This window comes from Schistocerca gregaria, unplaced genomic scaffold (assembly GCF_023897955.1).
Source record: "Schistocerca gregaria isolate iqSchGreg1 unplaced genomic scaffold, iqSchGreg1.2 ptg000178l, whole genome shotgun sequence".
In the NCBI taxonomy this organism is placed as follows: domain Eukaryota; kingdom Metazoa; phylum Arthropoda; class Insecta; order Orthoptera; family Acrididae; genus Schistocerca; species Schistocerca gregaria.
In genome coordinates this window covers 12100122-12172210 of record NW_026061728.1, presented here as the reverse complement: position 1 = coordinate 12172210, position 72089 = coordinate 12100122, and the positions used below count along the sequence as shown (strand labels likewise).

At 44.8% G+C, this 72089-nt stretch overlaps 7 non-coding genes across 7 annotated transcripts; all 7 read right to left on the bottom strand.

Annotated features, from left to right (window-relative positions):
• Positions 1-40756: 40756 nt before the first annotated feature.
• On the bottom strand, positions 40757-40829 carry Trnak-uuu (transfer RNA lysine (anticodon UUU)). Its single transcript has one exon. It is a non-coding gene; the product is annotated as a tRNA-Lys (tRNA).
• Positions 40830-42342: 1513 nt separating this feature from the next.
• Trnat-agu (transfer RNA threonine (anticodon AGU)) lies at positions 42343-42414 on the bottom strand. The gene has a single exon. It is a non-coding gene; the product is annotated as a tRNA-Thr (tRNA).
• A 338-nt stretch (positions 42415-42752) lies between these two features.
• Positions 42753-42825, bottom strand: Trnak-cuu (transfer RNA lysine (anticodon CUU)). Its single transcript has one exon. It is a non-coding gene; the product is annotated as a tRNA-Lys (tRNA).
• Positions 42826-50028: 7203 nt separating this feature from the next.
• Trnar-ucg (transfer RNA arginine (anticodon UCG)) lies at positions 50029-50101 on the bottom strand. The gene has a single exon. It is a non-coding gene; the product is annotated as a tRNA-Arg (tRNA).
• Positions 50102-57424: 7323 nt separating this feature from the next.
• Positions 57425-57497, bottom strand: Trnak-cuu (transfer RNA lysine (anticodon CUU)). The gene has a single exon. It is a non-coding gene; the product is annotated as a tRNA-Lys (tRNA).
• A 5531-nt stretch (positions 57498-63028) lies between these two features.
• Positions 63029-63101, bottom strand: Trnak-cuu (transfer RNA lysine (anticodon CUU)). The gene has a single exon. It is a non-coding gene; the product is annotated as a tRNA-Lys (tRNA).
• Positions 63102-70373: 7272 nt separating this feature from the next.
• Trnak-cuu (transfer RNA lysine (anticodon CUU)) lies at positions 70374-70446 on the bottom strand. Its single transcript has one exon. It is a non-coding gene; the product is annotated as a tRNA-Lys (tRNA).
• Between the last annotated feature and the right edge of the window lie 1643 nt (positions 70447-72089).

The following is a 72089-nucleotide window of genomic DNA, read 5'->3' as shown; positions in this document are numbered from 1 at the left end:
AGTGCCTCCATCATACCCGTCACCACTCACATTGATTGTAAAGGAACATGGGATTTTTTTATTGATTTCCCAGGCCATATGTATATGAACATATCACCAAACCAACATTCTCTTTATACATATGTCGAGTGGGACAGGCAGATGGCGGCGAGGAGTTCAGGGGTAAATAGTTCTGGGCATGGTCCGAGTGTTGCCAACATTACCGTCACCACTCTCATTGATTGTATAGGAACATTGAATTTTCTTTATTGATTTCCCAGACCATATGTATATGAGCATATCACCAAACCAACATTCTCTTTATACATATATCAAGTGGGCCAGGCAGATGGCAGTAAGGAGTTCAGGGGCAGATAGTGCTAGGCCTAGTCCGAGTGCCAATCTCATATACGTCACCACTCACATAATTGTGAAGGAACATTCAATTTTCTTTATTGATTTCCCAGACTATATGTATACGAACATATCACCAAACCAACATTTTCTTACTACATACATCGAGCGGGCCAGGCAAATGGCGGGAAGCAGTTCAAGGGCAAATAGTTCTGGGCCTGGTCCGAGTCTCGCCCTCATTACCGTCACCACTCACATGAATTGTAAAGGAACATTGAATTTTCTTTATATATTTCCCAGACCATATGTATATGAACATATCACCAAACCAACATTTTCTTTATACTTATATCGGGTGGGCAAGGCTAATGGCGGCAAGGAGTTCAGGGGAAGATAGTGCTAGACCTGGTCGCAGTGCCAACATCATACATGACACCACGCACATTAATTGTAAAGGAACTTCGAATTTTCTTTATTGATCTCCCATACCATATGTATATGAACATACCACCAAACCAACATATTCTTTAAACATATATCGAGCGGGCCAGACAGATGGCAGCAAGGAGTTCAGGGGCAGATATTTCTAGGCATGGCCCTTGTGCTGCCCTCATACCTGTCAACACCCACATTGATTGTAAAAGAACATTCAGTTTTTTTTATTGATTTTTCCAGGCCATATGTATATGAACATATCACTAAACCAACATTTTCTTTATACATATAACGAGCAGGCCAGGCAGATGGCGGCAAGGGGCACAGTGGAGGATAGAGCTATGCCTGGTCCCAGTGCTTCCCTCATACCCATCACCACTCTTTTTACATATATCGAGTGGGCCAGGCAGATGGCGGCAAGGGCTTAAGGGGCAGATAGTTCTAGTCCTGTTCCAGTGCCACCCTCATACCTGTCACCACTCACATTGATTGTAAAGGAACATTGAATTTTCTTTATTTACACTCCTGGAAGTTGAAATAAGAACACCGTGAATACATTGTCCCAGGAAGGGGAAACTTTACTGACACATTCCTGGGGCAGATACATCACATGATCACTCTGACAGAAACACAGGCACATAGACACAGGCAACAGAGCATGCACAATGTCGGCACTAGTACAGTGTATATCCACCTTTTGCAGCAATGCAGGCTGCCATTCTCCCATGGAGACGATTGTAGAGATGCTGGATGTAGTCCTGTGGAACGGCTTGCCATGCCATTTCCACCTGGCGCCTCAGTTGGATCAGCGTTCGTGCTGGACGTGCATTCCACGTGAAACAACGCTTTATCCAGTCCCAAACATGCTCAATGGGGGACAGATCCGGAGATCTTGCTGGCCAGGGTAGTTGACTTACACCTTCTAGAGCATGTTGGGTGGCACGGGATACATGTGAACGTGCATTGTCCTGTTGGAACAGCAAGTTCCCTTGCCGGACTAGGAATGGTAGAACAATGGGTTGGATGACGGTTTGGATGTACCGTGCAGTATTCAGTGTATTTCCGACAACATGTGTGTATAAACATATCACCAAACCAAAATTTTCTTTATACATATTTCGAACGGAACAGGCAGATGACGGCAAGGGTCTCAGGGTCAGATAGTTCTAGGCCTGTTCACAGTGTCACCCTCATACCCATCACCACTCACCCTTAAATTGTAAAGGAACATTGAATTTTCTTTATTGATTTCCCGCACCATATATATATATATATGAACATATCACCAAACCAAAATTTCTTTATACATATATCGAACGGCCCAGGCATATGGTGGCAAGGCACTCAGGGGCAGATAGTACTTGGCCTGGTGCTAGTGCCGCCCTCATACCCACCACCGCTCACATTAATTGTAAAGGAACATTGAATTTTCTTTATTGATTTCCAGACCATATGTATATGAACATATCACCAAACCAACATTCTCTTTATACATATATCGAGAGGGGCAGGCAGATGGCGGCAAGGGTTTCAGAAAAAGATAGTTCTGGGCCTGGTCTGAGTGTCGCCCTCATTACCGTAACCACTCACATTTATTGTAAAGGAACATTGAATTTTCTTTTTTGATTTCCTAGACAATATGTATATGAATATATCACCGAACCAACATTCTATTAATACATATATCGAGAGGGGCAGTCAGATGACGGCAAGGAGTTCAGGGGAAGATAGTTCTAGACCTGGTCCAAGTGCCACCCTCATACCTGTCACCACTCACATTGTTTATAAAGCAACATTGAATTTTTTTTTGATATCCCAGGCCATATGTATATAAATATATATCACCATACCAAAATTCTCGCTATACATACATAGAGTGGACCAGGCAGATGGCGGGAGGGAGTTCAGGGGCAGATAGTGCAAGGCACGCTCTCAATGCAGCCCACATACCCGTCATCACTCACATGGATTGTAAAGTTACATTGAATATTCTATATTGATTTTTAAGACCATATGTATATGAACATACCACCAAACCAACATATTCTTTAAACATATATCGAGTGGGCCAGACAGATGGCAGCAAGGAGTTCAGGGGCAGATAGTTCTAAGCCTGGTCCGAGTGCCGCCCTCATACACATCACCACTCACATTTATTGTAACGGAACATTGAATTTGCTTTATTGATATCCCAGACCAAATGTATATGAACATACCACCAAACCAACATTTTTTTTATGCATATATCGTGTGGGCCAGGCAGATGGCGGCAAGGGGCTCAGTGGAAGATAGAGCTAGGCCTGGTCCCAGTGCTGCCCTCATACCCGTCACCTCTCACATTGATTGTAACTTAACATTGAATTTTCTTTAATGATTTCCCACACCATATATATATGAACATATCGCCAAACCAACATTTTCTTTATACATATATCGAACGGGCCAGGCAAATAGCGGGAACGAGTTCAGGTGCAAGTAATTTTGGGAATGGTCCGAGCGTCGCCCTCATTACATTAACCACTCACATTGATTGTAAAGGAACATTGAATTTTCTTTATTGATTTCACAGACCAAATGTATAAGAACATATCACCAAACCAACATTCTCTTTATATATATATCAAGCGGGCCAGTCCGATGGCGGTAAGGAGTTCAGCGGCAGATAGTTCTGAGCCTGGACCGTGAGTCGCCCTCATTACTGTCACCACTCACATTGATTGTAAAGGAACATTGAGGTTTCTTTATCGATTTCCCAGACCATATCTTAATGAACATATCACCAAACCAACATTCTCTTTATACAAATGTCGAGCGGGCCAGGCAGATTGTGGCAAGGAGTTCAGTGGCAGATAGTTATGGCCTGGTCCGAGTGCCCCCTCATACCCGTCACCACTCACGTTGATTGTAAAGTGACGTTGAATTTTCTTTATTGATTTACCAGACCATCTGTATATGAACATATCACTAAACCAACATTTATTTTATACATATATCGAGCAGGCCAGGCAAATGGCGGCAAGGGGCTCAGTGGAAGATAGAGCTAGGCCTGGTCCCAGTGCCGCCCTCATACCCGCCACCACAACATTGATTGTAAAGGAACTTTGAATTTTCTTTATGGATTTCCCATAACATATGTATATGAACATATCACCAAACCAACTTTTTTTTATACATATATCGAGGGGGCCAGGCAGATGGCGGCAAGGAAATCAGGTGCAGATAGTGCTAGACCTGGTCCCAGTGCCAACATCATACACGTCACCACTCACATTAAATGTAAACGAACATTGAATTTTTTATATTGATTTCCCAAACCCTATGTGTATGAACATATCACCAAACGAACATTTTCTTTATACATATACCGGGCATGCCGGCAGTTGGCGGCAATGGGTTCAGGTGCAGATAGTGCTAGACCTGGTCCCAATGCCACCATCATACACGTCACCACTCACATTGATTGTAAAGGAACATTGAATTTTCTTTATTGATTTCCCATAACATATGTATATGTACATATCAACAATCCAACATTCTCTTTATATATGTATCGAGCGGGCCAGGCAGATGGCGGCAAGGAGTTCAGGGGCAGATAGTTCTGGGCCTCGTCCGAGAGTCGCCCTCATTACCGACATCATCCACATTGATTGTAAAGGAACATTCAATTTTTTTTATTGATATCGCCCTGGTCCGCGTGTCTCCCTCATACCCTCACCACACACATTAATTGTAAAGGAACTTTGAAAATTCTAAGTTGATCTCCCACACCATATGTATATGAACATATCACTAAAACAAAATTTTCTTTATACATATATCGAACAGGCCAGGCAGATGGCGCCAAGGAGTTCAGGGGCAGATAGTTCTAGGCCTGGTCCGAGTGCCGCCCTCATATCCGTCACCACTCACTCTGGTTGTAAGGGAACATTTCATTTTCGTTATTGATTTCCTAGACGATATGTATATGAACATATCACCAAATACACATTTTTTTTATACTTATACCGAGCGGGCCAGGCAGATGGGGGCACAGACTTAAGGGGAGATAGTTCTAGGCCTGATCCGAATGCCGTCCTCATACACCTCACCACTCACATTGATTGTAAAGGAACATAGAGTTTCCTTATTGATTTGCCAGACCATATGTATATGAACATATCACCAAATTAACATTTAATTTATAGATATATCAAGTGGGCCAGGCAGATGGTGGCAATGAATTCAGGGGCAGATTGGTCTGGTCCTCGTCAAAGTGCCGCCCTCATTACCATCACCAATCACATTGATTGTGAAGGAACATTGAATTTTCTATATTGATTACCAAGACCTTATGTATATGAAAATATCAACAAACGAACATTTTCTTTATACTTACATCGGGCATGGCAGGCAGATGGCGGCAAGTAGTTCAGGGGCAGAAAGTGCTAGACCTGGTCCCAGTGCCACCATCATACACGTCACCACGCTCATTAATTGTAAAGGAACATTGAATTTTCTTTATTGATCTCCCAGACAATATGTATATGAACATACCACAAAACCAACATATTCTTTAAACATATATTGAGCGGGCCAGACAAATGGCAGTAAGGAGTTCAGGGGCACATAGTTCTAGGCCTGGCCCTTGTGCTGCCCTCATACCTGTCAACACCCACATTGATTGTAAAACAACATTCAGTTTTCCTTATATTTCCCAGATCATATGTATATGTACATATAACCATACCAACATTCTCTTTATACATATATCGATCGGGCCAGGCAATGGCAGGAAGGATTTAAGGGGCAGATAATTTTGGGAATGTTCGGAGTGTCGCCCTCATTACTGTCTCCACTCACATTGATTGTAAAGGAACAAACCAAAATTTTCCTTACCCATATATCGGGCATGCTAGGCAGATGGCGGCAAATAGTTCAGGGGCAGATGGTTCTAGGCCTGGTCCGAGTGCCACCATCATATGCGTCACCACTCACATTAATTGTAAAGGAACATTGAATTTTCTTTATTGATCTCCCAGACCATATGTATATGAATACATCACCAAACCAACATATTCTTTATACATATATCGAGCAGGCCAGGCTCATGGCGGCAAGGAATTAAGAGGCGGGTTTTTCTAGGCCTGGTCCGAGTGTCGCCCTCATACCTGTCACCACTCACATTGATTGTAAAGGAACATTCAATTTTCTTTATTGATTTCAAAGACCATATTTATATGACCAGATAACAAAACCAACATTTTCTTTATAGATATATTGAGGGGGAAAGGCAGATGTCGGCAAGGATTTCAGGGGCAGATATTTCTAGGCCTGGTCCGAGTGCCACCCTCTCAAACCTTCACCACCCACATTGATTGTAAAAGAACACTTCATTTTTTTCATTGATTTCCCAGACCATACGTATATGAACCTATCACCAAACCAACATTTTCCTTATACATAAGTTGAGCGGGCTATGCAGATAGCGGCAAGGTGTTCACGGTCAGATAGCTCTATCTCTGTTCCGAGTGCCGCCCTCATACCCGTCACCACTCACATTGATTATAAAGGAACATTGAATTTACATTATTGATTTCCCAGACCATATGTATATGAACATATCATCAAACCAACATTCTCTTTTTACATGTATCCAGCGGGCCAGACCAATGGCGGCAAGGAATTAAGAGGCGGGTAGTTCTAGGCCTGGTACAAGTGTCGCCATCATACCTGTCACCTCTCACATTGATTGTAAAGGAACATTCAATTTTCTTTATTGATTTCCCTGACCATATGTATATGAACATATCACCAACCCAACATTCTCTTTATACATATATCGAGGAAGCCAGGCAGATGGCGGCGAGGAGTTCTGGGGCAGATAGTTCTAGGCCTGGTCATAGTGCTACCCTCGTATTCGTCTTCACTCAGATTGATTGCAAAGGAACGTTGAATTTTCTTTATTAATTCCCCAAAGCATATGTACATGAACATACCAGCAAACCAACATTCTCCTTTTACATTTATCAAGCAGTCCAGGCAGATGGCGGCAAGGAGTTCGGGAGCAGATAATTCTAGGCCTGGTCTGAGTGCCTCCCTAATACCCGTCACCACTCCCATTGATTGTAAAGGAACATTGAATTTTTTATATTGATTTCCCAGGCCATATGTATATTAACATATCACCAAACCAACATTTTCTTTATACATGTTTCGAGCGGGCCAGGCACCTGGTGACAAGGATATCAGGGGCATATGGTTCTACGCCTCTTGCGAGTGCCGCCCTCATACCCGTCATCACTCACACTGACTGTAAGGAACATTGAATTTACTTTATTGTTTAGCAGACCATAAGTATATGAACATATAACCAAACCAACATTCTATTTTTACATATATCGAGGGGCCAAGGCAGATGGCGGCAAGTATTTCAGGGGCAGATAGTTCTAGGCCTGGTTCCAGAGCTGACCTCATACCGGTCACCACTCACATTGAATGTAAAGAAACATTTCATTTTCCTTATTGATTTCCCAGACCATATGTATATGAAAATATCACCAAACCAACATTTTCTTTATACATGTTTCAAGCGGGCCAGGCAGATGGCGGCAAGGATTTCAGGGACAGATAGTTCTAGGCCTGGTTCCAGTGCTGCCCTCATACATGTCACCACTCACATTGATTGTAAAGGAACATTGAATTTTCTTTATTGATTTCCCAGACCATATGTACATGAACATATCACCAAATCAACATTATGTTTTTACATGTTTCGAGCGGGCCAGGCAGATGGTGGCACGGAGTTCAGTGGCAGATAGTTATGGCCTGGTCCGAGTGCCCCCTCATACGCGTCACCACTCACGTTGATTGTAAAGGGACGTTGAATTTTCTTTATTGATTTCCCAAGACCATCTGTATATGAACATATCACTAAACCAACATTTTCTTTATAAATATATCGAGCATTCCAGGCAGATGGCGGCAAGGGGCTCAGTGGAAGATAGAGCTAGGCCAGGTCCCAGTGCTGCCCTCATAGCCGTCACCTCTCACATTGATTGTAACAGAACATTGAATTTTCTTTATTGATTTCCCACACCATATAAATATGAACATATCACCAAACCAAAATTTTCTTTATACATATATCGAACGGGCCAGGCAGATGGCGGCAAGGCCCTCAGGGGCAGATAGTTCTAGTCCTGGCCGGAGTGACGCCCTCATACCCGCCACCACAACATTGATTGTAAAGGAACATTGAATTTTCTTTATTGATTTCCCCTAACATATGTATATGAACATATCACCAAACCAACATTTTTTTAATACATATATCGAGGGGGCCAGGCAGATGGCGGCAAGGAAATCAGGTGCAGATAGTGCTACACCTGGTCCCAGTGCCAACATCATACACGTCAACACTCACATTAAATGTAAACGAACATTGAAATTTCTATATTGATTTCCCAAACCCTATGTGTATGAACATATCACCAAACGAACATTTTCTTTATACATATACCAGGCATGCCGGGCAGATGGCGGCAATGGATTCAGGGGCAGATAGTGCTAGACCTGGTCCCAATGCCACCATCATACACGTCACCACTCGCATTGATTGTAAAGGAACAATGAATTTTCTGTATTGATTTCCCATACCATATGTATATGAACATATCACCAAACCAACATTCTCTTTATACATATGTCGAGTGGGACAGGCAGATGGCGGCAAGGAGTTCAGGGGCAAATAGTTCTGGGCATGGTCCGAGTGTTGCCAACATTACCGTCACCACTCTCAATGATTGTAAAGGAACATTGAATTTTCTTTATTTACACTCCTGGAAGTTGAAATAAGAACACCGTGAATACATTGTCCGAGGAAGGGGAAACTTTACTGACACATTTCTGGGGTCAGATACATCACATGATCACTCTGACAGAACCACAGGCACATAGACACAGGCAACAGAGCATGCACAATGTCGGCACTATTACAGTGTATATCCACCTTTCGCAGCAATGCAGGCTGCTATTCTCCCATGGAGACGATTGTAGAGATGCTCTATGTAGTCCTGTGGAACGGCTTGCCATGCCATTTCCACCTGGCGAATCAGTTGGATCAGCGTTCGTGGTGGACGTGCATTCCACGTGTAACGACGCTTTATCCAGTCCCAAACATGCTCAATCGGGGACAGATCCGGAGATCTTGCTGGCCAGGGTAGTTGACGTACACCTTCTAGAGCACGTTGGTTGGCACTGGATACATTTGAATGTGCATTGTCCTGTTGGAACAGCAAGTTCCCTTTCCGGTCTAGGAATGGTAGAACAATGGGTTCGATGACGGTTTGGATGTAACGTGCAGTATTCAGTGTATTTCCCACAACATATGTATATAAACATATCACCAAACCAAAATTTTCTTTATACATATTTCGAACGGAACAGGCAGATGACGGCAAGGGGCTCAGGGTCAGATAGTTCTAGGCCTGTTCAGAGTGTCACCCTCATACCCGTCACCACTCACCCTTAAATTGTAAAGGAACATTGAATTTTCTTTATTGATTTCCCGCACCATATATATATGAACATATCACCAAACCAAAATTTTCTTTATACATATATCGAACGGGCCAGGCATATGGTGGCAAGGCACTCAGGGGCAGATAGTACTTGGCCTGGCGCTAGTGCCGCCCTCATACCCACCACCGCTCACATTAATTGTAAAGGAACATTGAATTTTCTTTATTGATTTCCCAGACCACATGTATATGAACATATCACCAAACCAACATTCTCTTTATACATATATCGAGAGGGGCAGGCAGATGGCGGCAAGGGTTTCAGAAAAAGATAGTTCTGGGCCTGGTCTGAGTGTCGCCCTCATTACCGTAACCACTCACATTTATTGTAAAGGAACATTGAATTTTCTTTTTTGATTTCCTAGACAATATGTATATGAATATATCACCAAACCAACATTCTATTAATACATATATCAAGGGGGGCAGTCAGATGGCGGCAAGGAGTTCAGTGGAAGATAGTTCTAGACCTGATCCAAGTGCCACCCTCATACCTGTCACCACTCACATTGTTTATAAAGCAACAATGAATTTTTTTATTGATATCCCAGGCCATATGTATATGAATATATCACCATACCAAAATTCTCGTTATACATACATAGAGTGGACCAGGCAGATTGCGGGAGGGAGTTCAGGGGCAGATAGTGCAAGGCACGCTCTCAATGCAGCCCTCATACCCGTCATCACTCACATGGATTGTAAAGCAACATTGAATATTCTATATTGATTTTTAAGACCATATGTATATGAACATACCACCAAACCAACATATTCATTAAACATATATCGAGTGGGCCAGACAGATGGCAGCAAGGAGTTCAGGGGCAGATAGTTCTAAGCCTGGTCCGAGTGCTGCCCTCATACCCATCACCACTCACATTTATTGTAACGGAACATTGAATTTGCTTTACTGATATCCCAGACCATATGTATATGAACATATCACCAAACCAACATTTTTTTTATGCATATATCGAGTGGGCCAGGCAGATGGCGGCAAGGGGCTCAGTGGAAGATAGAGCTAGGCCTGGTCCCAGTGCTGCCCTCATACCCGTCTCCTCTCACATTGATTCTAACGGAACACTGAATTTTCTTTAATGATTTCCCACACCATATATATATGAACATATCACCAAACCAAAATTTTCTTTATACATATATCGAACGGGCCAGGCAAATAGCGGGAACGTGTTTAGGTGCAAGTAATTTTGGGAATGGTCCGAGTGTCGCCCTCATTACATTAACCACTCACATTGATTGTAAAGGAACATTGAATTTTCGTTATTGATTTCTAGACCAAATGTATAAGAATATATCACCAAACCAACATTCTCTTTATATATATATCGAGCGGGCCAGGCCGATGGCGGTAAGGAGTTCAGGGGCAGATAGTTCTGAGCCTGGTCCGTGAGTCGCCCTCATTACTGTCACCACACACATTGATTGTAAAAGAACATTGAGTTTTCTTTATCGATTTCCCAGACCATATCTCTATGAACATATCACCAAACCAACATTCTCTTTATACAAATGTCGAGCGGGCCAGGCAGATTGTGGCAAGGAGTTCAGTGGCAGATAGTTATGGCCTGGTCCGAGTGCCCCCTCATACCCGTCACCACTCATGTTGATTGTAAAGTGACGTTGAATTTTCTTTATTGATTTACAAGACCATCTGTATATGAACATATCACTAAACCAACATTTACTTTATACATATATCGAGCAGGCCAGGCAGATGGCGGCAAGGGGCTCAGTGGAAGATAGAGCTAGGCCTGGTCCCAGTGCCGCCCTCATACCCGCCACCACAACATTGATTGTAAAGCAATATTGAATTTTCTTTATTGATTTCCATAACATATGTATATGAACATATCACCAAACCAACATTTTTTTAATACATATATCGAGGGGGCCAGGCAGATGGCGGCAAGGAAATCAGGTGCAGATAGTGCTACACCTGGTCCCAGTGCCAACATCATACACGTCAACACTCACATTAAATGTAAACGAACATTGAATTTTTTATATTGATTTCCCAAACCCTATGTGTATGAACATTACACCAAACGAACATTTTCTATATACATATACCGGGCATGCCGGGCAGATGGCGGCAATGGGTTCAGGGGCAGATTGTGCTAGACCTGGTCCCAATGCCACCATCATACACGTCACCACTCGCATTGATTGTAAAGGAACATTGAATTTTCTGTATTGATTTCCAATAACATATGTATATGAACATATCACCAAACCAACATTCTCTTTATATATGTATCGAGCGGGCCAGGCAGATGGCGGCAAGGAGTTCAGGGGCAGATAGTTCTGGGCCTCGTCCGAGAGTTGCCCTCATTACCGACATCATCCACATAGATTGTAAAGGAACATTCAATTTTTTTTGTTGGTATCGCCCTGGTCCGCGTGTCACCCTCATACCCATCACCACACACATTAATTGTAAAGGAACATTGAAGATTCTAAGTTGATCTCCCACACCATATGTATATGAACATATCACCAAAACAAAATTTTCTTTATACATATATCGAACAGGCCAGGCAGATGGCGCCAAGGAGTTCAGGGGCAGATAGTTCTAGGCCTGGTCCGAGTGCCGCCCTCATATCCGTCACTACTCACACTGATTGTAAAGGAACATTCAATTTTCGTTATTGATTTCCTAGACTATATGTATATGAACATATCACCAAATATACATTTTCTTTATACATATATCGGGCGGGCCATGCGGATGGCGGCTAGTAGTTCAGAGGCAGATAGTTCCAGGCCTGGTACGAGTGTCGCCCTCATACACCACAGCACTCAAATTGATTGTAAAGAAACATTGAATTTTTCTTATTGATTTCCCAGACCATATGTATGTGAACATATCACTAAACCAACATTTTCTTTATACATATATCGAGCGGGCCAGACAGATGGCAGCAAGGAGTTCAGGGGCACATATTTCTAGGCCTGGCCCTTGTGCTGCCCTCATACCTGTCAACACCCACATTGATTGTAAAACAACATTCAATTTTCCTTATATTTCCCAGATCATATGTATATGAACATTTAACCATACCAACATTCTCTTTATACATATATCAATCGGGCCAGGCAAATGGCAGGAAGGATTTAAAGGGCAGATAATCTTGGGAAAGTTCGGAGTGTCGCCCTCATTACTGTCTCCACTCACATTGATTGTAAAGGAACAAACCAAAATTTTCCTTACCCATATATCGGGCATGCTAGGCAGATGGCGGCAAATAGTTCAGGGGCAGAAGGTTCTAGGCCTGGTCCGAGTGCCACCATCATACGCGTCACCACTCACATTAATTGTAAAGGAACATTGAATTTTATTTATTGATCTCCGAGACCATATGTATATGAATACATCACCAAACCAACATATTCTTTATACATATATCGAGCAGGCCAGGCCGATGGCAGCAAGGAATTAAGAGGTGGGTTGTTCTAGGCCTGGTCCGAGTGTCGCCCTCATACCTGTCACCACTCACATTGATTGTAAAGGAACATTCAATTTTCTTTATTGATTTCATAGACCATATGTATATGAACAGATAACAAAACCAACATTTTCTTTATAGATATATCAAGGGGGAAAGGCAGATGGCGGCAAGGAGTTCAGGGGCAGATATTTCTAGGCCTGGTCCGAGTGCCACGCTCTTAAACCGTCACCACCCACATTGATTGTAAAAGAACACTTCATTTTTTTTATTGATTTCAAAGACCATACGTATATGAACCTATCACCAAACCAACATTTTCCTTATACATAAGTTGAGCGGGCTATGCAGATAGCGGCAAGGTGTTCACGGTCAGATAGTTCTATCTCTGTTCCGAGTGCCGCCCTCATACCCGTCACCACTCACATTGATTATAAAGGAACATTGAATTTACTTTATTGATTTCCCAGACCATATGTATATGAACATATCATCAAACCAACATTCTCTTTTTACATGTATCCAGCGGGCCAGACCGATGGCGGCAAGGAATTAAGAGGTGGGTAGTTCTAGGCCTGGTACAAGTGTCGCCCTGATACCTGTCACCTCTCACATTGATTGTAAAGGAACATTCAATTTTCTTTATTGATTTCCCTGACCATATGTATAAGAACATACCACCAACCCAAAATTCTCTTTATCGAGGAAGCCAGAGAGATGGCGGCGAGGAGTTCTGGGGCAGATAGCTCTAGGCCTGGTCAGAGTGCTACCCTCGTATTCGTCTTCACTCAGATTGATTGCAAAGGAACGTTGAATTTTCTTTATTAATTCCCCACAGCATATGTACATGAACATACCAGCAAACCAACATTCTCCTTTTACATTTATCGAGCAGGGAGATGGCGGCGAGGAGTTCTGGGGCAGATAGCTCTAGGCCTGGTCAGAGTGCTACCCTCGTATTCGTCTTCACTCAGATTGATTGCAAAGGAACGTTGAATTTTCTTTATTAATTCCCCACAGCATATGTACATGAACATACCAGCAAACCAACATTCTCCTTTTACATTTATCGAGCAGTCCAGGCAGATGGCGGCAAGGAGTTCGGGAGCAGATAATTCTAGGCCTGGTCTGAGTGCCTCCCTAATACCCGTCACCACTCCCATTGATTGTAAAGGAACATTGAATTTTTTATATTGATTTCCCAGGCCATATGTATATTAACATATCACCAAACCAACATTTTCTTTATACATGATTCGAGCGGGCCAGGCAGCTGGCGACAAGGATATCAGGGGCATATAGTTCTACACCTCTTGCGAGTGCCGCCCTCGTACCCGTCACCACTCACACTGACTGTAAGGAACATTGAATTTACTTTATTGTTTAGCAGACCATATGTATATGAACATATAACCAAACCAACATTCTATTGTTACATATATCGAGGGGCCCAGGCAGATGGCGGCAAGTATTTCAGGGGCAGATAGTTCTAGGCCTGGTTCCAGAGCTGACCTCATACCCGTCACCACTCACGTTGATTGTAAAGGGACGTTGAATTTTCTTTATTGATTTCCCAGACCATCTGTATATGAAGGTATCACTAAACCAACATTTTCTTTATACATATATCGAGCAGGCCAGGCAGATGGCGGCAAGGGGCTCAGTGGAAGATAGAGCTAGGCCTGGTCCCAGTGCCGCCCTCATACCCGTCACCTCTCACATTGATTGTAAAGGAACATTGAATTTTCTTTATTGATTTCCCCTAACATATGTATATGAAAATATCACCAAACCAACATTTTTTTTATACATATATCGAGGGGGCCAGGCAGATGGCGGCAAGAAAATCAGGTGCAGATAGTACTACACCTGGTCCCAGTGCCAACATCACACACGTCAACACCCACATTAAATGTAAACGAACATTGAATTTCCTATATTGATTTCCCAAACGCTATGTTTACGAACATATCACCAGACGAACATTTTCTTTATACATATACCGGGCAGGCCAGGCAGATGGCGGCAATGGGTTCAGGGGCAGATAGTGCTAGACCTGGTCTCAATGCCACCATCATACACGTCACCACTCGCATTGATTGTAAAGGAACATTGAATTTTCTGTATTGATTTCCCATAACATATGTATATGAACATGTCAACAAACCAACATTCTCTTTATATATGTATCGAGCGGGCCAGGCAGATGGCGGCAAGGAGTTCAGGGGGAGATAGTTCTGGGCCTCGTCCGAGAGTTGCCCTCATTACCGACATCATCCACATAGATTGTAAAGTAACATTCAAATTTTTTTATTGATATCGCCCTGGTCCGCGTGTCTCCCTCATACCCATCACCACACATTGAAAATTCTAAGTTGATCTCCTACACCATATGTATATGAACATATCACCAACACAAAATTTTCTTTATACATATATCGAACAGGCCAGGCAGATGGCGCCAAGGAGTTCAGGGGCAGATAGTTCTAGGCCTGGTCCGAGTGCCGCCCTCATATCCGTCACTACTCACACTGATTGTAAAGGAACATTCAATTTTCGTTATTGATTTCCTAGACTAAATGTATATGAAAATATCACCAAATATACATTTTTTTTATACTTATACCGAGCGGGCCAGGCAGATGTGGGCACAGGCTTAAGGGGCAGATAGTTCTAGGCCTGATCCGAATGCCGCCCTCATACACCTCACCACTCACATTGACTGTAAAGGAACATAGAGATTCCTTATTGATTTCCCAGACCATATGTATATGAACATATCATCAAACCAACATTTTCTTTATACATATATCGAGATGGCCAAGCAGATAGCGGCTACGAGTTCAGCGGCAGAAAGTTCCAGGCCTGGTAAGAGTGTCGCCCCCCTACCACACACCACTCAAATTAATGGTAAAGAAACATTGAATTTTTTTTATTGATTTGCCAGACCATATTTATATGAACATATCACCAAATTAACATTTAATTTATAGATATATCAAGTTGGCCAGGCAGATGTTGGCAATGAATTCAGGGGCAGATTGGTCTGGTCCTCGTCAAAGTGCCGCCCTCATTACCATCACCACTCACATTGATTGTAAAGGAACATTGAGTTTTTTTAATGATTTCAGAGACAATTGGTATATGAACATATGACCAAATGAACAGTCTCTTTATACATAAATCGAGCGGGCAAGTTAGATGGCAGCAAGGATTTCAGCGGCAGATAGTTCTAGGAATGGTCCGATTGCCGCCATCATACCCCTCACCACTCACATTGATTGTAAAGGAACATTGAAGTTTCTTTATTGACTTCCCACACCATATGTATATGAACAAATAACCAAACCAATGTTTTCTTTATATATATATATTGGGCGGGCCATGCGGATGGCGGCTAGTAGTTCAGAGGCAGATAGTTCCAGGCCTGGTACGAGTGTCGCCCTCGTACCCCACAGCACTCAAATTGATTATAAAGAAACATTGAATTTTTCTTATTGATTTCCCAGACCATATGTATGTGAACATATCACTAAACCAACATTTTCTTTATACATATATCGAGCGGGCCAGACAGATGGCAGCAAGGAGTTCAGGGGCACATAGTTCTAGAACTGGTCCTAGTGCCGCCCTCATACCTGTCACCACTCACATTGATTGTGAAGGAACATTGAATTTTCTATATTGATTACCAAGACCTTATGTATATGAAAATATCACCAAATGAACATTTTCTTTATACTTACATCGGGCATCCAGGCAGATGGCGGCTAGTAGTTCAGGGGCAGAAAGTGCTAGACCTGGTCCCAGTGCCACCATCATACACGTCACCACGCTCATTAATTGTAAAGGAACATTGAATTTTCTTTATTGATCTCCCAGACCATATGTATATGAACATACCACAAAACCAACATATTCTTTAAACATATATTGAGCGGGCCAGACAAATGGCAGCAAGGAGTTCAGGGGCACATATTTCTAGGCCTGGCCCTTGTGCTGCCCTCATACCTGTCAACACCCACATTGATTGTAAAACAACATTCAATTTTCCTTATATTTCCCAGATCATATGTATATGAACATATAACCAAACCAACATTCTCTTTATACATATATCGAGTGGGCCAGTCAAATGGCAGGAAGGAGTTCAGTGGCAGATAATTATGGGAATGGTCCATGTGTCGCCTTATTACCTTCACCATCTACTTTGATTGTAAATGTACATTGAATTTTCTTTATTGATTTCCCAGATCATATGTATATGAACATATAACCATACCAACATTCTCTTTATACATATATCGAGCGGGCCGGGCAAATGGCACAAAGGATTTAAGGGGCAGATAATTTTGGGAATGTTCGGAGTGTCGCCCTCATTACTGTCTCCACTCACATTGATTGTAAAGGAACAAACCAAAATTTTCCTTACCCATATATCGGGCATGCCAGGCAGATGGCGGCGAATAGTTCAGGGCTGATGGTTCTAGGCATGGTCCGAGTGCCACCATCATATGCGTCACCACTCACATTAATTGTAAAGGAACATTGAATTTTCTTTATTGATCTCCCAGACCATATGTATATGAATACATCACCAAACCAACGTATTCTTTATACATATATCGAGCAGGCCAGGCCGATGGCGGCAAGGAATTAAGAGGTGGGTTTTTCTAGGCCTGGTCCGAGTTTCGCCCTCAAACCTGTCACCACTCCCATTGATTGTAAAGGAACCTTCAATTTTCTTTATTGATTTCAAAGAACATATGTATATGAACAGATAACAAAACCAACATTTTCTTTATAGATATATCGAGGGGGAAAGGCAGATGGCGGCAAGGAGTTCAGGGACAGATATTTCTAGGCCTGGTCCGAGTGCCACCCTCTTAAACCGTCACCACTCACATTGATTGTAAAAGAACACTTCAATTTTTTTATTGATTTCCCAGACAATACGTATATGAACATATCACCAAACCAACATTTTCCTTATACATAAGTTGAGCGGGCTATGCAGATAGCGGCATGGTGTTCACGGTCGGATAGTTCTATCTCTTTTCCGAGTGGCGCCCTCATACCCGTCACCACTCACATTGATTATAAAGGAACATTGAATTTTCCTTACTGATTTCCCAGTCCATATGTATATGAACGTATCATCAAACCAACATTCTCTTTTTACATGTATCCAGATGGCCAGACCGATGGCGGCAAGGAATTAAGAGGCGGGTAGTTCTAAGCCTGGTACAAGGGTCGCCCTCATACCTTTCACCTCTCACATTGAATGTAAAGGAACATTCAATTTTCTTTATTGATTTCCCTGACCATATGTATATGAACATATCACCAACCCAACATTCTCTTTATACATATATCGAGGAAGCCAGGCAGATGGCAGCGAGGAGTTCTGGGGCAGATATTTCTATTCCTGTTCCGAGTGCCACCCTCTTAAACCGTCACCACTCCCATTGATTGTAAAGGAACATTGAATTTTTTATATTGATTTCCCAGGCCATATGTATATGAACATATCACCAAACCAACATTTTCTTTATACATGTTTCGAGCGTGCCAGGCAGATGGCGGCAAGGAGTTCAGGGGTAGATAGTTCTAGGCCTGGTTCCAGTGCTGCCCTCATACCTGCCACCACTCACATTCATTGTAAAGGGACATTGAATTTTCTTTATTGATTTCCCAGACCATATGTATGTGAACATATCACCAAACCAACATTCTCTTTTTATGTATACTGAGCGGGCCAGGCAGATGGTGACAAGGATATCAGGGGCATATAGTTCTACGCCTCTTGCGAGTGCCGCCTTCATACCCGTCACCACTCACATTGACTGTAAGGAACATTGAATTTACTTTATTGTTTCCCAGACCATATATATATGAACATATAACCAAACCAACATTCCATTTTTACATATATCGAGGGGCCCAAGCAGATGGTGGCAAGTATTTCAGGGGCAGATAGTTCTAGGCCTAGTTCCAGAGCTGCCATCATACCGGTCACCACTCACATTGATTGTAAAGAAACATTTAATTTTCCTTATTGATTTCCCAGACCATATGTATATGAACATATCACCAAACCAACATTTTCTTTATTCATATATCAAGCGGGCCAGGCAGATTGCGACACGGAGTTAAGGGGCAGATAGTTCGAGGCCTGGTTCCAGTGCTGCTATAATACCTGTTACCACTGACATTCATTGTAAAGGAACATTGAATTTTCTTTATTGATTTCCCTGACCATATGTAGATGAACATATCACTAAACCAAGATTTTCCTTATACATGTATCGAGCGGGCCATGCAGATGGCGGCAAGAATTTCAGGGGCAGATAGTTCTAGGCCTGGTCAAGTGCTGCCCTCACACACTTCAAAACTCACATTGATTGTAAAGGAACAATGAATTTCCTTTATTGTTTTCCAAACCATATGTATATGAATATATCTCTAAACCAACATTCTCTTTATACATATATCGAGCAGGCCAGGCAGATTGCGGAGAGGAGTTCAGGGGTAGATAGTTCTAGGCCTGGTCTGAGTGCCTCCCTAATACCCAACACCACTCCCATTGATTGTAAAGTAACATGGAAGTTTTTACATTGATTTCTCAGGCCATATATATATGAACATATCATCAAACCAACATTTTATTTATACATATATCGAGCGGGCCAGGCAGATGGCGGCACGGAGTTAAGGGCAGATAGTGCTAGGCCTGGTTCGAGTTCTGCCCTCATACCCGTCACCACTCACATTGATTGTAGTGGAAAAATGAAATTTCTTTATTGATTTCTCAAACCACATGAATATGAACATATAACCAAACCAACATTCTATTTTTACGTATATCGAGGGGCCCAGGCAGATGGCGGCAAGTTTTTCAGGGGCAGATAGTGCTAGACCTGTTTCCAGTGCCGCCCTCATACTCGTCACCACTCACATTGATTGTAAAGGAATATTGAACTTTCTCATTTTGATTTCCCAGACCATATGTATAGGAACATATCACCAAACCAACATTCTCGTTTTACATATATCGTGAGGGCAAGGCAGATGTCGGCACGGAGTTAAGGGGCAGATAGTGCTAGGCCTGGATCCAGTGCCGCCCTCATACCCATCACCACTCACAATGATTGAAATGGAACATTGAATTTTCTTTATTGATTTCCCAGATCATATGTGTATGAACATATCACCAAACCAACACTCTCTTTTTACATATCTCAAGCGGTTCAGGCAGATGGTGGCAAGGATTTCAGTGGCATATAGTTCTAGGCCTGGTGCGAGTGCCACCCTCATACCCGTCACCACTCACTTTGATTGTAAAGGAACATTGAATTTTCTTTATTGATTTCCCAAACCATATGTACATAAACATATCACCAAACCAACATTCTCTTTATACATATATCGAGTTGGCCAGGCAGATGGCGGCAAGAATATCAGGGGGAGATAGTTCTATGCGTCTTGCGAGTGCCGCCTTCATAACCGTCACCACACACTTTGATTGTAGAGGAACATTGAATTTTCTTTATTGGTTTCCCAGACCATATGTATATGAACATATCACCAAACCAACACTCTCTTTCTACATATATCGTGCGGGCCAGGCAGGTGGCGGCAAGGACTTCAGGGGCAGATATTTCTAGGCCTCTTGCGATTGCCGCCCTCATAACCATCACCACTCACATTGATATTAAAGGACCATTGAATTTTCTTTATTGATTTCCCAAACGATATGTATATGAACATATCACCAAACCAACATTCTCTGTATACATATATTGAGCGGGACATACAGATGGCGGCACGGAGTTAAGTGGCAGATATTGCTAGGCCTATTTCCAGTGCTGCCCTCATACCCGTCACCAATCACATTGATTGTGAAGGAACATTGAATTTTCTTTATTGGTTCCCCAGACCATATGTATATGAACATATCACCAAACCAACACTCTCTTTATACATAAATCAAGAGGGCCAGGCAGATGGTGGCATGGATTTAAGGGGCAGATAGTTCTAGGCCTAGATCCTGTGCTACCCTCATACCTGTCACCACTCACATTGATTGTAAAGGTACATTGAATTTTTTTTATTGATTTCCCAGACCATTTATATATGAACATAACACCAAACCAACATTCTCTTTATACACATATCGAGCGGGCCAGGCAGATGGCGGCTAGGAGTTCAGGGGTAGATAGTTCTAGGCCTGGTTCCAGTGCTGCCCTCATACCTGTCACCACCCACATTGATTGTAAAGGAACATTGAATTTTCTTTATTGATTTCCCAGACCATATGTATATGAACATATCACCAAACCAACATTCAATTTTCACGTATATCGAGCGGGCCAGGCAGATGGTGGCAACTAGTTCAGGGGCATATAGTTGTAGGCCTGGTGCGAGTGCCACCCTCATACCCGTCACCACTCACATTGATTGTAAAGGAACATTGAATTTTCTTTATTGATTTCCCAAACCGTATGTATATGAAAATATCACCAAACCAACATTTTCTTTATACATGTTTCAAGCGGGCCAGGCAGATGGCGGCAAGGATTTCAGGGACATATAGTTCTAGGCCTGGTTCCAGTGCTGCCCTCATACATGTCACCACTCACATTGATTGTAAAGGAACATTGAATTTTCTTTATTGATTTTCCAGACCATATGTACATGAACATATCATCAAATCAACATTATGTTTTTACATGTTTCGAGCGGGCCAGGCAGATGGTGGCACGGAGTTCAGTGGCAGATAGTTATGGCCTGGTCCGAGTGCCCCCTCATACGCATCACCACTCACGTTGATTGTAAAGGGACGTTGAATTTTCTTTATTGATTTCCCAGACCATCTGTACATGAACATATCACTAAACCGACATTTTCTTTATACATATATCGAGCATTCCAGGCAGATGGCGGCAAAGGGCTCAGTGGAAGATAGAGCTAGGCCAGGTCCCAGTGCTGCCCTCATAGCCGTCACCTCTCACATTGATTGTAACAGAACATTGAATTTTCTTTATTGATTTCCCACACCATATAAATATGAACATATCACCAAACCAAAATTTTCTTTATACATATATCGAACAGGCCAGGCAGATGGCGGCAAGGCCCTCAGGGGCAGATAGTTCTAGTCCTGGCCGGAGTGACGCCCTCATACCCGCCACCACAACATTGACTGTAAAGGAACATTGAATTTTCTTTATTGATTTCCCCTAACATATGTATATGAACATATCACCAAACCAACATTTTTTTAATACATATATCGAGGGGGCCAGGCAGATGGCGGCAAGGAAATCAGGTGCAGATTGTGCTACACCTGGTCCCAGTGCCAACATCATACACGTCAACACTCACATTAAATGTAAACGAACATTGAAATTTCTATATTGATTTCCCAAACCCTATGTGTATGAACATATCACCAAACGAACATTTTCTTTATACATATACCAGGCATGCCGGGCAGATGGCGGCAATGGATTCAGGGGCAGATAGTGCTAGACCTGGTCCCAATGCCACCATCATACACGTCACCACTCGCATTGATTGTAAAGGAACAATGAATTTTCTGTATTGATTTCCCATAACATATGTATATGAACATATCACCAAACCAACATTCTCTTTATACATATGTCGAGTGGGACAGGCAGATGGCGGCAAGGAGTTCAGGGGCAAATAGTTCTTGGCATGGTCCGAGTGTTGCCAACATTACCGTCACCACTCTCAATGATTGTAAAGGAACATTGAATTTCCTTTATTGATTTCCCAGACCATATGTATATGAGCATATCACCACACCAACATTCTCTTTATACATATATCAAGTGGAGCAGGCAGATGGCAGTAAGGAGTTCAGGGGCAGATAGTGCTAGGCCTAGTCCGAGTGCCAATCTCATATACGTCACCACTCACATAATTGTGAAGGAACATTCAATTTTCTTTATTGATTTCCCAGACTATATGTATATGAACATATCACCAAACTAACATTTTCCTACTACATACATCGAGCGGGCCAGGCAAATGGCGGAAAGGAGTTCAAGGGCAAATAGTTCTGGGCCTGGTATGAGTCTCGCCTTCATTACCGTCACCACTCACATGAATTGTAAAGGAACATTGAATTTTCTTTATATATTTCCCAGACCATATGTATATGAACATATCACCAAACCAACATTTTCTTTATACTTATATCGGGTGGGCAAGGCTAATGGCGGCAAGGAGTTCAGGGGAAGATAGTGCTAGACCTGGTCGCAGTGCCAACATCATGCATGACACCACGCACATTAATTGTAAAGGAACTTCGAATTTTCTTTATTGATCTCCCATACCATATGTATATGAACATACCACCAAACCAACATATTCTTTAAACATATATCGAGCGGGCCAGACAGATGGCAGCAAGGAGTTCAGGGGCAGATAGTTCTAGGCATGGCCCTTGTGCTGCCCTCATACTTGTCAACACCCACATTGATTGTAAAAGAACATTCAGTTTTTTTTATTGATTTTTCCAGGCCATATGAATATGAACATATCACTAAACCAACATTTTCTTTATACATATATCGGGTGGGCAAGGCTAATGGCGGCAAGGAGTTCAGGGGAAGATAGTGCTAGACCTGGTCGCAGTGCCAACATCATACATGACACAACGCACATTAATTGTAAATGAACTTCGAATTTTCTTTATTGATCTCCCATACCATATGTATATGAACATACCACCAAACCAACATATTCTTTAAACATATATCGAGCGGGCCAGACAGATGGCGGCAAGGAGTTAAGGGGCAGATAGTTCTAGTCCTGTTCCAGTGCCACCCTCAAACCTGTCACCACTCACATTGATTGTAAAGGAACATTGAATTTTCTTTATTTACACTCCTGGAAGTTGAAATAAGAACACCGTGAATACATTGTCCCAGGAAGGGGAAACTTTACTGACACATTCCTGGGGTCAGATACATCACATGATCACTCTGACAGAACCACAGGCACATAGACACAGGCAACAGAGCATGCACAATGTCGGCACTATTACAGTGTATATCCACCTTTCGCAGCAATGCAGGCTGCTATTCTCCCATGGAGACGATTGTAGAGATGCTGGATGTAGTCCTGTGGAACGGCTTGCCATGCCATTTCCACCTGGCTCCTCAGTTGGATCAGCGTTCGTGCTGGACGTGCATTCCACGTGTAACGACGCTTTATCCAGTCCCAAACATGCTCAATCGGGGACAGATCCGGAGATCTTGCTGTCCAGGGTAGTTGACGTACACCTTCTAGAGCACGTTGGGTGGCACAGGATACATGTGAATGTGCATTGTCCTGTTGGAACAGCAAGTTCCCTTTCCGGTCTAGGAATGGTAGAACAATGGGTTCGATGACGGTTTGGATGTAACGTGCAGTATTCAGTGTATTTCCCACAACATATGTATATAAACATATCACCAAACCAAAATTTTCTTTATACATATTTCGAACGGAACAGGCAGATGACGGCAAGGGGCTCAGGGTCAGATAGTTCTAGGCCTGTTCAGAGTGTCACCCTCATACCCGTCACCACTCACCCTTAAATTGTAAAGGAACATTGAATTTTCTTTATTGATTTCCCGCACCATATATATATGAACATATCACCAAACCAAAATTTTCTTTATACATATATCGAACGGGCCAGGCATATGGTGGCAAGGCACTCAGGGGCAGATAGTACTTGGCCTGGCGCTAGTGCCGCCCTCATACCCACCACCGCTCACATTAATTGTAAAGGAACATTGAATTCTCTTTATTGATTTCCCAGACCATATGTATATGAACATATCACCAAACCAACATTCTCTTTATACATATATCGAGAGGGGCAGGCAGATGGTGGCAAGGGTTTCAGAAAAAGATAGTTCTGGGCCTGGTCTGAGTGTCGCCCTCATTACCGTAACCACTCACATTTATTGTAAAGGAACATTGAATTTTCTTTTTTGATATCCTAGACAATATGTATATGAATATATCACCAAACCAACATTCTATTAATACATATATCGAGGGGGGCAGTCAGATGGCGGCAAGGAGTTCAGTGGAAGATAGTTCTAGACCTGGTCCAAGTGCCACCCTCATACCTGTCACCACTCACATTGTTTATAAAGCAACAATGAATTTTTTTATTGATATCCCAGGCCATATGTATATGAATATATCACCATACAAAAATTCTCGTTATACATACATAGAGTGGACCAGGCAGATGGCGGGAGGGAGTTCAGGGGCAGATAGTGCAAGGCACGCTCTCAATGCAGCCCTCATACCCGTCATCACTCACATGGATTGTAAAGCAACATTGAATATTCTATATTGATTTTTAAGACCATATGTATATGAACATACCACCAAACCAACATATTCTTTAAACATATATCGAGTGGGCCAGACAGATGGCAGCAAGGAGTTCAGGGGCAGATAGTTCTAAGCCTGGTCCGAGTGCTGCCCTCATACACATCACCACTCACATTTATTGTAACGGAACATTGAATTTGCTTTACTGATATCCAAGACCATATGTATGTGAACATATCACCAAACCAACATTTTTTTTATGCATATATCGAGTGGGCCAGGCAGATGGCGGCAAGGGGCTCAGTGGAAGATAGAGCTAGGCCTGGTCCCAGTGCTGCCCTCATACCCGTCTCCTCTCACATTGATTCTAACGGAACACTGAATTTTCTTTAATGATTTCCCACACCATATATATATGAACATATCACCAAACCAAAATTTTCTTTATACATATATCGAACGGGCCAGGCAAATAGCGGGAACGTGTTCAGGTGCAAGTAATTTTGGGAATGGTCCGAGTGTCGCCCTCATTACATTAACCACTCACATTGATTGTAAAGGAACATTGAATTTTCTTTATTGATTTCTAGACCAAATGTATAAGAACATATCACCAAACCAACATTCTCTTTATATATATATATCGAGCGGGCCAGGCCGATGGCGGTAAGGAGTTCAGGGGCAGATAGTTCTGAGCCTGGTCCATGAGCCTCCCTCATTACTGTCACCACACACATTGATTGTAAAGGAACATTGAGTTTTCTTTATTGATTTCCCAGACCATATCTCTATGAACATATCACCAAACCAACATTCTCTTTATACAAATGTCGAGCGGGCCAGGCAGATTGTGGCAAGGAGTTCAGTGGCAGATAGTTATGGCCTGGTCCGAGTGCCCCCTCATACCCGTCACCACTCACGTTGATTGTAAAGTGACGTTGAATTTTCTTTATTGATTTACCAGACCATCTGTATATGAACATATCACTAAACCAACATTTACTTTATACATATATCGAGCAGGCCAGGCAGATGGCGGCAAGGGGCTCAGTGGAAGATAGAGCTAGGCCTGGTCCCAGTGCCGCCCTCATACCCGCCACCACAACATTGACTGTAAAGGAACATTGAATTTTCTTTATTGATATTCATAACATATGTATATGAACATATCACCAAACCAACATTTTTTTAATACATATATCGAGGGGGCCAGGCAGATGGCGGCAAGGAAATCAGGTGCAGATAGTGCTACACCTGGTCCCAGTGCCAACATCATACACGTCAACACTCACATTAAATGTAAACGAACATTGAATTTTTTATATTGATTTCCCAAACCCTATGTGTATGAACATATCACCAAACGAACATTTTCTTTATACATATACCGGGCATGCCGGGCAGATTGCGGCAATGGGTTCAGAGGCAGATTGTGCTAGACCTGGTCACAATGCCACCATCATACACGTCACCAGTCGCATTGATTGTAAAGGAACATTGAATTTTCTGTATTGATTTCCCATAACATATGTATATGAACATATCACCAAACCAACATTCTCTTTATATATGTATCGAGCGGGCCAGGCAGATGGCGGCAAGGAGTTCAGGGGCAGATAGTTCTGGGCCTCGTCCGAGAGTTGCCCTCATTACCGACATCATCCACATAGATTGTAAAGGAACATTCAATTTTTTTTATTGATATCGCCCTGGTCCGCGTGTCTCCCTCATACCCATCACCACACACATTAATTGTAAAGGAACATTGAAAATTCTAAGTTGATCTCCTACACCATATGTATATGAACATATCACCAACACAAAATTTTCTTTATACATATATCGAACAGGCCAGGCAGATGGCGCCAAGGAGTTCAGGGGCAGATAGTTCTAGGCCTGGTCCGAGTGCCGCCCTCATATCCGTCACTACTCACACTGATTGTAAAGGAACATTCAATTTTCGTTATTGATTTCCTAGACTAAATGTATATGAAAATATCACCAAATATACATTTTTTTTATACTTATACCGAGCGGGCCAGGCAGATGGGGGCACAGGCTTAAGGGGCAGATATTTCTAGGCCTGATCCGAATGCCGCCCTCATACACCTCACCACTCACATTGACTGTAAAGGAACATAGAGTTTCCTTATTGATTTCCCAGACCATATGTATATGAACATATCATCAAACCAACATTTTCTTTATACATATATCGAGATGGCCAAGCAGATAGCGGCTACGAGTTCAGCGGCAGAAAGTTCCAGGCCTGGTAAGAGTGTCGCCCCCCTACCACACACCACTCAAATTAATGGTAAAGAAACATTGAATTTTTTTTATTGATTTGCCAGACCATATTTATATGAACATATCACCAAATTAACATTTAATTTATAGATATATCAAGTGGGCCAGGCAGATGTTGGCAATGAATTCAGGGGCAGATTGGTCTGGTCCTCGTCAAAGTGCCGCCCTCATTACCATCACCACTCACATTGATTGTAAAGGAAGATTGAGTTTTTTTAATGATTTCAGAGACAATTGGTATATGAACATATGACCAAATGAACATTCTCTTTATACATAAATCGAGCGGGCAAGTTAGATGGCAGCAAGGATTTCAGCGGTAGATAGTTCTAGGAATGGTCCGATTGCCGCCATCATACCCCTCACCACTCACATTGATTGTAAAGGAACATTGAAGTTTCTTTATTGATTTCCCACACCATATGTATATGAACAAATAACCAAACCAATGTTTTCTTTATATATATATATTGGGCGGGCCATGCGGATGGCGGCTAGTAGTTCAGAGGCAGATAGTTCCAGGCCTGGTACGAGTGTCGCCCTCGTACCCCACAGCACTCAAATTGATTATAAAGAAACATTGAATTTTTCTTATTGATTTCCCAGACCATACGTATGTGAACATATCACTAAACCAACATTTTCTTTATACATATATCGAGCGGGCCAGACAGATGGCAGCAAGGAGTTCAGGGGCACATAGTTCTAAAACTGGTCCTAGTGCCGCCCTCATACCTGTCACCACTCACATTGATTGTGAAGGAACATTGAATTTTCTATATTGATTACCAAGACCTTATGTATATGAAAATATCACCAAATGAACATTTTCTTTATACTTACATCGGGCATCCAGGCAGATGGCGGCTAGTAGTTCAGGGGCAGAAAGTGCTAGACCTGGTCCCAGTGCCACCATCATACACGTCACCACGCTCATTAATTGCAAAGGAACATTGAATTTTCTTTATTGATCTCCCAGACCATATGTATATGAACATACCACAAAACCAACATATTCTTTAAACATATATTGAGCGGGCCAGACAAATGGCAGCAAGGAGTTCAGGGGCACATATTTCTAGGCCTGGCCCTTGTGCTGCCCTCATACCTGTCAACACCCACATTGATTGTAAAACAACATTCAATTTTCCTTATATTTCCCAGATCATATGTATATGAACATATAACCAAACCAACATTCTCTTTATACATACATCGAGTGGGCCAGTCAAATGGCAGGAAGGAGTTCAGTGGCAGATAATTATGGGAATGGTCCATGTGTCGCCTTATTACCTTCACCATCCACTTTGATTGTAAATGTACATTGAATTTTCTTTATTGATTTCCCAGATCATATGTATATGAACATATAACCATACCAACATTCTCTTTATACATATATCGAGCGGGCCGGGCAAATGGCACAAAGGATTTAAGGGGCAGATAATTTTGGGAATGTTCGGAGTGTCGCCCTCATTACTGTCTCCACTCACATTGATTGTAAAGGAACAAACCAAAATTTTCCTTACCCATATATCGGGCATGCCAGGCAGATGGCGGCGAATAGTTCAGGGCTGATGGTTCTAGGCATGGTCCGAGTGCCACCATCATATGCGTCACCACTCACATTAATTGTAAAGGAACATTGAATTTTCTTTATTGATCTCCCAGACCATATGTATATGAATACATCACCAAACCAACGTATTCTTTATACATATATCGAGCAGGCCAGGCCGATGGCGGCAAGGAATTAAGAGGTGGGTTGTTCTAGGCCTGGTCCGAGTGTCGCCCTCATACCTGTCACCACCCACATTGATTGTAAAAGAACACTTCATTTTTTTTATTGATTTCAAAGACCATACGTATATGAACCTATCACCAAACCAACATTTTCCTTATACATAAGTTGAGCGGGCTATGCAGATAGCGGCAAGGTGTTCACGGTCAGATAGTTCTATCTCTGTTCCGAGTGCCGCCCTCATACCCGTCACCACTCACATTGATTATAAAGGAACATTGAATTTACTTTATTGATTTCCCAGACCATATGTATATGAACATATCATCAAACCAACATTCTCTTTTTACATGTATCCAGCGGGCCAGACCGATGGCGGCAAGGAATTAAGAGGTGGGTAGTTCTAGGCCTGGTACAAGTGTCGCCCTGATACCTGTCACCTCTCACATTGATTGTAAAGGAACATTCAATTTTCTTTATTGATTTCCCTGATCATATGTATAAGAACATACCACCAACCCAAAATTCTCTTTATCGAGGAAGCCAGGGAGATGGCGGCGAGGAGTTCTGGGGCAGATAGCTCTAGGCCTGGTCAGAGTGCTACCCTCGTATTCGTCTTCACTCAGATTGATTGCAAAGGAACGTTGAATTTTCTTTATTAATTCCCCACAGCATATGTACATGAACATACCAGCAAACCAACATTCTCCTTTTACATTTATCGAGCAGGGAGATGGCGGCGAGGAGTTCTGGGGCAGATAGCTCTAGGCCTGGTCAGAGTGCTACCCTCGTATTCGTCTTCACTCAGATTGATTGCAAAGGAACGTTGAATTTTCTTTATTAATTATACACAGCATATGTACATGAACATACCAGCAAACCAACATTCTCCTTTTACATTTATCGAGCAGTCCAGGCAGATGGCGGCAAGGAGTTCGGGAGCAGATAATTCTAGGCCTGGTCTGAGTGCCTCCCTAATACCCGTCACCACTCCCATTGATTGTAAAGGAACATTGAATTTTTTATATTGATTTCCCAGGCCATATGTATATTAACATATCACCAAACCAACATTTTCTTTATACATGTTTCGAGCGGGCCAGGCAGCTGGCGACAAGGATATCAGTGGCATATAGTTCTACACCTCTTGCGAGTGCCGCCCTCATACCCGTCACCACTCACACTGACTGTAAGGAACATTGAATTTACTTTATTGTTTAGCAGACCATATGTATATGAACATATAACCAAACCAACATTCTATTTTTACATATATCGAGGGGCCCAGGCAGATGGCGGCAAGTATTTCAGGGGCAGATAGTTCTAGGCCTGGTTCCAGAGCTGACCTCATACCCGTCACCACTCACGTTGATTGTAAAGAGACGTTGAATTTTCTTTATTGATTTCCCAGACCATCTGTATATGAAGGTATCACTAAACCAACATTTTCTTATACATATATCGAGCAGGCCAGGCAGATGGCGGCAAGGGGCTCAGTGGAAGATAGAGCTAGGCCTGGTCCCAGTGCTGCCCTCATACCCGTCACCTCTCACATTGATTGTAAAGGAACATTGAATTTTCTTTATTGATTTCCCCTAACATATGTATATGAACATATCACCAAACCAACATTTTTTTTATACATATATTGAGGGGGCCAGGCAGATGGCGGCAAGAAAATCAGGTGCAGATAGTACTACACCTGGTCCCAGTGCCAACATCACACACGTCAACACCCACATTAAATGTAAACGAACATTGAGTTTTCTATATTGATTTCCCAAACGCTATGTTTACGAACATATCACCAGACAAACATTTTCTTTATACATATACCGGGCATGCCGGGCAGATGGCGGCAATGGGTTCAGGGGCAGATAGTGCTAGACCTGGTCTCAATGCCACCATCATACACGTCACCACTCGCATTGATTGTAAAGGAACATTGAATTTTCTGTATTGATTTCCCATAACATATGTATATGAACATATCAACAAACCATTGAACTTTCTTATTTTGATTTCCCAGACCATATGTATAGGAACATATCACCAAACCAACATTCTCGTTTTACATATATCGTGAGGGCAAGGCAGATGGCGGCACGGAGTTAAGGGGCAGATAGTGCTAGTCCTGGATCCAGTGCCGCCCTCATACCCATCACCACTCACAATGATTGAAATGGAACATTGAATTTTCTTTATTGATTTCCCAGACCATATGTATATGAACATATCACCAAACCAACACTCTCTTTTTACATATATCAAGTGGTTCAGGCAGATGGTGGCAAGGATTTCAGTGGCATATAGTTCTAGGCCTGGTGCGAGTGCCACCCTCATACCCGTCACCACTCACTTTGATTGTAAAGGAACATTGAATTTTCTTTATTGATTTCCCAAACCATATGTACATGAACATATCACCAAACCAACATTCTCTTTATACATATATCGAGTTGGCCAGGCAGATGGCGGCAAGAATATCAGGGGGAGATAGTTCTATGCGTCTTGCGAGTGCCGCCTTCATAACCGTCACCACACACTTTGATTGTAGAGGAACATTGAATTTTCTTTATTGGTTTCCCAGACCATATGTATATGAACATATCACCAAACCAATACTCTCTTTCTACATATATTGTGGGGGCCAGGCAGGTGGCGTCAAGGACTTCAGGGGCAGATATTTCTAGGCCTCTTGCGATTGCCGCCCTCATAACCGTCACCACTCACATTGATATTAAAGGACCATTGAATTTTCTTTATTGATTTCCCAAACGATATGTATATGAACATATCACCAAACCAACATTCTCTGTAAACATATATTGAGCGGGACATACAGATGGCGGCACGGAGTTAAGTGGCAGATATTGCTAGGCCTATTTCCAGTGCTGCCCTCATACCCGTCACCAATCACATTGATTGTGAAGGAACATTGAATTTTCTTTATTGGTTCCCCAGACCATATGTATATGAACATATCACCAAACCAACACTCTCTTTATACATAAATCAAGAGGGCCAGGCAGATGGTGGCATGGATTTAAGGGGCAGATAGTTCTAGGCCTAGATCCTGTGCTACCCTCATACCTGTCACCACTCACATTGATTGTGAAGGTACATTGAATTTTTTTTATTGATTTTCCAGACCATTTATATATGAACATAACACCAAACCAACATTCTCTTTATACACATATCGAGCGGGCCAGGCAGATGGCGGCAAGGAGTTCAGGGGTAGATAGTTGTAGGCCTGGTGCGAGTGCCACCCTCATACCCGTCACCACTCACATTGATTGTAAAGGAACATTGAATTTTCTTTATTGATTTCCCAAACCCTATGTATATGAACATATCACCAAACCAACATTCTCTTTATACATATATCGAGCGGGCCAGGCAGATGGCGGTAACGATTTCAGGGGCAGAGAGTTCTACTGCTCTTGCGAGTGCCGCCCTCATACCCGTCACCACACACATTGATTGCAAAGGAACATTCCATTTTCTTTATTGATTTCCCAGATATTATGTATATGAACATATTACCAAACCAACACTCTCTTTCTACATATATCGAGCTGGCCAGGCAGGTGGCGGCAAGGATTTCTGGTTCAGATATTTCTAGGCCTGGTTCAAGTGCTGCCCTCATACCTGTCACCACTCACATTGATTGTAAGGGAACATTGAATTTTCTTTATTGATTTCACAGACCATATGTTTATGAACATATCACCAACCGAACACTCTCTTTATACATATATCGAGCGGGGTAGGCAGATGGCGGCAAGGATATCAGGGGCAGATAGTTCTAGGCCTGGTTCCAGTGCTGCCCTCATACGTGTCACCACTCACATTGATTGTAAAGGAACATTGAATTTTCCTTATTGATTTCCCAGACCATATGTACATGAACATATCACCAAACAACATTCTCGTTTTACATATATCGAGTGTGCCAGACAGATGGCGGCAAGGATTTCAGGGGCAGATAGTCCTAGGCCTGGTTCCATTGCTGCTCTCATACCTGTCACCACTCACATTGATTGTAAAGGTACATTGAATTTTCTTTATTGATTTCCAAGACCATATGTATATGAACGTATCAGCAAACCAACATTTTCTTTATACATATATCGAGCGGGGCAGGCAGATGGCGGCAAGGGGTTCAAGGACGGATAGTTCTAGGCCTGGACTGAATGCCGCCTTCATACCCGTCACCAGTCACATTGATTGTAAAGGAACATTGATTTTTTGTCATTGATTTCCCAGGCCGTATGTATATGAATATATCACCAAACCCACATTCTCTTAGCCTCGGTGAATGCGTGCCGGGTAGCACGTCACACAGTACTCGTTTGCATTGGGTGGTCCCATACAGAATCTCTCCATGCTGCCTAATGTTTTCCTAACGTCACACTCTTCACGTACTTCACTTTTATTTCACAATCATTTCTGAGAGGTTATGGAGTTGCATGAAAACCTGCAGAGCTTGTGGCGTCAAAATTAACACATATACTTGATGTGACTCATAAGCTGAACGAATTATTCCCCGACGTTGTCTTAGATGTGCAAGTGCCAGTCAAAACACGCGACGACGGCACTCTGCCGACCATTTCGCCAGTTAACACCGGTCTTGTTGTGTGTGTTTCGAGCTCAAGAGCATCTCCAAGCAGGAAATGGTCAACAGCTATATTCAGACGGTTTCGTACTGCTCAATTGCTACACTAAAACGGTACGTTTCTTTTTCAGAACTGGAAAAACACGACCGTGACAGGATTCGAACCTTCAAGTCCGACGCCTTATCCATTATATTTTTTTATTTATTTATATTTATTTATTTATTTATTTATTTATTTTGATGGAGCAGGGAGGGGGCTGGCGGAGGCAAGGTGGGCAGGGGGCGCGACCCAAGGCCTGTCCACGATGCCTTCTCCTCCCATCCTGGGGATGTGATGTGGTACAAAGGATACAGTTGGTGTATTATTGTGATTTTTTTTATTTATTCATTTATTTATTTTTAATTTTTTTTTAACAGTGATGAACAGAAAACTAGTAAGTGCACTCCTTGTGTCGATTTGGGGACGCACGTAACTAAAACCATGCTAATAGTTGTAGAAAAAGGCATAAATAAAGAGAGCAAAGTGCGGGGCTAAGGAAACCATGAAACAAAACCGAAGGGTGGAATCCATACCACCATTAACCAGTGCTACATCTTGCACCGGATGGGATAACTAAAACTGCGAAGACCTTTTCGCACCGGGGACAAAAAGAGGAAACGGGACAAATACTACTACAGAGTGTGAGGGTTCACAACGAAACTCTCCATCTGCTGTATCATCCAGGTATGACTTCTCGTAATGATGAAAGTAGATCCCACGTTGTACCGTGTAGTGTTCTATTATCGTATTGTAATTTTAGCTTCTCTTACCCGTGACGTTCCAGCTACGTGGAGGGTCGTGGAACGCACTCCACAAAAAATTGGAAAAATATTGTCGCTACTTTGGGTTACGGAGGATCTTGCAATGTCGTTCCTGCAAATAGTTCCAAAAGTCTAAAGTGTCCTTAGTGCCGTCTTGAAACAAATAATGCACTGCATGTCCACGAAGCCACGTCATTGCATTAGTTTTAGTCCGTGGGTAATACGTTTCATCCGGGTATAAGGTAGTCTTAGGGGCGATATGATTTGGCGTTACCGGAAGGAAGTATGCTGACATTTGCCTCACTAAGTGCCACACTGCTGTAGACTCGCCACAGCTAAGACGGTGTTCATCGTTGTCTTGAACGCCACAGCTCGTGCACGTGGGTGAGTCTACCATGTGGATCGCATGTAGCCTTGATCTGGTCACCTGCTTACCGTTGACAGTGATATACCACATCGCCGTGACGTCAGTGTCTAGTGTTACGTGGTGAATCGTCCTCCACACTACCCTCCAGTTGACGTTCGGGTGCTTCCTCTCCACTACGTTGTCGGGTCGTCCACGTTGCAGGACCCTACAAACCGTCTTTGCCGACGCCAGTTGAGTCGCTGGTAAGGCAAGTCGAACGTAACTGAGTTCGAGGTAAAAGACACCGATGTAGAAGAGCGAAGAGGGGACGTGGTGTATCGGCACAGGCGGCAACAGGGAGGGCGGTGCTAGTTCTTCTATTGACAAACTGGTCAGACTGTCCGGACGGCGGTGCCATAGTTTGACTAATGTGCTCATAAATAGGGCAACCGCTCTGTCATAAACGTGATAATGGCCAAGCCCTCCCCGATCCGGGGGAAGGGTGAGAGTCTCACATTTGATCTTGAAAAGCATTCTAGAACTCACGAAGGACCCAAAAGCCGCAAGTATACGGCGAGCTAACATCACCGGTATAGGTAATATCTGGGCGCAGTGCGGAATGTGTGACGCTAAATGTGTGTTGACATACTGAGACCGTTGGACGAAATCCAGGGCTCGTAGGCGGTTGTTGGCAATTCCAGTCCGAACATTTCGTAAAAGCCATCGAAAGTTGTGAGCAGCAGTCCGTCGTATATCGTCTGTAAAATCAATGCCGAGACATTTCAAACTATCACTGAGCTCTAAGGGGGTGACACTGTTCTCAGACAATCCGACCCCGATGTTCATCGCCACAGATTTTGCGACGTTGATACGACTACCAGTGGCCATGCCATATTTCGCTATCCAAGTTAGTGCGCTAGCGGTGTCGTCACCGTTGCGGATGACAATCAGCAGGTCGTCAGTGTACGCTTTACATCGGAAAGTGTGGCCTCGTAACGTCATACCCGTTAGTCGTTGGCGCAGGCCGCAGAGGAGAGGTTCCATGGCCACAGCGTAAAGTAAAGTGGACAGAGGGCAGCCTTGGCGTATCGATCGAGAAATTGTGAGGGGCTGCGAAGGTCGGCCGTTGACGATCACCTTGGACGTCGCGCCACGGAGTAGTCGCATGACGACAGTGACGAATGGCTGTGGGTACCGCATATGTTGGAGGACCGCTTCCAAATAGTTGTGGTCCACTCGGTCGAAAGCTTGACTAAAATCGATGGCCGCCAGTGCACCCTTCAGACGACATGCCCTCGCCAGTGAGATCAAGTCACGATATTCGCTGAGTGCCGTTTGAATATTATTGTCGCCTCCCAATGACGTCTGATCGGGTGAGATAACATTGCGTAGGGTCTGGCGTATCCGCGCAGCCAACAGTCGAGAAAAGATCTTAAAGTCGCAGTTCAATAGCGTCAACGGGCGGTAGTCCTGCAGTCGTCAGCCTCCAGACGGTTTGTGAATAGGAATAATCATCCCTTCCACAAGGGCCGCAGGGAGCGGCACGTCCGGGGATAGTAGTTCGCGACAGATGTCCGTCCATCGGGAGGCTAATAAATATTGAAAAGTCCGGTAAAATTCCAAGGGGAGGCCATCAGGACCCGGAGACTTGTTGACAGCTCCTTTTCTAATGGCGTTGGTCACTTCTTCTTCTGTAATTTCTTCCATCAAGGCCGCTTTTATTACCGGGGTGATGGTGCCGTAAATCGTCTGAGAGACGTCCTCCAGTGCTGTTGGATCACGGTTCTGAGCGGAATAGAGCTGGGCATAATGATCGTAGAACGCTGTGTTTATGTCTTGTTGCGTGGTGAGGCGATGACCGTCCTCCGTATCGATGAAGCGTATCATCGCCTGTTGGCGTCGTTTACGTTCACGAAGGACGTGGAACATTGACGGGCGTTCGCTAGGTATCCGATCCTGCGTCCTCGAGCGGATTGACTACCCCCTCTAGGTGGCGTCGCATATGAGCGAGGATCTGAGCCTTGGCACGGTGGACCGCCGTTTGTCGTTCCGGAGACGGCGCCATAGCATCGCAGGTGCGCAAGACCCGGAAGTAAAAGTCGAGTGTATGTCTTCGCCAAGTAGCATGGTCGCGACCGTAGGTTATCAACTTTCGCCTCAGTGCCGGTTTGGCGCAGTCCAACCACCAGCGGATCGTTGTGGGATACGCACGGAGGCGATTTTCACACGAATGCCACGTATCCTCAACGGCTTGGCGGCAATCCGGGTACGACAGGTGAGCGATTTTTAATTTCCACGGGCTGCGGCTTCTCCACATTTGTTGCCGCTGCAGGGTGATGGTACAAATGTAAGCTGAGTGGTCCGAGAATGCTGCAGGCCACAGTTCCACATCCTGTGTTCCAGAGAGAGTAAGACATAAATCCTGTCGATACGACTGGAAGAGTGACTCGTGAAGTGCGTGAATCCCGGTCGGTGGCCGTGAAGACGTTCCCAAGTGTCCACCATCTGCAGGTCTCGAATTAGCGTCTCGAGTTCCGGGCACGGATTATGACGTGGTAGTTGGTCTCTGGGCGCCAGTACGCAATTGTAGTCACCTCCAAACAACAGACGATCGTGGGGGCCTTGGAAGAGCGGGGCGACGTCTTCCGCAAAGAATCGTGAACGTTCGCGACGTTTGTCCGTCCCGGAAGGTGCGTAGATATTGATAAGGCGGACACCCAGTACTGTGAGTGCCATTCCTCTTGCCCCAGGCAGAAACATCATATCGTCCGCCACTATCCCTTCCCGAAGAAGTACAGCGACACCGCTGCATGTTGGGGAAGCTGGAGAGACGCAAGCATCGTAACCGTACATGCCTGGGAAGTCGTTGACGTACACTTCCTGGAGGAGGGCTATGTCGATGGAAGCAGAGTTCAACATATCCTGAAGCAAGGATAACTTAGCGCGCGTCCGTATAGTGTTGATGTTTATAGTTGCAATGCGATAAGTTTGAGGTGTATCCACAGCATCCGTGTTGGCCATCAGTACCCCTGTAAGGCTGTCTCGTCACTCTAACTGATGGCGGGAAAGGGTCAGCACTGGTGGGATAAATTTCCCCCCGTGTCGTCCGACACGATGGGCAAGGAGTGTGCCTCACAGTCGTCTGCCCAGTCGCCATGAAATACCATCGGCTGTTGATGGCTGTTAGTGGCTGCTGCGGCACTCGGCGCTGACTCCATCGGCTCTTCTGGCTGGGAATCGGCAGCGGCTGCCTGCTTGTTATCCTGCTGTTCTGTGGGGTCGGAGGGGCTGAAGCCGTCACCGCGGAGATCTGTTGAGTTTGAAGTTACAGCGGACTCTGTACCGCCGGTACCGTCGTCGGAATTTCCACTGTCCATGTCAGACGATCGCTGCAAACACTCGTCCGATGGAGCACGCCGCCGTCTCTTGTGTTGTCGCGGGGAACGCTGTTTACGGTCGTGTGCTTCAGTATCTGAATGTGGGTAAATTTCTTCAGCTGCTCCGGTGTCTGGAAGAAAAGCCGCTGTCGGCACAACCCGTGGGTCAATGTCCATCCTGGCATCCATGCCTTCTTGCAAGGTCGGTCGGCGATTATCATCAGGTGGGGGTGCCGTTGTACAGACCGGATCATGTACTGTAGAAGCCATTATGTTCACGCCGTCGGGGGCGGCTATCGGACTAATTTCGTCAGTATCGGTAAAGGTTGCTGCCCGTGTAACTTCGGCGTAATTGAGAGGAAGGGTCGTCACCGTAGAAGGAGTCATAGATTCACATGTCGGGATTTGAGTAAGCCGTCGTCGGGGACAATCCGAACGGACGTGCCCTACTTGGCCACAACCAGAGCAAGTGCGTGGCTGACCGTCATACATAATGATCGCCCTACATCCGCCAATGACAAGATAGGACGGAACATGTTTGGTCAATTCAATTTTAATCTGTCGTACCCCGTTCTTAACGGGGTACGTTGTAAAGGTGGTCCATTTTTCTGCCATATGGCTGATCACTCCGCCGTAGGGCTGGAAAGCTGCGCCGACTACGTCCGGTGGTACTTCAAAAGGGAGTTCGAAGACGCGTATCGTACGTAGGCCAAGCCCCGCGTGATCGATAGAGACCGCCCCAATATGGCCATCAGAATGTTTGAATTTAAGACCGTTCGCATGTGCGCTCACGATGCTGTTGCACACCTCGTCATTTACTAGCTTGACGTAGACAACACTGCTCGTGATAGAGAGATGGATACCAATTATGTCTCGCGGGTCAATTTTAACGTCGTCACGTAAGAAACGTTCCACTTCAAAAGCTCGCGGTCGTGCATGATCGGGTTGAAAACTGATCTTGATGGTGGTTTGTCTGTATGAATGTGCCATGGTGCGTCGGTAGTGACAACGCAGTAGTAAACAGCTACGAGCACTCGCGACCACGCGGACGGGACGTAAACAAGACGTCCTCGCCGCAGCGCTGCGGAAAGCAGACTGACCATTAGGCCACACGGTCACTGACGACCAAGTATAACTTATATACGACTCACCTCGAAACGCTCACACCCCAGAGGAATTGTGTTTTCGTTCTATACAGACGCTGCCCCTTGCTGTTTCCCACCCTTTCGTCACATTCAACCTCTTACGAGACCGACCAAATATAGACTGGGAAACAAAACCACACACTTTGTGCATTCGCAATCGAAGACAGGGCGTCTCTCGCCGCATTTGCTACGATGGCCATTTGCTACTTCTGCAGAAGCGGCGGCGACGACGACGACCGAGAGAGACTCTGAGATATATGAAAAATACATCTACTGTCTCGTCCCACATTATGCTGTACCGCTTTGACAAATGCTTTATCTGCGCCATTCGCCTTAATCACATCTGAGAGTAATTCTTAATAAAACGAGTGTCGCTAATTGTTCGTCATCCCAATTACTGTTTGCTATACGGCCACGACGCACAACTGATATCCAAAATTCGTCTGCCTCCTGTGAGAATCGAACTCATGACCCCTGGTTTACTAGACCAGTGCTCTGCAACTTCTTTTTTTTTTTTTTTGATGTGGTGAGAGTGATTTTGCCCCAGTGAGTAAAACGTGTACCTCTGGTGGGACTCGAACCCACAATCCCCAGTTTAGGAGACCGATGCCTTATCCATTTTCTTTAACGAGCATTTCCGGTACCGGGAATCGAACCCGGGCCTCCTGGGTGAGAGCCAGGTATCCTAGCCACTTTTTTTTCTTTTTATCTTTTTTTTCCCTTCCTCTGAGGGTTGAACTCACGACCCCTGGTTTACCACACCAGTGCTCTGCCACTTTTTTTTAATATACAATCATGTATATGAAGGAGATTATAACTGAAAATTATCGCGGCTCCATTGCCTTGTGGTAACAGAAAAACGACAAAGAAGTGAAAGGAAAAGGGAAAATTAATCCACTGAGCTAAAGATGCGCGGCCTAGCGGTACTTTTGCGTACTTCGTCCTTACGGTCGTCTGGATAATCAGTCTTCAGCTGACAACACTTCATATTACCGACTAATATTTGCAGCTATGGATACCCATTACTGCTTGGCTACACATCTGACACGTAACCGCTGTGATCTCCGACCAACACCACTTGCATTTCAGAACATGTCTTTCAAACATGTCTACAAAATCACCTTCACCTTCAAATACAGTTTCCTTGCGACTGACGGAGGCCTAGGCAAAGTTTAAAGTTGCAATTTCCATTAAATCACGTTAATCAGAAAAATGGTAATTTACATCTGCAGCGGAACAAAATTCCGTTCCGCCCAGCGTGGGGCTCGAACCCACGCCCCTGAGATTAAAAGTCTCATGCTCTAGCGACTGAGCTAGCCGGGCTGCCTCTGTGAACACATGCCGGGTACCACGTCACACAGTACTCGTTTGGGTTGGGTGGTCCAATACAGAATCTCTCCATGGTGCCTAATGTGTTCCTAACGTCACACTCGTCACGTACTTCACTTTTATTTCATAATCATTTCTGAGAGGTAAAGGAATTGCATGAAAACCTGCAGAGCTAGTGGCGTCAAAATTAACACACATACTGGATGTGACTCATAAGCCGAACGAGTTACTTTCCGACGTTGTCTTAGATGTAATAGTGCCAGTCAAAACTCGCGGCGACGGCACTCTGCCGACCATTTCGCTAGTTAACACCGGTCTTGTTGTGTGTGTTTCAAGCTGAAGAACATCTCCAAGCAGGAAATGGTCAACAGCAACATTCAGACGGTTTCGTACTGCTCAATTGCTACATTAAAACGGTATGTTTCTTTTTCAGAACTGGAAAAACACGACCGTGACAGAATTCAAACCTGCAGTCTTCGGATCCGAAGTCCGACACCTTATCCTTTTTTTTTTTTAATCTCATTTTGTGCGCTTTTCTTTGTTGTATCTGCTCGGGGCGGGCGTTGTAAGACATCCGATGAAGTTCATTGATGATCGATCAATTGTTCACGGTACGTAACCCTCTGACCGAACACTCTGAGCTAACGTGCCGGCAAAAATCTCATATTGTTCGTTTCATCTGCTAGTGGCGGACGTCGTAAGACGTCCGTTTCAGTTCGTCGTTGATCCCTTAACTCAGTTGTTTTTTTATTACAGAGGCAGCTAACACTGACCGAACACGCTGAGCTCCGTGCTGGCAAGACCATTTCGCTAGTTAACATCGGTCTTGTTGTGTGTGTTTCAAGCTCAAGAGCATCTCCAAGCAGGAAATGGTCAACAGCAACATTCAGACGGTTTTTGTACAGCACAATTGCTACACTAAAACGGTATGTTTCTTTTTAAGAACTGGAAAAACACAACCGTGACAGGATTCGAAAGTGCAATTTTCGGATCCGAAGTCCGACGCCTTATCCATTAGGCCACACGGTCACTGACGACTTAGTATAACTTATATACGACTCATCTCGAAACGCTCACACCCCTGAGGAATTGTGTTTTCGTTCTACACAGCCGCTGCCCCTTGCTCTTTCCCACCCATTCGTTACTTTCAACCTCTTACGAGAACGACCAAATATAAACTGGGAAACAAGACCACACTCTTAGTGCATTCGGAATCGAAGGCGGGGCGTCTCTCGCCGCATTTGCTACGATGGCCATTTGCTACTTCTGCAGAAGCGGCGGCGACGACGGCCGCAAGAGGCTCTGAGATATGTGAAATATACATCTATAAGATATAATTCAGACTGCCTCGTCCCACCTTATGCTGTACCGCTTTGCTTTATCTGCGCTATTCGCCTTAATCACATCTGAAAGTAATTCTTAATAAAACGCCTGTCGCTAATTGTTCGTCATCCCACATACTGTTTGCTATACGGTCACGACGCGCAACTGATTTCGAAAATTCGTCGGCCTCCTGTGAGGATCGAACTCACGACCCCTGGTTTACTAGACCAGTACTCTGCCACTGAGCTAAATAGGCGCGGCGTAGCTGTTCTTTTGCGTACTTCGTTCTTACGGTCGTCTGGATCATCAGTCTTCAGCTGATAACACTTCATATCACCGACTAATATTTGCAGCTTTGGCGACCCATTACTGCTTGGCTACACATGTGACGCGTAACCGATGTGCTCTCCAAACAACAACACTTTCATTTCAGAACATGTCTTTCACACAAGTCTACAAAATCACCTTCACCTTCAAATACAGTTTCCTTGCGACTGACGGAGACCTAGGCAAAGTTTAAAGTTGCTATTTCCATTACATCACGTTAATCAGAAAAACGGTGATTTACATCTGCAGCGGAACAAAATTCCGTTCCGCCCAGCGTGGGGCTCGAACCCACGACCCTGAGATTAAGAGTATCATGCTCAAGCGACTGAGCTAGCCGGGCTGCCTTTTAAATTTTTTTTAAAATTTTTTAATAGTTTATTTTCTTTTTTTATGCATCTCAGCGCTAGGCAGTCGGCGGCAAGGCGGGCAGGCGTCGCATCCTTAGGCCTGGCCACGATGTCACCGCCATACCCCGCACTCATTCGCATGGTTTTGTGATTTTATGTTATGGCTATTTGTGTATTATTCATTTTTGTATTAATTTTCAAAGTGGCATCATGTGCGCCAGTGTTTTTATACATATAAACAGAATGTTAAAATAAATCCATGTCTGGTCTTGGGATCACGCAGCACACTATGAAATCCAGCACAGCAGATACTCTAAGTTGGTCTTCGCGTACAAATAATTTTCCCAGTTTCCATGTCGTTTATTAGTATGGTGAATTCTGTTGCCAGATGGTTGATTGTGGATTCCTGCTTCTCAAAACCTTGAGCATGCTATGCGTTTGAAGATGCGCGCTGGTAACGTGGGGGCACCATAGAGCAGGGACATGCCAAACAACCATTTCCCGTATTATAAGTCCTCTTGATAGGAATAATAGAAGCTGCAGAAAACTTCTGGTTCTTACTAAATCTTTGTGCAGCTTTGATGAAAGATAATGCGAAATGAAAGTAAACAAATGAGTATCCTCTTCTGGGTGTCGCACTGCGGAACCAAAAGTAAAGTGCTTTCATTGCAAAACGAAAAGGAACACCAAAATACAATTAAATGTTCGAGGCCGAGTGCACGATGTACTCTGTACCGTCTATTGATCCATGATGCAAATCACCCACATCTGACGGTGCGGAGCAGACCAATCCATGGAAACAATAACAATAATAACAAAGTAGTGAAAAAAAAGAAAAACTCCGCCCAATGGATTTAGAAACTTAAATTCTTCCATCACTTAAAGCAATAGTGAGAAAATATTGGAACTGGTCTTTATACTGTCGCAATTTCCTAATCGCATAGTACTCTTCGATGAGGTACATCTGATAATCGTGTAGCGTTGCCGTTGTATGGACGAGCATGTAATAGACGAACTGGCCCATGAGCCAGACATAACTATTATTCTTAGATTGAGGATAAAGCTGCCAGTCCGGTCGGAGCGCGTCTTGAAGTTGAATGGAAGTATCCGACGTCCTATTAATGGCAGCGAGTTTCTTTCGTGTCCACTGCCATATCTGTGTTTGATCCCTGCAGTGGAAGAGATGCGGCAGGGTTTCCACTAGGTTACACTTGGCACAAAACGGGGTGGGCCGCAGCTTGATTTTGTGCAATTTCTCTCCAGTGGGAATCACCTTATTGACAGCGTCATGCCAAACAGATCGAACTCTGGAACGAAGGAACGGATAACTAATGTTCTTCCATATATTTCTATAGTTTATGCCTGAATGTTTCTTCTCAATTGGGTTATTCAGCTGCCGTTTAGTAAGAGCACGATAGATCTCCGCCGTGTGGAACGGATGCGGGTTATCCTGAACATAGCTGAGCTCCACGTAATATCGCCAGACATAGCTGAGCTCAGGATGAATGTGTCCCACATACGTTGGCGCAGACAACTCCTTTGGACGTAAGGTCTTGAAAAGCTGTTCCGTAAGGCTATTTTGGTTACTGTGTAGTATGCGGGAAGTACGAGTTAAAAAAGTAGCAACACATTGGGATTCAACGTCTTTGACGCCTAAGCCACCTCGGGAACGAAGTAACGAGGTAGCTTTAAAGGAAACTTTAAAGATGTTCCCTCCCCAGACATACCAGCAAGCAAGTGCTAAAAATTTTTTCGCAATGGCTGTTGGGATTGGTAAAACAGCGGCAGTATGATAGAGCTTACTGAAAACGTAACTATTAATAAACTGTGCCCTCTGCATCCGGTCTAAAGACCGCATGTTATGTTCTTTGATCACCGCACGTAAGATGGTAAGCTTGCGTTCCCAATTCGCGTTGAGCATTGCCTGGGGATGTGGTGATATAACCAGTCCTAAATGCCACAGATGTTCGGTCTTCTCCAACCAAGAAATATCGATGGAGTTTGGATTACGACCCAACGGCATGATTTTGGACTTTCGCTCATTAAGTCTGGCGCCACAAGCGACAGAGTACTGATGGACAATCCGACGAACTGACCCCAGCTCTTCGGTGGTGGTAATAATCACACTGATATCGGCGGCATAGGCGTGGTAGACCGTTTTGTTGTTTAACGTTTGCAACCCATGTAAAGTTATGTAAAACTTTTTAAGAAGTGGCTCTATAGCAATCGAGAATAAAGTCATGGAAAGGGGGCACCCTTGTCGTACTGATTGTCGTATAGGCACAGGGGCGGTTAACTGGCCGTTAACCTTCACGCGTGAAGACGTTCCGCAGATACATTTCTTAATAAGCTGTCGAAAACGCTGACTGAATCCCATTTTACTCATTGTGCGCAATAAAAATCAGTGATTAATTCTGTCAAACGCCTTATCGAAGTCGAGAAACAGTAACGCCAAATCAGTGTTGGTAATCCAAGTTAAATAAGCCAGGTCACGATATTCACACAGGGCATTTAACATAGATCGACCACTGACTGCACTCGTCTGATAAGGGCCAAGTACTTTGCCAAGAAGCACTTTAAGCCTGTTGCTTATAATCCTAGTCAAGATCTTGAAATCGGAGTTAAACAACGTAATGGGCCGAAAATCATTTAACATAGTCGGATTTGATGTTTTAGGAACCAGGACAACCATTCCTTGCGTGAACTGCGGGGGGAAGGCAGCATGCGAGAACAATTCATTGTACATTCGGGTCAATTCGTCACCGATCACATCCCAATACTGTGAATAAAATTCGACCGGTAAGCCGTCTAAGCCGGCAGCTTTGTTCTTGGCAGCGTACGCAATAATGGACTTAACTTCAGAGTTGGTGACATTGGCCAAGAGATCAGCGTTATCATCCTGATCCACTGTGGAGGCGATGTCGGTTAAAAATCATCCCCCGCCGATAGATCGGTATCTGACTCGGAATAATGTTCTCGAAAATAATTGAAGACATACGCCTTGATAGCACCCTGCTCATTGTACAGATGCCCCCCAGCATCCGTAAGATGAGCAATAAGTTTTTGTTTACCACGTTTCTTTTCCCGTATGATATGGAATAACGATGTGGACTCGTGGGAAACGTCATCAGAAGAGCGCGATCGTACCCGATTACCAACAAGTGCTTCACGAACTAAAGTTGTAAGTTTTGCTTTGATACGCTTGATGCGGATCAGGTTGTCGGACAATGCGGAGGGATCGCTGTACAGCTGGCGTAAACCGAGGAAATAAAATTCTAGAGACTGTTTCCTCCAATAAGCCCTGGTCCTGGCAAACTTGCAGAGACATTTCTGAATCCGCGGCTTAACAAAATCCGTCCACCAAAGAATGCGCTCCCTATACCGAGCTTGCCTCTGGAGGCACTGCTGCCACGTGGCAACGAGGCAACGCCTTCTTCTAGCAGAGAGACATTCAGCTGCCACGTGCCGCGTCCCAAAAATGTCTTCTGTCGCAAATGCCGTAACGTTACGTGGTATGCGGAGTGGTCACTAAAACTGAGCGGCCATAGTTCACAATCACGAATGGTATTTAAAAGGTCTTGAGAAACATAAAACCTATCCAGACGGCTGGAAGAAGCAGCGCTCACATAGGTATATCCCATCGTGTGTGGTCGAAGGTGACACCAACTATCTTTTAAATGCAGTCCATCTGTTAACATTAGTAGGTCGGGACAAAAATTAAAATTCGGACGTTGATCTGCTTTGCGCAAAACGCAGTTAAAATCCCCACCCAGGATGATCTTCAGACGAACGTTTGTCAATAATGGCACAACTTCAGCCCTAAAAAAATCACTTCTGTCCCGTCCGCCAGCGGACCCTGTCGGGGAGTACACGTTCAGGAGAAGCAAATCCTGTAATTGGGCGGCAATGCCGCGTCCCGTTTCTAAGATCGCAGTAGGTTGGTAAGCCATGCCAGCTTTGAATAAAATCGCAGTTCCCGTCTCAGTGCCTAGATTTAATATGGCATCATACCCAGGTATTTCTCTAACCTTGGGTGACACAACTTCTTGGAAGAAAACTATATCGATATCTGCTGCATGTAGAGAGTCGGTCAAACATTTAAGTTTGACATCGGATGCGATCCGATTTAAATTAACTGTGACAAGTGTGTAATCTTGCATGGTGGGGATAGGAAGGGTCCGTTTTATTCACTGTCGTCGGCCCAAGACTTTTCGGATGGCGTATGCTGATGGCCAGTATCCATCAGCTCAGGACTCGGACGGTCGACATGCATGTCCATATCGGCCTCCCCCACGTGGCGGGCGACGGAACCCATTTCATCTGTGCTGCCGCGGTCACTGCCGTCTTTTCGGATCTGCTTTATGGTGCGCTGCAGTTTCTTTTCCAGAGTGCGTATCTCCTCCTCACTCTGCTTCCGTGCCGCCCGCTTAGATTTCCCCGTTCTTTGGGGAGGTGCGTCGGCGTCAGAAACGGTTTTGGTATCCGTCAAGAGGCTGTGCGTAGAGCCTTCCTCAGATTGGTCACTGCCGGGAGGGAGGGGTGTGGGGGGCGCAACGTCAGGGGTGCAAGAAACGCGCGACCTGTCGCCACCATCCGACAACTGTTTCAGCTCAGCGAACATGGTTGGAGTAATGACGGGAGTCGGTCCTGCATGGTCGGCACGACGGCCGACAGTCGCGCTATTCGTTCACGAGACTCAAAGGGCCTTAGACACGGGTTCACAGGTAGATGCCGTGTTTCTTGACTTCCGCAAGGCGTTTGACACAGTTCCCCATAGTCGTTTAATGAACAAAGTAAGAGCATACGGACTATCAGATCAATTGTGTGATTGGATTGAGGAGTTCCTAGATAACAGAACGCAGCACGTCATTCTCAATGGAGAGAAGTCTTCCGAAGTAAGAGTGATTTCAGGTGTGCCGCAGGGGAGTGTCATAGGACCGTTGCTATTCACAATATACATAAATGACCTGGTGGATGACATCGGAAGTTCACTGAGGCTTTTTGCAGATGATGCTGTGGTGTATCGAGAGGTTGCAACAATGGAAAATTGTACTGAAATGCAGGAGGATCTGCAGCGAATTGACGCATGGTGCACGGAATGGCAATTGAATCTCAATGTAGCGAAGTGTAATGTGATGCGAATACATAGAAAGATAGGTCCCTTATCATTTAGCTACAAAATAGCAGGTCAGCAACTGGAAGCAGTTAATTGCATAAATTATCTGGGAGTACGCATTAGGAGTGATTTAAAATGGAATGATCATATAAAGTTGATCGTCGGTAAAGCAGATGCCAGACTGAGATTCATTGGAAGAATCCTAAGGAAATGCAATCCGACAACAAAGGAAGTAGGTTACAGTACGCTTGTTCGCCCAATGCTTGAATACTGCTCAGCAGTGTGGGATCCGCACCAGGTAGGGTTGATAGAAGAGATAGAGAAGATCCAACGGAGAGCAGCGCGCTTCGTTACAGGATCATTTAGTAATTGCGAAAGCGTTACGGAGATGATAGATAAACTCCAGTGGAAGACTCTGCAGGAGAGACGCTCAGTAGCTCGGTACGGGCTTTTGTTGAAGTTTCGAGAACATACCTTCACCGAAGAGTCAAGCAGTATATTGCTCCCTCCTACGTATATCTCGCGAAGAGACCATGAGGGTAAAATCAGAGAGATTAGAGCCCACACAGAAGCATACCGACAATCCTTCTTTCCACGTACAATACGAGACTGGAATAGAAGGGAGAACCGATAGAGGTACTCAGGGTACCCTCCGCCACACACCGTCAGGTGACTTGCGGAGTACGGATGTAGATGTAGATGTAGAACCTGCAGGTGTGCAGCGTGGCTGTCGGCATCGGTGACATCACTACGAACGGGACATTGGGGGGTTGTCGCAGAGTTGTTGACAATAACTGCGCCGGCGTCTGGGGTCACCGCAGCCGGTTGGTGGAGCGTCGGGTGTGTCACAGGCGACTCCATCAGAGTCTGGGCGTAAGACAACCGATTGTCATCTTGCCCATCGAGAGGCGTAAGACAATGTTGCATTCTTCGTCGACCCGCCCGGACACGGGGACAAGCAGATTTTAAATGGTCGGTAGAACCACAAATTACACAAGTTCTCGGTTGTCCTTCGTACATCACCACCGCTCGAAAACCCTGCACCAAAATGTTGGACGGGATGTGCTTCGTCAAATCAATTTTCGCATTCCTAAAGCCATTATCTAAATTGAAATGTCTGTAACCCCTCCACTGCCCGGCATGAATTTGCAGGACATTACTGTAGCGAGACAAAGCTTGCCGAATTCTATCGAAGCTAACTTCGAAAGGCAAATTAAATATCCGGACGGTTCGTAGCCCTAGGCCAGCATGACTAACAGACACTTTGCATATTTCGCCTTTAGAATTTACAAAATCCGCTGTGCCCTCAATGAGGGTCATAATACGAACGCAAGGATCGTCACTAACAAATTTTACATACACAGCGTTCGCAAGAAAATCATATGAAAAGCCAAGAACTTCTTCATCTCGCAGTCCTAAACGATCGTAAAACCAGTCAACGAGTTCGTGAACCTGAGGTCAAGCATATCCATACGGAAATCCAAATCGTAGCGTGTAACGTCTCAACTCATCTTCCATCACTTTCTTGAAGTACTACTTACAGTACCAACAGCTGCGGGCGACGCCAAGCTCAGGCGAAGCGACCACTACCGCACGTCTGCTCATGGCCGCGGCCGCGGTGGAACTATCTGCCTAGGTGAATATGTGCCGGGTAGCACGTCACACAGTACTCGTTTGGGTAGGGTGGTCCCATACAGAATCTCTCCATGCTGCCTAATGTTTTCCTAACGTCACACTCGTCACGTACTTCACTTTTATTTCATAATCATTTCTGAGAGGTAAACGAATAGCATGAAAACCTGCAGAGCTGGTGGCGTCAATATTAACACACATACTTGATGTGACTCATAAGCCGAACGAGTTACTTTCCGACGTTGTCTTAGATGTGCAAGTGCCAGTCAAAACTCGCGGCGACGGCACTCTGCCGACCATTTTGCTAGTTAACACCGGTATTGTTGTGTGTGTTTCAAGCTGAAGAACATATCCAAGCAGGAAATGGACAACAGCAACATTCAGACGTTTTCGTACTGCACAATTGCTACACTAAAACAGTATATTTCTTTTTCAGAACTGGAAAAAACGACCGTGACAGGATTCGAACCTCCAATCTTCGGATCCGAAGTCCGACGCCTTATCCATTAGGCCACACGGTCACTGACGACCAAGTATAACTTACATACGACTCATCTCGAAACGCTCACACCCCTGAGGAATTGTGTTTTCGTTCTACACAGCCGCTGCCCCTTGCTGTTTCCCACCCATTCGTTACATTCAACCTCTTACGAGACTGACCAAATATAGACTGGGAAACAAGACCACACATTTTGTGCATTCGGAATCGAAGGCGGGGCGTCCCTCGCCGCATTTGCTACGATGGTCATTTGATACTTCTGTAGAAGCGGCGGCGCCGCCGCCGCCGACGACGACGACCGCCAGTGGCTCTGAGATATGTGAAAAATACATCTATAAAATATAATTCAGACTGCCTCGTCCCACATTATGCTGTACCGCTTTGGCAAATTCTTTATCTGCGCTATTCGCCTTAATCACATCTGAGAGTAATTCTTAATAAAACGCCTGTCGCTAATTGTTCGTCGTCCCAGATACTGTTTGCTATACGGCCACGACGCACAACTGATTTCCAAAATTCGTCTGCCTCCTGTGAGGATCGAACTCACGACCCCTGGTTTACTAGACCAGCGCTCCGCCACTTTTATTTTTTTTATTTTTATTTTTTTGCAGGCTGTGTGTACTATGTCCCTCTTGTTGTAAGCACTAGACAATCAGAACAGCTACAGGGCGGAGTAATTCACATCCTCAGCGGTAATTGCACTGTCACAAAGGCAGAGCAATTCCATAGGCGTCAGCTTCAAAAAGATCGCATGCCGATACCCGGGTTCGAACTAGGGACCTTTAGATCTTCAGCCTAACGCTCTCCCAACTGAGCTTTTTTTTTTTTATCAACAACTAAAACACTCTTCTTTGCTTGTCTCTGATTGCTTCTGGAGAAGTATAGAAAAAAAATAGCTCCGTTGCTAACAGGAGAATTGTCCTCATTTTCCGGAGTACTGGAGTATGCGAGTGGCGGGGGTGGGAACCAGGACGCGTGACAGAAGCAGTGGGGCCTCTTCGCGGCACCACTGGTGTCCTGCGGCCCGGGCTCACCCACTTACACTCACATGTCTCACCCTATACCCATTCTATTAAATGTTAATTTAAGCATATTGCCGAATATGTTGCCATGATTAGGATATCCGCAGGTTTTTGCGAATTCGATGTCCATAAACAGCTTGAATTCTAAGTGATCGTCACCACCAAGTTTATTAAAAACATAGCTGGAATAAGTGCCCAGCAACCACATAACTACATTATTTTTCGACGGCGGATAAAATCGCACGTCGGGTCGAGACAACATAGTTGAAGGTATGTTGGTGGTTGTGGTCCTCGTAATAATGGCTAGTTTTTCTCTCAGCCAACCCCAATTTCGTGCACGTTCTCCGCAGGTATAACGGTGCATAACGGTATCCACCAGTTGACGGCTATGGCACAGAGTTGTATCACTGAGTCCGATTTTATGTAGCCTCTCACTTGTACTAATCACTTCATTGATTGCTTTGTACCATGCAGTTCGAGCGGCTGAAGTAAGGATCCTGGAACTGACATTACGCCACACTATATCCCAGTTGATGCCACTGCACTTCGTAACAATTGGATTTGGTCCTTCATGTTGTCGCCAGTATGCCAATATTGCTGTAGCTGCTAAATGTCGAGAATTTAAGCTCTTGACTGATGTAGCTGCATGCAAGGAAATAGTCGCGGATGTATTTGAGCTTGTAACTGATGGTCTGAATGTTCAGCGGGTGGTCAAGACTTTGCGGCCTGACAGCATAGAATAATTGCGCCGTAATGCCCGAAGGGCAGTTGGTAAGGATAGAGACCGTCCTTGTGACATAGAGAGCCGCTGCCTTTTTCTTGATGTCGACTAAGCCCATCCCTCCGTTCAGGGGGTGGAGTGTAGCAGTTTTGGCAGATACACGAAAAATTTCCACGCGCTAAATAAAATTTGTTATCGTCGACATAATATTTCTAGCAATGACAGCAGGGAGCGGCAGAAGCTGCGCCATGTAGTAGGCTTTTGATAAGATACAGGCATTGATAAGTTGAATGCGATCAAATTGGTTGAGGCTGCGATGGTAATTATCAATTAGGGCTCCATTTATTTTACGTGCTACATCTCGCCAGTTAGCCGCTATCATCTGTAGAGAGGACGCCGTCAACATGATCCCCAGAGCCTTGTGTTCTCTGACTTGTTTAGCATAATCAACACGCAAATGCTGGAGGCCACAGAGGTTCAGAAATTTGCTTTTGTGTTCATTTAACTGCACCCCTGACACCAGACAGTATTTCCGAAGTTCAGCCTCTAATACCGTGACATCATCGACATCGCGAATCACCACACCCACATCGTCGGCATAAGCTCCGATTACACTTTTTACCCCAGAAATTGTAATCCCAGTGAGTTTCGTCTCCAACTGTTGTAACAGAGGTTCAAGGAAAAGTACAAAAAGCAACATAGACAGAGGGATCCCTTGTGGAACCCCTCGATTTTGTCCCCGATGATGTGCCAATATTGCTTGTAAAATTCAATTGGTAAACCATCAGGGTCCGGCGATTTCCCAATCGGCGAACTGCAGACAACCCCCAAAACATCTTTATTACTGAAGGCCAACGAGATAGAGTCATTGTCTTCCCTAGTTACGGTAGATGAAATGGCACTAAACAGTCCATCATAGCAGTCATCGTGTAGAGTCACTGATGCGTAGGTGTTGACAAAATAGTCGTGCAGTGCTGTGACAATCTCTCGTTGTGTGTCAACCGTTGTTCCATCCTCGAGTTTCAGGGCGCCAATAAAAGTCCGCCTCCTGTTCCTTGTATGTTTGACGAGGTGGTACAGAGCCGCTGCTTCATCATCTCTGACCGACGTCACTTTAGATTTTATCTTAAGGCCGTCCAGTTGGCTCCTCTTCAGACAGATTAATTTTGCCTTTATTTTCCGAATGTCGTCAATTCTGGTGGCCGTCGCGTCTGCACGATCGTACAGGTCCCGTAAGATTGTGTAATAAAATTCCATCGTCTTTTTGATTTCCGCCGCCCTTTCAATTCCGAATGACATGATAACTTTTCGCAGTTTCGGCTTTGCCTGCGGAGTCCACCACTCTATAGTGCTGCGAAACTTGTGAGTAGCGCGCAAGCACTGCTCCCAAGCACGACGCACCCCCTCCTCCAGCTCAACATCCGATAACAAAGACACATTCAGGTTCCATTGATCTTTATACCATCGCGTGGGTTGGGGAAGTAATTTCAAGCACGCGATGACACCACTGTGATAGGAGAAACTGGAGGGGATCGTCTCTACTTTTAATAAATCATTCTCGATAACATCGGAAACATAAATCCGGTCGATTCTGCTACAGGAATTTGCGACGATGTGAGTGAAGCGTACCAATGTCGGGTACCTAATTTCCCACGCATCTTTAAGTTTGAGGTCGGTCACGAGGCGCTTTAATTCAGACGAATAATTAAAAGTTGGGGACTGATCTTTCCTGGATAAGACACAATTAAAATCACCACCAATGATAATGTGTCGGGGATTTTTCCGAAAGAAAAAAAGTAGCTCGTTCCGCTCTATAGGTATTACCAGAAGGTGCGTACAAGTTGATGATGGTGACGCCGAAAACGGTGATCCCGATCCTTCTACCCGATTCCAATTTGTCGATCTGAGTAACTGGAATCCCTTCTCTAATTAAGACTGCGGTGCCCACGGTCGTTTCCAGGGAAAAATTTGCAATGCCGACAAACCCAGGAAGAGTAAATTGTGGCATCGACACCTCCTGCAAAAGTGGTATATCAGTACCGGGCTCATATAGATATTGTTTTAATGCATGCAGTTTCACTTCTGATCTGATTTTATTAATATTGAGGGTCGTGATCGTATAGGCCTGTGACATAATAACAGGACGTCTGAGAGAAGGAGGGATCAACTGCCGTTAATTGCCCACATCTCCATGCCATTCCATGTGAGTAGTGGCCGCGGAATTCCTGTCTGGAACGTCACTGAGTTGATCTCTTGCATCTTTGTTTTTACTCTTTTTCCGGACAGCATTAACATTGGGTGGTACTCGGATCCTGTGACGGACACTCTGCAGCACCGCTGCAGTCGGAGGTGTGGGAGGGTCTTGGGTGATGTCAATCGTCTCTCCCGACACATCTTGCGCCGGGAGCGCATGCGCCGAAACCGCTGGCGAGCGATCAGCTGAGCCACCACTTTCACTATCAGCTTGTTTGGCAACACTCGCTGCCCGAAGTTGTTTGTTGTCACTGACAGTCCCAGGCTGCTGTGATTGTATACCGTCGCGGAGTTGCTGACATTCATGTTGTTCTGAGGCTAGGGTCGGAGCAGTTGCCACGTGTTGTGTACCGTCCGCTACCGGAGACATTGTTTGTATACCATCACGGCGAGCCGCGATGTGAGTACTTCCAGTAGATACGTGAGCCACATCTACTTGTTGACCTTCCTGAGTGTGCTGTTGCGGAAGTTCTGAGACATGAGCCTGTGGTAACTGAACGGCGTCGACGGAAGTATCGACGCTTGAAATTGCGGTAGAAGAATCGTCCAAAATCGCTGCACCGGTTATAACTTTAGTATCCGAAGCGATCCCCCGTACGACCGATTCCGCGGTCTCGTGCGCACTGAAGGTTTTATCATCAGAGTCACGGCTGTCACAAGTTCAACGCCTCTTATTAGTCGTGGCATCGACCTTCGTGGGTGGCTTAGCACCATTGTCTCTCCTAACCAGAGCTGGAAACTCTTCAGGGCGAAATTCTTTTAGCTCTTCCGAAGGTACGGCAGAACTAGGGACCTCACCCTCTACGATAGGGTTATCCGAAACTACGAGGGTCGGTCAAAAAGTAATGCCTCCCATTTTTTTTCTACTTAAAAAAATTAAGTTAAGTGAAAAATTTGAATTTGGCGCCATTCCTCAAACCTTCTTCTGCAATCCTCTGCAGTAGTAACTTTCTGTGTCAACAGGTGGCAGCACAGCAGAAGTTTGTAAGATGGCCGACATCGATGTTCGTTTGAGACAGCGTTGTGTGATTGAATTCTTGAATGCAGAAGGTGAAACGCCCATACGCATTCATGAAAGACTGAAGAAGGTGTATGGTGTTGTGACAGTGGATGTCAGCACTGTTAGACGATGGGTTCGTCGTTGTAAGGAAGCTGAAGGGCAAACACCGTTGACTGACGAAAAGCGGAGCGGCAGGCCGGTGAGTGCAGTGACTCCACACAACATTCAGCAAGTTGATGACATCATTCGTGGTGACCGTCGGGTGACTGCAGATGAAGTGTGTCGCATTATTTCTCTTAGTAAAGGCAGTGTGATCACGATTATTAAACAATTGGGGTACTCAAAAGTTTGTGCACGGTGGGTTCCAAGAATGTTAACCGATCAGAATAAAGAGGCAAGGAAAACAATAGCCTCCCAACACTTGCAGCGCTTCCGTTTGGAGGGAGATGAGTTTCTGAAAAAAATTGTGACCGGGGACGAAACATGGGTGCATTTTTTTGAACCTGAATCAAAGAGGCAGTCAATGGAGTGGCGTCACACAAGCTCGCCGAGGAAGAAAAAATTCAAAACTGTGCGATCGGCAGGGAAAGTTATGGCAACAGTTTTCTGGGATACAGAGGGTGTGATTCTGGTTGATTTTTTGGAGCAGGGATGCACAATAAATTCTGTTCAATACGTCACAACCCTCAAATAACTTAAAGCACGTCTTCAGCGAGTTCGCCCAACAAAATCAATGGCAGATGTTCTTCTTTTGCATGACAATGCAAGACCACACACCAGTCGTCACACCTCTGACGAGATTGTCAAAATTGGATGGGAAGTTTTGCCTCATCCCCCATACAGCCCTGACCTGGCACCATCAGACTTCCATCTGTTCGGGCCACTAAAAGAAGCTCATCGTGGGATTCATTTTGAAGATGAGGAGGCCGTCAAAACATCCGTGCGTCAATGGCTTAGGAAGCAGAGCTGTGATTTTTACCGTGCTGGGATACATGCCCTTGTTCAAAGATGGACCAAAACTGTAGAGATGGGCGGAGATTACATTGAAAAATGACAAAATGATCCTCAATGTTGTGGTTTTCAACCTATGTAATTGCATTTAAATTTCCTGACAATTAAACGTAGAAAAAAAAATAGGAGGCATTACTTTTTGACTGACCCTCGTACATCAGCCAACGTAAGACTTTTACGCTTCTGTAGCGAATTTTTTAGCACAAACATTCGCCTGGGACAGTCATGACGCAGGTGACCACTCTCATTACATATATGGCATGTGGGAGTTTGGCCACTGTAAGTAACATGAGCCCTATAGTCACAAACGGTAACATGCGAGGGTATATTCTGCTTTATATGCATTTCTACTGATCGGACGCCACTGTAACATTGTAACCTGTGCTGGTTTGACCACCGTTCGTTACGAATCTGCTTGATATCCCCGAATTTGGACAGAACTTCCTTCAGATAACAATTTTCTACTTCAAGGGGTAGGTTAAAGATACGCACATTGGTATACTCCACATCGGCATTGGAAATGAGCACAGTACTTACAGACTCGTCCCGGTGTCGAAAAACAGCTCTCCCTCCGTGTTTCGTCAGAATCTTTTCCAGTAATACAGGATTCAGCAATTTTACAAAGAAGCAATATTGCTCGGTATCATAATACGCCGTGTGCACTTGATCAGAGGTAATTCCAATGACATCCACAACCCAATCTGGTATTTCCAAGGAACTAGGCTGCACAGAACGGGTAGACTTGTCAAATTCAAATCAGAGTGTACACTTTCTAGGAAATAACCTGGACATTGCAAAACGATAACTAGCAAAGGAACCGCTAGAAGAACACAAGAATGAAAATCAAACTCAAGAACAATATACACTAAATAAAAACACTTCACGATAAAGAGAAAACTTAAGTTGTTATCACGACTTGTAAACACGTGGCGGAGTGGAGCACTTTACACGTCCGATCAGCACGGTGTCACAGGCGCGACTTCCACTGAGCTAAAGAGGCGCGGCCTAGCGGTTCTTTTGTGTACTTCGTCCTTACGGTCGTCTCGATCATCAGTCTTCAGCTGACAACACTTCATATCACCGACTTATATTTGCAGCTTTGGCGAACCATTACTGCTTGGCTACACATCTGACACGTAACCGATGTACTCTCTAACCAACACCAAATGCATTTCAGAAAATGTCTTTCTCACATGTCTACAAAATCACCTTCACCTTCAAATACAGTTTCCTTGCGACTGACGGAGACCTAGGCAAAGTTTAAAGTTGCTATTTCCATTACATCACGTTCATCAGAAAAACGGTTATTTACATCTGCAGCGGAACAAAATTCCGTTTCGCCCAGTGTGGGGCTCGAACCCACGACCCTGAAATTAAGAGTCTCATGCTCTAGCGACTGACCTAGCCGGGCTGCCTCGGTAAATATGTGCCGGGCAGCACGTCACACAGTACTCGTTTGGGTTGGGTGGTCCCATACAGAATCTCTCCATGTTGCCTAATGTTTTCCTAACGTCACACTCGTCACGTACTTCACTTTTATTTCATAATCATTTCTGAGAGGTAAAGGAATTGAATGAAAACCTGCAGAGCTAGTGGCGTCAAAATTAACACACATACTTGATGTGGCTCATAAGCCGAACGAGTTACTTTCCGACGTTGTTTTAGATGTGCAAGTGCCAGTCAAAACTCGCGGCGACGGAACTCTGCCGACCATTTCGTTAGTTAACACCGGTCTTGTTGTGTGTGTTTCAAGCTCAAGAGCATCTCCAAGCAGTAAATGGTCAACAGCAACATTCAGACGGTTTTTGTACAGCACAATTGCTACACTAAAACGGTATGTTTCTTTTTCAGAACTGGAAAAAAACGACCGTGACAGGATTTGAACCTGCAATCTTTGGATCCGAAGACCGCCGCCTTATCCATTTTTATTATTAATATTATTTTTCTTCTGCTTACGAGATGAAGCTTGAAAATCTTGCCAATCGAATCCTTCAATATGGTTGTAACTTGGGAGTCGGTCAACATGATATATTATTCGCCTTATAGATGGTCCGCCTTTTTGCAGTGAATATCTGCTGAACGTTCTGTAACATGAAATTCAATCATTTGACCTGTTAGTTTCTTTATTTTACGTCACAGTTTTGAGCAGGTAGTTGGCGAAGTGATCCTTGTAGTTTTGTGTTTTCATTAGCAGATGGTGCTGAGTTGTAAGATAGACCCAGAAGTCTTCTTTACTCTTTTCTTCTTTTGTAAATAAGTAGTGTACTGTAGCGGATTTTAACCAGTTTAGTGCGTTCCTTCTCGTCCGTGGGTACGGAGTATCATCCGGCGTTAGAATGGCAGCAGGCGTTATATATCTGGGAGATGTTCTGCTGATGAGCGCCAACTTGTTCGTAATATATGCCCATATATCTTTTACTTTGTCGCACACAAATCTGTGTTCATCAGTATCTATTAAATTACACGTGATGCATAAAGGTGATTCTGCGAGGTGTATGTTATGTAGTTTGGAGTTAGTGGCCAATTTTCTGTTAACTGCGAAATACCAAGTGGCATGCATTGTTGACGGCTAGTGTGGACAATGGATGTTCACCCAGATTACCTTCCAGTCGTAAAAATTGTATTTGTCTTCGACGTTATTTGGCTTCTTATCTTTCATGAGTTCCTGGTACACGCGTTTCACTGCCGTCATTGCTTGTACGGGGATCCTTGTCTGTGCATAACTGTACTCCAATAAAAACCGTTTTAAATGATAAAGTCCGTTTGGAATATGTTGCACCGTGATGGGTGGACTGAGGTTGGCCGGAGCTATCTCAGTAAGCAGGTGAGCAGCGAGACTATCAGCTGAGTGTTTCCACTGGTGGAAAGTTTTTGATATGTATAAAGCTTGCGCCTTCTTTCCAACATCGACAAGCTTTAAGCCACCATTTTTTGTGGCCAGCGTTAAGGTGTCAAACTGAACTTTAAAAATGTGACGATGGCTGACAAACTGTCCTAATGCTGACATAATTCGTTTTGCAGTGAGTGCAGACATTGGTAAAATTTGAGCGATGTAATTGAGTTTTGAGGTGAGATATACATTTGCGACCGTGACTTTCTGAATTTCATTTAGTTTTCGTACACTGTGTTCCCGTATGCCTTCACGAATAGTCTGTAGAAGCTTTCTATAGTTGGTTGCAATTGTGTGCCGGATACTACGCTGAAAATCAATTCCAAGACACTTGAAGATCTTCAGCTGACGTAGTTGCCTGTGAGGGCGCGATCCTAGGCCGCGGCCAATATTGAATATTCCAGACTTTGTTCAGTTTAGTTGTGCAGCGGACGCTTGCTCATATTGCCTGACTGTCTGTAGTGCGGTTTCCACTTCAGTTCTATTTATGATAAGGAAACCGACATCGTCTGCATACGCCTTGCACACAACTCGGGATCCATGTATGACGATGCCCTGTAAACTTTTCGTCAGGGTAGCTAACAAAGGCTCAATGGCAATCGCAAAAAGCGCCATGGACATTGGGCAGCCCTGCCTGACGGAAATGACTATCTCTATTGCTCTCGTAGGCTGGCCATTGATGATGATTCTGGATGAATTAGTCGCTACCATCTGTTGTATAATGGCAACGAACCCAGGTGGAAAACCCATCGCAGACATGGTACGAAAGAGATACTGGTGGTTTACCCTGTCAAAGGCTTTGTCGAAATCTAAGGACATGATGGAACATTTCAGTTTACAGACTTCCGCAATGGAGATTAAATCACGGTAGTCGCATAAAGTCTGTTGAATTTTCCGATCCTTGCCCACGCTGGTCTGGTAAGGGCCAATGATGCTGGTCATCGTGGATTTCAGCCTTTGGGCCAATAGTCTCGCAAAGATTTAATAGTCGCTGTTGAGCAGCGTTATCGGTCTTAGATTTTTTACGTTGGCACCGCCTGAGTTTTTTTTAATTAGAACGATTGCGCCTTCACAGAAGCTGGTGGGGATCACGTTGTTGTGGTCTAGAAGTTCGTTACACATGCAAGTGATCTTCGCCTTTATGGTGTTCCAGAATTTTTGATAGAATTCGGCGGGAATTCCGTCAGGTCCGGGGGATTTATTCTTAGCACTTTCCCAGATGACATATTCCACGTCGTCTTCGGTTGCCACGGCTAATAGCTGTTCCGCGTTCGCGAGACTGACTCTGTTGTGCAAATTATTCAAAAGATCGTCCCGCACTTGCACGTTAATTTCTATTTTTGACATCAAGGTGGTGAAGTAGTTTAGCACCGCCGCCTTAATCTCATTGTGCTTAGTCAGCGTTGCGCCATCCTCAGCAGTTAACTCCATCAGAATTTTACGGGATCCTTTCCTACTTTCTTGGATCATATGGTAGACTGAGGTGAGTTCTTGGTGTGCAGTAGTCTGGACCCGCGACCTGACTTTGTAGCCTTCTAGCTGCGTCCTCCTTAGGGTTAGGATTTTGGCCTGGATTTTCTTAATTCGTTTACATTGCTCGACGGCCGAAGTGCCGAGCGCATACAGTTCCCGCAGACAATGAAAATAGAAATGGATCGTCCTGTGAAGCCAAAAGCTCTTTTCCCGTGCGTAGTTCATGAAACACCACCTAATTTTAGGTTTGGCGCACCTGAGCCACCAATCAATGGCTGTATTGTAAGAGGCAAATCTCTGTTCACATTCTCGCCAGGTTTGGAGGAAGGCTTCTTGACACGCCGAGTCTTGAAGATGTGAAATATTTAATTTCCACAGGCCCCTGTATCGATACGTTCGTTGTCGGTCTAGAGTGATAGTACAGATGTATGCAGCATGATCTGAGAACGCCACTGGCCATACTTCTGACTGCAGAATGTTATTCCTCAAATTAGGTGTGACATAAATTCGATCGAGACGGCTTGCCGAATGGGTCGTAATATGGGTAAACCCAGGTGCAGCCCCATGCTTGAGCTCCCAAGAGTCAATTAAGCGTAAGTCTCGTACAATTCGTTCCAGTTCAAGTGATCTGTTAAGATTGGGAGTCTGGTCCTTTGCACTGATGACACAGTTAAAGTCACCTCCGAAGATAACATTGTCGTGGCGGACGCCAAAGATTGGAACTATTTCTCCTTTAAAAAAATCTGCTCTTTGACGTCTATTACTGGAACCGGATGGGGCATATACATTAATTAGTCTGTTTTTATAAAAAGTGCCCGCAATGCCCCTACTGTTCGGCAATTCTGTGACGTCAGTGATAATAATACCTTCCTTGGCAATAAAAGCTGTACCTAGTTCACAACCGGCTCCAGGATTAGTAATCACATTATAACCTGGAATGCAATCAAGTCCGACCTCTGTTACTTCTTGGACAAATAAAATGTCTACATCAGCTGCATATAAAAAGTCCTTTAAATGTTGTAATTTACAAGCGCGACGTATCTTATTAATATTTAGAGTAGCAAGTCGATAGGCCTGTGGCTGAATTGTGGGTGACTAAACAGAAGCAATGCCTAAAACCCGTCCAATATCAATCATAAATAGCGCTGGAAAAGCAAACCACGTCGAAAATGCACTGTGCAAGCAATTTAAAAACATCTATGGACAGTCACTGTAAAGGCAGAATTAAAAATATTCTCCGTTTGAAAATGGATGTCGCGAGTTCTTTTTGCACAGTAGTTTCTGTCGAGGCGTTACCTTTCTCATTAACATCGTCGTCCTTGGGGACCGAAGTTATGGCTGTCACCGTTTCTGAAGTATCCATACTGTCTACTTCGACATTGGATTCTGTATCGTCTGCCCAACTAGTTGGCTGTGGGCCTGTCGAGGTGGTTATTGACGCTTCAACAGGATAGAGGTCGATCATGTGGTTATCACGGTCGGCTCGAAGTGTAGCTGACTGTTCGGGGTTCAGAGGTAGAGCATCTGAGACATTGTCAAGGACTGATGGTAAACTAGCTGAGGGATGATCATGGTTTGTGCTATCAGATGCTTTTGCACTGATTTGTTCACCGATCTGTTTAGCCTTTTCGCGCAGAACCGGTGCAATCAGTTCGGCACCCTGGCGGGCAACTCTCCGTTTTTTAGTTTTTCTGGGAGATGCACACTTTTGTGGGCTTTTATCATCACCTGCTTGAGATTGCCCCCGTGGAGTAGCATAGGCCGGTGGAGACGCAGCCGTTTGCAACGCAGATGCCCGTTCTTCGGTGACTACGATAGACGTCGATATTTCTACTGGTTTAGGTTGACTCTGATCAGGCGTTTCAGCAGTCTCTATTCGTCTCACAGTCGCAGGCAGTTCAGTGGTTTCACTAACTTCTGGGACCGTGGGTATAGCCGAAAGCACACGCGCCACGGCCACATACGTTACAGACAGTGTTGTCATTCAGGGGGGCGTGGCAGCCCCGCCGATAGACAGCTGCGCCACTCGCCTCTGCATGCATTCGGCTTGCACGTGACCTGTCGAGTTGCATGCTGCACATGTTCGAGGCTGGTCATCGTACATTACTATCGCACGATACACGCAAACGTGAACATAAGACGGGATGTAATTCTGCAGCTCGATTCTTAATTGCCGCACCCCGTTAAGAACTGGGAATTTATGTGCACTAGACCAGCGTTCCGCAATATTGCTTATGATTTTACCGCAAGGACAAAGCACTGCGTTTATCTGTTCACTGGTTATTTCAAATGGAAGTTCAAAAATTCGAACGGTTCGTATTCCTAGGCCGGCATGCGAAATAACAACTTCTCCCACATTTCCATCGCTATGTTTAAACGTTAGGATACCACCACAAGATGCAACAATTTTCTCGCACATGTCGGATCTCGCTAATTTAACGAAAACGGTGCTACTGACAATCGAAAGATGTCCTGGCGACTGACAGAGACGTAGGCAAAGTTTAAAGTTGCTATTTCCATTACATCACGTTAATCAGAAAAACGGTAATTTACATCTGCAGCGGAACAAAATTCCGTTCCATCCAGCTTGGGGCTCGAACCCATGACCCTGAAATTAAGAGTCTCATGCTGTACCGACTGAGCTAGCCGGGCTGCCTCGGTGAATACCTACCGGGTAGCACGTCACACAGTAATCGTTTGGGTTGGGTGGTCCCATACAGAATCTCTCCATGCTGCCTAATGTTTTCCTAACGTCACACTCGTCACGTACTTCACTTTTATTTCATAATCATTTCTGAGAGGTAAAGGAATTGCATGACAACCTGCAGAGCTAGTGGCGTCAAAATTAACACTCATACTTGATGTGACTCAAAAGCCGGACGAGTTACTTTCCGACGTTGTTTCAGATGTGCAAGTGCCAGTCAAAACTCGCGGTGACGGCACTCTGCCGACCATTTCGATAGTTAACACCGGTCTTGTTGTGTGTGTTTCAAGCTCAAGAGCATCTCCAAGCAGAAAATGGTCAACAGCAACATTCAGACGGTTTCGTACTGCTCAATTGCTACATTAAAACGGTATGTTTCTTTTTCAGAACTGGAAAAACACGACCGTGACAGCATTAGAACCTGTAATCTTCAGATCCGAAGTCCGACGCCTTATCCATTAGGCCACACGGTCACTGACGACCAAGTATAACTTGTATACTACTCATCTCGAAACGCTCACACCCCTGAGGATTTGTGTTTTCGTTCTACACAGCTGCTACCCCTTGCTCTTTCCCACCCATTCGTTACATTTAACCTCTTACGAGACCGACCAAATATAGACTGGGAAACAAGACCACAAACTTTGTGCATTCGGAATCGAAGGCAGGGGGTCCCTAGCCGCATTTACTACGATGGCCATTTGCTACTTCTGCAGAAGCGGCGGCGGCGACGACCGACGACCGACGACCGACGACGACGACGACGACGACGACCGCGAGAGGCTCTGAGATATGTGAGAAATACATCTATAAAATGTAATTCAGACTGCCTCGTCCCACCTTATGCTGCACCGCTTTGGCAAATGCTTTATCTGCGCCATTCGCCTTAATCACATCTGAGAGTAATTCTTAATAAAACGCCTGTCGCTAACTGTTATTCATCACAGATACTGTTTGCTATACGGCCACGTTGCGCAACTCATTTCCAAAATTCGTCTTCCTCCTGTTAGGATGGAACTCACGACCCTAGTTTACTAGACCAGTGCTCTACCACTTTTTTTTTTTTGCCGTCAATTGAGGCCGCGAACCATATTTTACGTAGTTTTCTGCAAGCGTCAGCAGAGCGCCAGTCGAGCTAAGTCGGGACAAGTCGCATAAGAGGAGCAACAAAATGTGCATTTCCGGTACCGGGAATCGAACCCGGGCCTCCTGGGTAAGAGCCAGGAATCTTAGCCACTTTTTTTTTATTCGCCTTAATCACATCTGAGAGTAATTCTTAATAAAACGCCTGTCGCTAATTGTTCGTCATCACAGATACTGTTTGCTATACGCCCACGATGCGCAACTGATTTCCAAAATTCGTCTTCCTCCTGTGAGAATGGAACCCATGACCCCTGGTTTACTAGACCAGTGCTCTACCACTTTTTTTTTTTTAATACTGGGTGAGAGCCAGGTATCCTAGCCACTTTTTTTTTTATGACCCCTGGTTTACAAGACCAGTGCTCTGCCCCGTTTTTTTTCTTTTTTTTTACCATTATTTTGTGTCGTTTTCGTCTGCCATTGTTTAAAAGTTAGGGGTGACAATCAGATTCAGGCCTACGGAAACAAAGCGGGCAGGGGTCGAAACCCGATGCCTGGCCACGATGATTCCACCGTCCTGTTTCCGAATGGCACCTGTACAACGGCGTCGTACTTTCCCCTACTGTCTCGGTTCTTGGTCTTACGTTTGTTTCTCTTGTTCGCCCTAAAGGTCCACGTAAACTTCAGTCCAGGTGTAGAGAAGAATTTTACATAAAGGCGGCAAAACCAGCTACAGTATAAAAGAAATCTGCTCACACAGGCGACCTTAGCCAACACCCTCCCTTTCAAATGTCAGGCTAAGCATATTTGCAAAATTTTTACGGAGTCCTGGCAAGCGCAATCGGTTCCAGTAAGCAGTAACGATGTACTGCCGAAACGTTAGGTGTTCTTCCTCTTCATGACAACTATTGACAAAATGTACGAAGTGTCCAAGCAACCATATAACGGTATTGAGCTTCGTTCACGGATAAAAGGAAGATTCGGGCCGTACGATGATGTCAATGGTATAAGCGGTTTCAGCAGTCCTAGTGACAAAAGCCAGTTGTTTCCTGAGCCAAAGCCAATTAGCAAGGTGCCCACTGCAGGTGAATCGATGCTAAAGTGTGTCCAGGAGACCACACCGAGTGCAGTTGTCCGTGTCGGAAAGACCAATACGGTGCAGTCGTACGTTGGTGGGGACCAAACCATTAACTACCCTATACCACGTGGACGCCACAGCCATAGAGTGGATCGGCAGACTAACATTCTTCCAGACGTTCCTCCAGGACACTGATGGAGACGCCAGTTCGATTGGATTGGGACCAGCCAGCCCCTCACAACGGGCAATCAAGCTCTTGGTCGTTGGCACCGGTCGTCGCAAGAAGACGTCACCGAGGTAACTAACCGCAATATAAAATTCCCGGACGTGTTTCAACTTAAAATTGAGGCGACCGACGTCGGCAGGTGGAGCAAGGCTCTTCGGACGCAGAACAGTAAAAAGTCTGGATGTAATTGAAGTCACTTCTTGCGTAACAATTAGAGTCGTACGGTGGACGTACAAGGCAGATGTCTTGCGAGTAATGTCAGTGAGGCCCAAGCCTCCGGAGATACGCGGTTTCGTCATAACCTCGTAACGCAACTTGAATAGATGACCCTTCCATATAAACCTGCTAGATAATTGGCGCAACCTTTTCGCCACCATAATGGGAAGTGGGAACAGCTGAGCAACATAATAGGCTTTACATAACACTTATGTGTCTAAAATTCTGACTTTTTGCAAAATGGTAGCAGAGCGCTGCTCATGGACCATCAGAGCCCCCTGTATCTTCTCGGTGACAGATTTCCAATTAAGAGCCGCCATTTTTATAGGACACCGATCAATGGTAATCCCCAATGACGTATGGCGATCGACAAAAGTGGCCCAAGGGACACCAGCATCGCGAAACCCTCGAATATCAAGGAACTTACATTTACCCTGATTGAGACGCGCTCCAGAGACACAACAGTATGCATCAACTGCCCCTTTCAACAATGTGATATCATCACGTTGACGGAGGAGAACAACGACATCGTCCGCGTACGCCTTAACAGTGAGCTTCCCACCAGAGAGGGTCATACCCTGAAGCTTGAAAGCAAGAGTCCGAAGCAGCAGTTCCAGGGACAATATGAATAGAGACATAGAGAGCGGACTACCCTGAGGTACCCCTCGGCGGATAGCAATGGGCGGCGTCAGCTGCCCATTGACTGACACCCGAGCAGTTATTCCCCTACACAAATTGCCGAGAACACCACGTGATGAAGCGTTAAAACCTATTGTATCTAAAACACGATCTAAAAACACATGACTGACGTGATCAAAAGCCTTATAAAAATCGAGGAAAGCAAAGGCACAATGAACATTTGTAACCGCCGCAACCGAGACAACATCCCGATATTCGGCTACTGGGGTCAGAATAGATCTACAAGGAAAACAACATTGATGTGCACCAATCACACGCCGAAGCAGAGAAGACAATCGACTATTTAACGCTCTAGCAGCTGTCTTGTAATCAAAGTTCAGCAATGTGAGCGGACGAAGATTGGCAGCAGATAAACGACCAGTGGACTTCGGAATTAAAACAATTTTCCCTACTTTAAAATCGGCTGGCACATCCATCCCCCTGACAATGTAATTTAAAATCTGAGTGAAAGTGCCACCCAAAAGAGGCCAAAAACGGAGATAAAATTCTGTAGGCAGGCCGTCTGGACCCGGCGATTTACCGGACGGAGAGCAAGCAATAAAATCAAAAACATCATCTACCTGGAACTCCCGGAGAAAGTCGCCGTTCGCGTCAGGCGAGATCGTCGCAGGAAGATCCTCAAGAACATCATCAGAAAGTGACGCACCAGAATCATCGGCAGAATAGAGACTAGCGTAATACTGATGAAGAGCACGAGTCACTTCCTCCTGTGCAATAATCTGTTGTCCATCATCCACCATAAGAGAAGAGATGAAGGAGCGACGACGTCGATTCTGATGCCGCAGCAGGTGGTACAAAGAAGTCAGTTCACCTTCAACAAGAGAGTGAGTTTTCGACATTACTCGCAGACCATCCAATTGTCGTCGTTTGAGGGTCAAGAGCTTGGCTTTAATACGACGAACATCATGGATCCGCAGAGGAGAAGGACCCGCCGCGTCATACAGTTCACGCAGGACACAGTAGTAAAATTCATACGTGTTCTTAAAATCACGCGCCCTTGCGGCACAGTAAAAAATCAAAGTCTGACGAATCTTGGGCTTGGCAAACGCAGTCCACCAAACGAGCAAGGAGGGGTAACGCGGGACAGAGCGAAGACATCGCTCCCACACGGCACTTACAACTTCATCAATGGCACTGTCGGCAAGGTGGGAAACATTTAACATCCACTGGGAACGAGAAAGTTTTGCTGGTTGGTGACTAAGATTTACAGTTGCAGTAAAAGCACAATGGTCAGAAAAACTAGTAGGAATAACATCGACAGAAAGTAGGTTATCACATAAAAAATCAGAGAAGTAGAATCTGTCGAGTCTACTGCATGAGGACGCGGTAAAAAACGTAAATTTCACCAGGGTGGGATATTTGTGTTCCCAAACATCACGCAGGTGCATCGTACGAACCAAGTCATGTAGATCTCGGCAATAATTAAAAGTCGGGGACTCGTCTTCAGGGCGTAAAACACAATTAAAATCGCCTCCGAGCAGGAGACTCCGAGGACTCTTGCGCAAAAGATAAATAAGCTCTTCCTTATAAAAGCGCAATCGAGCCACAGTGCGACCCGAACCAGAGGGGGCATACAAAACAACTAGGCAGATATCAAAAAGACGACAACCAATCCCACGGCCAGAGTCAAGGAATTCAATGTCGGTAACAGGAATACCTTCTCGAAAGAAAAGAGCAGTTCCTGTTGAATTTTCCGGTGCGACATTAAAAACAGTTGAAATCCAGGTAGAGAGAGATCAGAAAACAATACTTCCTGCAAAAATACTACGTCCGCACAGGAGTCGTAGAGAAACTGCCGTAAAGAGGCAATGCGAACGAGAGACTCAATACGGTTAACATTTAAGGTAATAAAGGTGTATGCTTGAACCATGGAGAGAAAAGCGAGAGAAGAAACCACCTACACCGACGCATCAACATCACAGTCCATATCAGGGGAGACGGAGGCATCCGAGGGAGGGGGACTGCTACCCCCTTCCACGGATCCCTTACGTTTCGGTTTTTTACGAACAGCATTGACGTTCGGCTGAACGCGCAACTTGCGTCGGCTGACGGGCAAGGAAGCGGCAGCCGCCGGTGCCGTGGGAGGGTCAAGTTCTGTATCCGACACCACCCGCGCCGGTCCACAGTCAGGGTCCGGCGTCGCGGGGGAAACATCCGACGAAACGGACTGGTCTACACCAATACTAGCTTCCGGCAAACATGGACTACACGGAGGTGAAACGTGAGCAGGAAGCTCCGAAGCTGCTAAGTTGGAAGGAAGCGGAGCAGCTCCGCTGGCAGAGGTGTGGGGCAGCGAAGCAGGAAGTTATTGCGACTCAACTTGTTGTGACAACGAAGTCGGTTCGGAAGGCGGCGCCAACAGGCCCGACCGACGAGCCGACTCGAGAGAAGCCGCGTCGGAAGCCGGAGGGGCGTCAGCAGCCGCTACTGGAACAGCTACTTCAGGGGAACAGGGAGCATCTACACTACTCTGTGGCTCGGAGGATGTCGGTCTCTCGGAGTGGGTCATCTCGGGGAGATCCTCATCCGTACTATTTCCATCTTGTGCGCGACGCCGTTTATTATTCAAAAGCGGCACACCCACCTGAGGAACAGACTGAACAACATCAGATTTTGCACGCAAAGGAGGAAATTCTGTGTCAGGGGCGTGCAAAACCTGCGGCTGGGCGCTACTACCACTGGACTGTTCGACACCAAGAGCAGAACCACCGGCAACGAGGTCAGCGACCGTTAACTTGCGACGCTGTTCGAGAGAATTTTTTAACACAAAAAAACCTCCGCGGACAGTTGGTACGCACGTGGCCACTCTCATTACACAAAAAACAGGTGCCAACCTGACCACTATATGTTACATGGACACGATATCCACCGATCTGCAGGTGCGAGGGAATATTCTGCTTCACGTGCATTTCGACGGAACGAATGCCACTGTAACACTGCAGGCGATGTTGGCTGGATCAGCGTTCAAGGCGAATACTCTTAACATCACCATACTTGAGTAAACACTCCTTAAGATACACATTATCAACCTCCGGCGGAAGGTTGTAAGCACGAATACTGGTGTACGTAATGGAAGCATTTGAAAGCAGTACGGTACTGACAGAACCATCCCGATGCCGAAAGAGAACCTGATGACCAAATTTGGAAATAATTTTATCAACCTGAAGGGGGTCCATAAATTTAACAAAGAAAACATAGAGTTCTGTATCAAAATAGGCAGTGTGCACCTGATCGGAATGAATGCCAAAGGTATCTACTAACCAATCATGAATCTCAAGGGAACTAGGTTCCACATGGCGGGTGGCCTTGTCAAAAGCAAAACTAACTGTAGCCTGACGAGGAATAACCTGAGACGACATTTTCAAAAACTACGCGGTCTAAACCGCTACACAAAAAAACACTGAAATACACACAGAAAGTAACACAAAGAACGAAACAACGACGGAGAAAAACTCACAAAAGGTACAACACTACACATAACCCAACGATATCCCACTATACGTAACGCTACGGCGGAGCGGAAGACTAGGAACGTCCACACTGCACGACGTCTGAAGCGGAACTGTCACTGAGCTAAAGAGGAGCGGTCTAGCGGTACTCTTGCGTACTTCGTCCTTGCGGTCGTCTGGATCATCAGACTTCAGCTGACAACACTTCATATTACCGACTAATATTTGCAGCTATGGCGACCCATTACTGCTTGGCTACACATCTGACACGTGACCGATGTCCTCTCCAAACAACAACACTTGCATTTCAGAACATGTCTTTCACACATGTCTACAAAATCACCTTCACCTTCAAATACAGTTTCCTTGCGACTGACAGAGACGTAGGCAAAGTTTAAAGTTGCTATTTCCATTACATCACGTTAATCAGAAAAACGGTAATTTACATCTGCAGCCGAACAAAATTCCGTTTCTCCCAGCGTGGGGCTCGAACCCACGACCCTGAGATTAAGAGTCTCATGCTCTACCGACGGAGCTAGCCAGGCTGCTTCGGTGAACACTTGCCGGGTAGCACGTCACACAGTACTCGTTTGGGTTGGGTGGTCCCATACTGAATCTCTCCATGCTGCCTAATATTTTCCTAACGTCACACTCGTCACGTACTTCACTTTTATTTCATAATCATTTCTGAGAGGTAAAGGAATTGCATGACATCCTGCAGAGCTAGTGGCGTCAAAATTAACACTCATACTTGATGTTACTCAAAGGGCGAACGAGTTACTTTCTGACGTTGTTTTAGATGTGCAAGTGCCAGTGAAAATTCGCGGTGACGGCACTCTGCCAGCCATTTCGCTAGTTAACACCGGTCTTGTTGTGTGTGTTTCAAGCTCAAGAGCATCTCCAAGCAGAAAATGGTCAACAGCAACATTCAAACGGTTTCGTACTGCTCAATTGCTACATTAAAACGGTATGTTTCTTTTTCAGAACTGATAACACACGAGCGTGACAGCATTCGAACCTGTAATCTTCAGCTCCGAAGTCCGACGCCTTATCCACTAGGCCACACGGTCACTGACGACCAATGCCAACTTGTATATGACTCATCTCGAAACGCTCACACCCCTGATGATTTGTGTTTTCGTTCTAGACAGCCGCTGCCCCTTGCTATTTCCCACCCATTCGTTACATTCAACCTCCTACGTGACCGACCAAATATAGACTGGGAAACAAGACCACACACTTTGTGCATACTGAATCGAAGGCAGGGCGTCCCCCGCCGCATTTGCTACGATGGCCATTTGCTACTTCTGCAGAAGCGACGGCGACGACGACAACGACGACGACGACGACGACGACCGCGAGAGGCTCTGACATATGTGAGAAATACATCTATAAAATGTAATTCAGACTGCCTTGTCCCTCCTTATGCTGTACCGCTTTGGCAAAGGCTTTATCTGAACCATTCGCCTTAATCACATCTGAGAGTAATTCTTAATAAAAGGCATGTCGCTAATTGTTCGTCATCACAGATACTGTTTGCTATACGGCCACGACGCGTAACTGATTTCCAAAATTCGACTTCCTCCTTTGAGAACGGAACTCACGACCCTTGGTTTACTAGACCAGTGCTCTACCACTGAGCTAAAGAGGCGCGGCCTAGCAGTACTTTTGCGTACTTGGTCCTTACGGTCGTCTGCATCATCAGACTTCCTCTGACAACACTTCATATTACCGACTAATATTTGCAGCTATGGCGACCCATTACTGCTTGGCTACACATCTGACACGTAACCGATGTCCTCTCCAAACAACAACACTTGCATTTCAGAACATGTCTTTCACACATGTCTACAAAATCACCTTCACCTTCAAATACAGTTTCCTTGCGACTGACAGAGACGTAGGCAAAGTTTAAAGTTGCTATTTCCATTACATCACGTTAATCAGAAAAACGGTAATTTACATCTGCAGCGGAACAAAATTCCGTTTCGCCCAGCGTGGGGCTCGAACCCACGACCCTGAGATTAAGAGTCTCATGCCCTACCGACCTTTTTTTCCAACTTTTTTTTGTTTAAGTTAAAGAGTGTTCGGTTATAAGTAGGTGGAGACAAGGCGGTCAGGGGTCGGAACTCGAGGCCTGGCCGCAATGTCTCCCCCGTCCCGTCCCTGAATCACTCCCTCAAACAAG